The sequence below is a fragment of the Harpia harpyja genome, chromosome 7 (assembly GCF_026419915.1).
Source record: "Harpia harpyja isolate bHarHar1 chromosome 7, bHarHar1 primary haplotype, whole genome shotgun sequence".
In the NCBI taxonomy this organism is placed as follows: Eukaryota; Metazoa; Chordata; class Aves; order Accipitriformes; family Accipitridae; genus Harpia; species Harpia harpyja.
In genome coordinates, this window is record NC_068946.1 from 21920846 (window position 1) to 21992934 (window position 72089).

The 72089-nt window shown below is 39.5% G+C and overlaps 2 protein-coding genes across 4 annotated transcripts in view; one reads left to right on the top strand and one right to left on the bottom strand.

Moving 5' to 3' along the window:
- Positions 1-14595: 14595 nt before the first annotated feature.
- Positions 14596-34056, top strand: WDR75 (WD repeat domain 75). Of its 2 annotated transcripts, none has more exons than XM_052792280.1 (21): positions 14596-14733; positions 14857-14986; positions 15869-15934; positions 16601-16694; positions 18595-18719; positions 19042-19112; positions 19644-19760; positions 20323-20411; positions 21821-21979; positions 22325-22384; positions 22474-22589; positions 22999-23171; positions 23954-24117; positions 26316-26499; positions 28341-28435; positions 28863-28958; positions 29545-29714; positions 30295-30354; positions 31470-31610; positions 31692-31783; positions 33782-34056. In XM_052792280.1, the coding sequence occupies exons 1-21, from the start codon at positions 14648-14650 to the stop codon at positions 33987-33989; spliced, it is 2496 nt and encodes an 831-aa protein (XP_052648240.1). In that variant the 5' UTR covers positions 14596-14647; the 3' UTR covers positions 33990-34056. The 2 variants fall into 2 exon arrangements, with proteins under 2 accessions (XP_052648240.1, XP_052648241.1); XM_052792281.1 differs by having other exon boundaries at positions 14626-14737.
- Positions 34057-68614: 34558 nt separating this feature from the next.
- The window catches only part of SLC40A1 (solute carrier family 40 member 1), a 17160-nt gene continuing 13685 nt past the window's right edge, over positions 68615-72089 (bottom strand). For both annotated transcript variants that reach the window (XM_052792102.1, XM_052792103.1), the window contains exon 8: positions 68615-71903. In XM_052792102.1, coding sequence (XP_052648062.1) covers positions 71584-71903 — 320 coding nt within the window. In that variant the 3' untranslated portion in view covers positions 68615-71583. The remainder of the gene's footprint in view (positions 71904-72089) is intronic.

Here is a 72089-nt window from a genome sequence, read left to right on the forward strand (position 1 = left end):
TGGAAAAAGGTGAAGCTCCAGAGCACCTGCAGTACATTGATGACATCATCGTATGGGGCAACACTGCAGAAGAAGTTTTTGAGAAAGGGAAGAAAATAATCCAAATCCTTTTGAAGGCTGGTTTTGCCATAAAAGAAAGTAAGGTCAAGGGACCTGCACAGGAGATCCAGTTCTTAGGAGTAAAATGGCAAGATGGGCGTCGTCAGATCCCTATAGATGTGATCAACAAAATAGCAGCTATGTCCCCACCGACTAATAAAAAGGAAACACAGGCTTTCTTAGGTGTTGTGGGCTTTTGGAGAATGCATATTCCAAATTACAGTCAAATTGTAAGTCCTCTCTACCAAGTTACCCAGAAGAAGAACGATTTTAAATGGGGGCCTGAGCAACAACAAGCCTTTGAACAAATTAAGCGGGAGATTGTTCATGCAGTAGCTCTTGGGCCAGTCCGGGCAGGACAAGATGTTAAAAATGTGCTCTACACTGCAGCTGGGGAGAATGGCCCTACCTGGAGCCTCTGGCAGAAAGCACCTGGGGAGACCCGAGGCCGACCCCTGGGGTTTTGGAGTCGGGGATACAGAGGATCCGAGGCTCGCTATACTCCAACTGAAAAAGAGATATTGGCAGCATATGAAAGAGTTCGAGCCGCCTCAGAAGTGGTTGGTACTGAAACACAGCTCCTCTTAGCACCCCGACTGCCAGCGCTGGGCTGGATGTTCAAAGGGAAAGTCTCCTCTACACATCACGCAACTGATGCCACGTGGAGTAAGTGGATTGCACTGATCACACAACGGGCTCGCATAGGAAACCCCAGTCGCCCAGGAATTGTGGAAGTGATCACGGACTGGCCAGAAGGCAAAGATTTTAGAATGTCGCCAGAGGAGGAGGTGACACGAGCTGAAGAGGTCCCGCTGTATAATAAACTGCCAGAAAATGAGAGGCAATATGCCCTGTTCACTGATGGGTCCTGCCGCATTGTGGGAAAGCATCGGAGGTGGAAAGCTGCTGTATGGAGTCCTACACGACAAGTCGCAGAAACTGCTGAAGGAGAAGGTGAATCGAGTCAGTTTGCAGAGATGAAAGCCATCCAGCTAGCGTTAGGCATTGCTGAAAGAGAGAAGTGGCCAGTGCTCTATCTCTATACTGACTCATGGATGGTGGCAAATGCCCTATGGGGGTGGCTACAGCAATGGAAGAAGAGCAACTGGCAGCGCAGAGGTAAACCCATCTGGGCGGCCGCACTGTGGCAAGATATTGCTGTTCGGATAGAGAAGCTAGTGGTAAAAGTACATCACGTAGATGCTCATGTACTCAAGAGTTGGGCCACTGAAGAACATCAAAACAACCAGCAGGCAGATCAGGCTGCCAAGATTAAATTGTCTCAGGTGGACCTAGACTGGCAACGTAGGGGTGAGCTATTTATGGCTCAGTGGGCCCATGATACCTCAGGCCATCAGGGAAGAGATGCAACATATAGATGGGCTCGTGATCGAGGGGTGGACTTGACCATGGACACTATCGCACAGGTTATCCATGAATGTGAAACATGTGCTGCAATTAAGCAAGCCAAGCAGCTAAAACCCCTGTTGTATGGAGGGCGATGGCTGAAATATAAACAGTGGGAGGCCTGGCGGATTGACTATATCACACTCCCACAAACCTGCCAAGGCAAGTGCCATGTGCTTACAATGGTGGAAGCAACCACTGGATGGCTGGAAACATATCCTGTGTCCCACGCCACTGCCCAGAACACTATCCTGGGCCTTGAAGAGAAAGTTTTATGGCGACATGGCACCCCAGAAAGAATCGAGTCGGACAACGGGACTCACTTCCGAAACAACCTCATAGACACCTGGGCCAAAGAACATGGCATTGAGTGGGTATATCACATCCCTTATCACGCACCGGCCTCCGGAAAAATCGAACGATACAATGGACTGCTGAAAACTACATTGAGAGCAATGGGGGGTGGAACTTTCAAACATTGGGATACACATTTGACAAAAGCCACCTGGTTAGTTAATACTAGAGGATCTGCCAATTGGGCTGGCCCCGCCCAACCAAGACTTCCACATACTGTAGAAGGGGATAAAGTCTCTGTAGTGCACATGAGGAGTATGTTAGGAAAGACAGTCTGGGTTAGTCCCCCCTCAAGCAGAGACAAACCCATCCAAGGGGTTGTTTTTGCTCAGGGACCTGGGTACACCTGGTGGGTGATGCAGAAGGATGGGGAAGTTCGATGTGTACCTCAGGGAGATTTGATTTTGGGAGAGAATAGCCAGTGAATTAGGCTGTATGATATTTAACTGCTAAATAACCTGCCAATGTATGTCATTGTATCTATAGTGTCTATATGCCATATCAAGGGTATTACTGTAAGAATTACCCAAATGACTGAAGGATGGACTTTGAAACTAAGCCAAGTACAACAGTGATAGAACTTGAACTGGCGCCCAGCAATTTCCTCAAGATCAGCCTCTTCGACCTGCAGGCCAAGGGCGTGGGTTGCACCAAATGTACCAGCCACAAGTTCCAGAGGCAGCATACAACAACCTAACACCTCACACCATCTCTCTTATCCTGAAGAACTGTTACAACAGATGGAGCCCCAAAGTCATGGACTAAATAAAATTGATGGACACATTAGAGGGATAGCCCATCGACCAAGGGAATACTATTTGTATGTGTGTGTGTGTGGGGAGGTGTCCATATACACACATATATATATATATATAAAACAAGGAAAGTGGTAGTGGTTGATTGGAAAATGTAAGATCTGGGCATGATGTAGATGGTATAGAATAAGGGGTGGTAATGTCCTGGGTTCAGCTGGGATAGAGTTAATTTTTACAGGAACCTGGGAGGTGGGGGGGCATAGCCGGGGCAGCTGACCTGAACTAGCCAAGGAGCTATTCCATACCATGTGACATCATGCTCAGTATATAAATGGGGAGCAGGCCGGGGGGAGCTCTCTCGACTTTCGGTGGGGGAAGTGGCGGAGCATCGGGTTCCGGTGGTGAGCAGTTGCACTGCGCATCACTTTTTTTTTTGGTATATTCTTTCATTAGTACCGTTGTTGTTGTTGTAACTTCTCTTTTTTTTGTGTTGTCCCAGTAAACTGCCCTTATCTCAACCCTTGAGGTTCCAGGGTTTTTTTTCTCTTCTCTCCTCCATCTCCTCCCTATCCCACCGGAAGGGGTCGGGAGGAGTGAGCGAGCAGCTGCGTGGTCCTTTGTTACCGGCTGGGCTGAAACCACGACAAGACAACCCAAAGAAGAGAACAAGAAGGAAAATGGTATCCGACTAACCAGTTTGTGCCAGATACCTGCCTACCAGACGCAACTAGCAAGGTCTGCTAGTGTGATGGAAACAAAAATGCTTCTTGTTACAACATTATAAGAGTACCACTCAGAAATTACCTTTCATCAGTTAACATTCAATCAGCTTCAAGGAACAGAAAATAGGAAGGACCAGCAGCACTGCCCATGGAAATCGTTTAGAAATACAGTAGTACCACAGCTCTTTCGTTTGTGGGCTCTTAGTAATAAATAGCAGCATCCAAGTAAAAGTAAACTATATGAAGTTTCACTCAAACCATTTAGTATGGTATTCTCTTACACCATTTGCCTTTTTTTTAAATTTAAATTGAAAGCTCGTAATCCACAAAGTTTAACAGTTCATTACTTCTGTGGGCCTGAAGCACACCCATTCAAACAAAATGCAGATGTAAGCAAATTTCAGCATTTGCCATAAGGCTGACTGAATCCTGGCTTTCTAGATTTGTACAGGAAACCTTTGTTGTATCTGGCAGCCGCTCTCCTGTGTAGCTCTCAGGGGTTTTTTTGTCTACAGACATAATTGCTCAATAGAGGAAGAAAATTCAGGCAAAAAAAGTCAGTTGCCAATACCTTCGCTATTTTACTTTGACAACCTAGATTATTTTGGATATTTCAAAAGCTACACGTCCACTAGGACAAGATTATTTAACACTGCAAACCAACCTTCGGTCCTGCTCCTCAGACCTGATAGTTAACCTAAGAGCACAGATTCCACAGAAGCCATTGTGTGGCTAACAAACAATACATTTTGTACAGAAAGTGAGTACTTATCAAACTCTCTGCCTTGCCAGCCCAGTACTGCGGTTCCTCCTATACCATCATGCAAGAGACTAAACACTTCCGATTCCTTTTTCTCCTCCACGCAGAAGTGACTAGAAGCACTGCAGTAACAATATACCTAGTCTCTGGGGGAAGGGAGGGCCTCAAATTGCTCAACTGCTAGTCTGCTGGCTGACCAAAGAGAAGATTTTTATGGCTCTGGCAGGAGCTGTCTCTGGCCTTTCACAGCCAGTAACCATGAGTTCTCCTAAACGATGACAGCTGCAAGTCTTAGGAAAGAGTGGAAGCAAAATATTTATCCACAAATGTCAAATATAATCTTATTTAATCATCTTTGAAATAGGAAATACCTGCATGATATGTCAATATAACTGATAAAAGTAGGCACATGGCAGAATCTTACTGTAATTAAAGGACATTAGCTACCTAGACACCTATTAAGGCAGCAAAACAGCAGGACACACCATCCACTAGTTTGTGGAATGTGTTGGTGACATTTTTCTTCAGAGACAGAGGAAATTGCTAGGGAGTGTCAGTTTCTTGACCTCTGATATTGATCAAGAAACTATTAAAAATTTTGAAATTTGGAAGACAATAATTCGGAAATGAAAAAGTTTAGTATTCTAAGCAGGAAAGGTGTCGCAGTAGCACAATAAAGACAATAGGCTTCAGGAAAAAAACCAACAAAACACATTTAACACAGTTTTACTGCAGTTTACAACCAGAATATCACTGAAGACAATGCAAAGCCTATTATGGATCTTGAAGTGAAACTACACAGAACGTATCACAAGAATTTATATTAATTACCTTCAAAGAGGGTGGAATAAAAGTTGAAGTAGTAAGGATAAACTGAAGTCTGCCATGGAAACCATAATAACTTGGGGATGTATTAATTTACCCAGAGCAAACCATGAATTAAATACATAGTCAAGATAAGAGAATGCATTGAAACAAAAAAAGAAATGGAACCAGCACAAATAAGCAAATAATTCCAATTAAAAATTTTGGAGGGAAAGGATTTAGAGGAACAGGTGTCTCAGGAAGATTCTCTCTCACGGGAATAACAAGCATGCAAAAATGAGGTAAATCAGATTAACATTAACTTTACCACAATGTCCAAAGAATTTTAATTGGCATAAACTGACCCAGATGTCCTAAAACAGTACAACCTGAGGTGTTTATTCACAAAACCAGGACATTTTAGCCCAAAGAAAGAGAGCAAAACTAGATTAAGTATAATTTGGAACAGGAGGCTGACAGTGTTCATGAACACCAAGGTACCCCAAATGAATGCTTTCATTCCACAGTGTGTTTTCTCTCACCTCCATTTAACTAATTATAAATTGTATCAAATACCTGGTAAACTGCACCAGTTCTGTAACTCCTAAAAGTATGTTTCTTTTACAGTCTTCTGATCCAGATGGACCAGAAGCACAGTTTGTAGCAACCTCAGGTTCTTTCCGCAGGAATACATTTCAAGGCTGTCATGAAATAAATCCAGAAGTTCATGCAAGTACTAGCGCTGGGATCCTTCCATAAAACCTGCCATCATTTGAAGGCAACAAAGATGTTGCTACTTCTGCCTGCAAAAATATGGCGCTATCCTTATTAGTTCACTGGAACAATACCTTCTTTCTAAGTCATGAAATCAGCTGGAGTTCATTACTATGAACTTTTTACTCTGTCAGTGCCCTGCAAGTACACTGTGCGGGTCAGGAGCACACAGTGCCAATAGAACACGCAGCCTGCAGAAAAAATGTGCCAATAAAAGCTACAAAACAATAGCAACACGAATGATAGCAACAATTGCTAAAGGCAACATGAACCTAAACCCAAAGACCACCTTTCCTCTACCAGCTACCATGTTCTAGTAAACTTTGGGAAAAGGTATGTAAAGTATGTAATGGATTAAGATGTGCGTACCATTTTACAAGACCCTTTAGTTAGAATTAGTGCCTATGAATTAAGATTGTGAAAAGAGCAGGCATGCAGCAGTACAACAGAGCAACTGTGTTTGGGTTAGGCAGGAGAGAATTTGGAGGGTGTCATGCCTAAACCACACTTCACACATTCACGTAATCTGTTACTTGCATGTAAGCTAGGAGATACTCTCCTATTAACTTATGCTTGTCAGTCCAATAGACTTTAAAATACAAAGCTCTTCCATGAGGACAGACTGTTGTTTCTAATAGCTAAAAAGCCCCAGTTCAGAATACCTCATGGTTTGAGGTGTTTATGTTGTTTTTCTCCTGCTACTTAAAGCAGCAGCATTTACTTAGAATAATAAAAACGCTGTGCATTAAAAGATACCACACCACTCTGAAATAAACAGTAAATTCGGACTCACTCTCCCCTCCAAGATCCTTCTCTCAGTAGAGATCATGGTAACAACCATTTGGCAGCAAAAGAGTTTTCCCTGCTATGAAACTCAATACAACTGTTCAAAAAACCACTCCGCAGCTGCTGCAAGAGAAAAACCCAGACCTTACCAACAGGCATCTGGACTTGGCCCTTGGAAATAATTTGAGAAATGAGTTTTACCTCAACTCGAATATACTTATAAACTAGAGTTCTGTTGGCATTGTTTATCTCAGAGGAGACCTGTAAATAGAAAAGGATCCTTCAGCAACGATCAGCCCACGTGTGTCAGACAAATGCCAAGGCATGAACGAAACATCAGTGCAAAATGCAGGACGAAAGCAGAGGATACATTTCTCATGAGAAATAGGTGTGTGAGAGGAAAAAAACAGGTAAACCCACTAGTTGCAATATCAGAAGAGGGGAAGTGGGTCATGAACTGACCCGACCCATTATATTATGTTACTTGGGACAGGACACCTACCAGTTCTGAACCATCACTCCCACTGATCTTATCTATGAACTTTTGAGGCACCTCTCAGAGTTCTCTCCCATTAAAGATAACCACCTCTCTTTAGAAATATTTTTTAAAGTAATTAATGAAAATACTGAAAAAATAGGAATCTATGCTAGCTTTCTGAATTGCATCTGGAAAAGTAGTGCAGACAGTTAATCCTAATGAACTAATGCAAAAAAAGTACTATTTTTCTCCATGAGTTCCAAGTTTTTACAATGAGACTTTTCCCAAAGGCACTAAAAGCTGCACCAAGACCCCAGTCTCTTTGGCCTGCTTTCTTCCAGTCACCAGGCATGTAATTCACTGCTGGGCCCTGTTCTTGCTGGTTTCAACAGGAATGGGATGGGATTTAAAAAAGAGTGATTATCAGTAGTAGGGAAGTAACACAAGTCAGATGAAAACTGAACAGTAAAGCTTACAATCTGTTGCTTTGTGGTTGGAAATGCTAAAAGCAGAACACTGTTTACACACAGTAATGCATAGTTACAGCTGGTTTGTATCAGAGAAAAGGTGGTGAACATTTGTTAGACTACAAGCACAGTTTCTAAAAGACTGAGAGTCACTCCTTTCAATCCAGAATCTTTTTGTAAATATTGCAGTACTCACCTTCCCTAGCTGGACAAAGCTTGGCCTCCTTTGCTAGTGGTAAGGGGGAAAAAAAAGAAAAAAAAAAAAAATCTTCAAAGACATTATAGAACAGGAAACACTAGAGATTCAGCCGCTGCTTGAGGTAAACAAGCTCACCAGGCTCATTTGACCCTCACTCCCCTCAAACTGTATCCTTCCTTCCCAACAGCCACTATTTAAAGAGAACAAAACCTTGAAGCAAGATCTTCACACAAAATAATATATTCTTAAAGTATGCCTATCTTTTTACAGCAGATTCTCTGCACAGAACAGTTTCAGTTTAGAAAAAAGTTAAAGACGCAGGCTCAGTTTTGCTTACCAGGGTATCTTTGGAACAGTCAACATCTGTTTAGGAAGTTATGAGTTGCTCTGTTTTCATTTTTGTGGAAAGAAAAAAATGTCCAGCAGTAGCCAATGCCTTATCAATAAAGTAACTTGAAGTCATTTAGTGTCACAGCTGATTATGAAGGGCTTACTCTCATTTATTTCAGAGCTTCCTTTTGTTACCACAATAGTAGAGAGATACCAGAACATAAAACCAGCGTTGCACCTCTACATCTGGCTGGCAGTAATAAATAAATGGAATATTTATAATGGAATCCAATAAAAAACGGAATTTGACTGGCAATGCCATTGCCATCACAGAAGTGTACAATACATAGTATCTATTTGTCACTGAGCAAAAACAAGCTGTAAAATCCACGTGGATTAACACTCTCTCTATTGGGTCAATCTAGAAGATACTCCCAGCACTTTATCTACCAGGTACTTGCTTGCCCACTTGAAGCCCTGACTCTTCTATGATTGTATTGGTGTAAGGCACATACAGATGCATAAAATGCAGATGACGCACAGCTTTTAAAAACTGCCATATGGGACAACACATACATAGGACCATATCCAGGTCCCATGCAGAGGCTAAGAAAACTATTCGCAACCTGCATGCAAAAGCACAGCTGTACTTGTATGGAGTTCAGTTGGTACCACATCTCCAGAGAACGTCCCTTCCAAAGGGAAAGGCACAATCCAGTGAATGAAGAAAAGGTCAAGCACATCCACACCACCATAAGGTGATCTTCTGCTGGCCTTCGATGTTACAGTTTTTCCTATTTCCATAAAAGGAAGATATTATTAACCACTAGAAATGGCCAGAAAACAAAGCCTATTCCCCTTTTTTTGCCCTTAAAAAAATAATCCAGAAATTCATAAAACAGGAATAAATTTCAGTGAAATCCATGTTGGCAAATTCTAACGTGAATTCTCCACTTTGTTTACTTGCAAGGCTTTTCACCATGTCATTAATTCCCTACTAGGTAACTGATATCTCCTTATAACAAAATGTTGCTAACAAAAATTCCAACCAGCTCTATTGACAAACTAAATATACTACAAAGATCTGAGTACTTACTTGCCAATATTTCCACGACACTTAAAGAACTTATAAAATCAAACTATTATGGGATGACATTACAATCAAGAACTCTGTAGTATTAAATATTCTTATAACCCCCAAAAGAGAACAGTACATTCAAAATTAACTATTTAAAATTAAACTGAAAGTATACTAATTACTCTGTTTCACAATTTACCAGAGACCAAAGCATACAAAGAGATGAAATTATTTAAAAGGCTAACTTCGGAATTGCTATCAAAATTCAAATTTCCATTTACAAAACTGGCCTCTACTCATTCCTGCCATATGCTACTTAGTCCTTCAATTTAGAGATGTCTCAAAAGAAAACTTCTTTGAAAAAATGATTAAATGATTTACATATGTTTTAAATAAAAAATACTAGCTGAAATACTTTTGTTATGATGTTTTGCACCACAAGCTGCTGGTCCATTATGATCTCAGTAAGAAAGGTTCTCACAAAATTAACGTTATTCCAGCCAAAACCAGGACAGTAAATTATCATTTAAAATGCTATTTTTAAGGGCTAACACTGTAAGGAGAGAGTAGTACAGATAATCTTGAATCCCTTTAGATGGTGGGAACCGCTGGTGGTGTAACATCAAACAGGCCTACGGTCCATGTGGAGCATGCTGGGCAAACCCCCTCCATAGAAGAGATTCTCCCCTTCCAGTGATGAAGATCCTACCATAGGATATTCTTACAAGAAAACCACTCTGTTGGTTATTTCCACTGTCAAACAGAGGGGATATTCTCACAAGAACTTCTTGCTGCATTCTTAAAGGCAAGGCCACACAGGTAGCATAGCCACTGGCACCGACTGGGAGCTGCCTGCAGGCTCCTCTGTCACGGTGAGCTGGCTGTGTTCATCCTGTGGCCGATCTGTGAGACACCAGACAGGCCCGAAGGCCAAGCCGTACACGCAGCACAGCACTGCACAGCACGGGCCTGGGCATACTCAAGATAATTGTACCGTGGATCTCCAACTCCTTGGTGTACAACAGTCTTCCGGTCAGGATCACTACTAGATTTGGTAACAGGTATTAAGATGAGCAATTGCCATTTAATTCTTTCTATGCTTTTTCCTTTTGATGACATGTTGAAGTTCTCACGGTCTCATACAAGATGCCATCATCTGTTGACCACTGCTAAGGAAACAGAGTATGCTACACAACGGAGTCACTGTAGGTCACCACCTTCCCTTTGACTGTAGCAGATGCAGAAGCAGAACACAGGCGTGCCGTTTATGGTAAGACTGGGTTGGAACAGAGATCTCTAAGGGACACCACAGCTCAAGCAAGTTCCACTTTCCTAGTAGACTGGGCTTTAAATACGGAGTTCTTAATGTTGCAGTCATGCTTCTAGCACCCTCTAGTGTTCACGGCAGCTATGAATCGTTATTATAGCGGGGACATGATCTCATCACAAACCAATCCTCCTCTCTAGGAATAGCTGCTTTCCCAACCTGAAAAAGAAAACTACTGATGTTCTCCACTGTAGGAGCTTCCCACAACAGCATGTGTCCCTGTCACATACCGGGTTGTAATCTCTGTCGTGTTACATTTCCTTTCAGTAAATAAATGAGATGCTAGTTTTCATGTACCACAGAATGGAAAACGATGTAATTTCCCCTCAAATAAATGTATTCCCCAAACTGGAAATTAACATATGAATTCACCGCCTTTGCTTTAAGCAAGTTTACACAGGCAAATAGTAATCAATTATTTGAGTCAGTCACATCACCTCCTAAATGATGTGGTTATAGAAACGAGCAGCCTTTCTTGTCTCTTATTTCATTACAGAAGACTGCAAGGCATAAATTTCAGAACCCTCTTGTACTCTTTGTAATCCCCAAGATAGTCGAGAAAAACAACCACAAAATGGAAGACCTGTCACTATCAGTGATTTTTTTCTATTATTTTGATTTACGATGACAGAAAGACATTCAAGACCAACACTGGAGTTTACAAACAGATGAAATTTTGAAATGTACCAGATACATTGCCCTCATGCTGAAATTTCAGCCAACAGGGATCTCAATGTTAAAGCAGCATGCAGGGGACAGAAGGGAGCTGATCACAGCTCTCTTTGAGCAGCCTTCAGAACAGACAATGATACGTAGCTATATATTCTATTAAGCTGCAAGGTTGAGATGAAAGGAGGTCCAAGAAAGTAAGAGATCTGCTGAAAAGAAAAAGTCGAATGTAAAATATAATTAACATTTCAAAACAGATTTTGTCCTAAATTGTATTACTGACTTCATGAATTACAATGGTACAGTAGTGTATCACACCCTGCCTTAAGGAGCTGTCATTCTGCTCCCTTGAAGTCAGAGCTGTGGCTTTTTCCTGATCACTCTTATACTGCATTATTTATATGGGCTTTCACAAATGTTTGAACAGTTAAGAAATTTACAATCTAGACACAGTACATAAACCTAACTAGTAACATTTGTGTAGAAATAACTTGCCTCTTTGCCTGGAAGGATTTCCTTCTAAGTTTATAACATATTCAAAAGTAATTCTATTTTAATCTGTGACATTAAAAATAAATGTTTCAGAACTACAAATGCATTCTCTCCAATTAGTTTACCTAGAACTACTTACACAGTCACACAGTGAATTCTAAATGCAAACAAATCTTTGGCCCATACATAGACTATTTGCTCGATTCATTGCAATACATAAAAAAAAAAAAAAGTTGTAAAAATTACACCTTGTACTACTTACAATCACTTCTGAAAGAGTCACAAATTAATTCCTCCTAAATAACCATCAGGCTGAACACACTAGAATTCTTACTGAATCAAAACATTACAAAACATTACTTTGGGAAAGACAAAGGCAAATTTCTTCAGACTTACACAAACATATTAATTTTATATACTGAAAATGTAAATTTAAACAAATAAATCAGAAAACCATACAAAGCCCCCACTTCAACCAAACTAAAACAAACAACAGGTTAGATTAGTTTTGTTCCTTACTCACTTGAATACCACAAACCAGATACTTTCAGTATCTCCTACTAACCCAGCCCCCCAAAACTGCTACAGGTAAGTAAGTTTTGGTTCTTTATACACCTGTGCACCAAGCCACATTTTCCCCACTTAACAATACAGGTTATGACACTGAACTAAAAGGCTAAGTGCATTTAAAAAAACAATTAAGAAAAAAAAAAAAGTTTTGTTTAACACACACAGGACTGCTAGTAAATTTATGGCAACCATTTTAACTTTGAATCCAAAAATCTTTTAGACTTCTTTTAAAAAGAAACTCTGGGAAAATACTATCAGTTGTTTCATGAAGTGAGACCTGACCATAAGCTGTATACATAACCTTACATTCATAAATATGAGACAAGGTTTTCAGGATCAAATTTCTTTATTCATAACATCATAGTAGAAAGACACTCAAATGGATGAAAAATATAGCAATACAAAGTTTAAATTAAAAAAAGAGAGAAAGGAGTAGACAAGAAACATATAGCATAGGGTCAGAGCAAAGATAGATAAAACAAACCATATGCTGCCAGTACCAGTGCAGAACAGTTCCCCCACAGCACAGTAACCACTTTCAGCACTTGGTTTCTCTGCTTCCAGCAGCACAAGTAAATTCGTATTTTCCTCCCCATGCTTAAGCATTAGAACCCCGTAATGCAGCTACAATTGATGTGATTTCAGTAGTAAAAGACCATTTGCTAGTTATGATATACAGGTTTTTTTCCATCTATAGATGCACTGTCTAATTGTTCTAAGTAATGCTGTCCAAAGATACTAGTAGCACTATTCTAAATATGGAACCTTACAGTGAATTGGATTGTGTCACTACAGTAAACCTGGTATTTACCCTCCTAGTTTGGGGGCAGTCTTCAGTTCTACATGGTTTATTATCTTCAAAGCTCAGGACCGACTTCTTAAAATGATAAAATGAAATGTGCATTACAACAGTATAATAAAAGCATATGCATTAAGATGCACAAGATATTTGCCTTTCCTCTTCTTCAAGAGGAAAGCTAAACAGGCCAAGTTTCTGGGTTTTAACTACACTTGACTAGATTCAATGTAGACTCAGACTAAAGAGATAAGAAGACTTTTTCCATTTACATAATTAATGTGGATTAAATTTAAGGGGCTATCTTCTCCTAGAGACCTTGCTTCCCCCCACCCCTCCCGGGCTAGAACTCTGGCTTTACTCAGTATCTGTGGCTCAGAACTCGGTCATGTCATACTGTCCCACACAGGAAGAACATTAGAGTGCATCTGCCTTCACTTTCTAAAATACTCACCAGAATGAGAGAATGACACAGCTGCTAAGCCCAACAGCTGTAATTAGGCAGAACTTGTAAATTCTGCTCTCAGCTCCAGAAAGTGCATACTGTTTAACTGTTAAAGCATTTGAGATTAGGAGCCAAGTTTCCAGATGCATTATGCTCTCTCACACCCATACCCAGTTCCCTACAACCACAATACTCCAATGCGTACGCTAATCTGCCCATGTGATCCTCACTTAACCTCCAAACTAGAACTAAATCAGCAATTATGAAAAGCACATAACTTGGCCTACAGCAGGGTAATCACATCTAGCCCTCCGGAATACACCTGTTACTCTTGTGGTTGTTTTAAGTGGGACTGTTTAGAAATCAATTACAAGCATACCAGAGATTGTTTCAATAGTGTAAACAGCAGCCAAAAATACACAGCTGTGCAAGAACTGTAACTACTATTCTAAAGCAGAAGTGAAGGGCCCAGACAGCATAAATCATGCCTTATTCCAGATGTTCAAATCGCTTCTGACCGTTTTCCTACAGACGTGAGAACATCATGTCCTCCACCACTCAGCAAACTCACGAGTCGTCCAAGTCAGTGAATAGCTGAGGTTTTCACAAAGCATACCTATCCATTTCTTCTGCTCAGCCTTTTCTGCCCACTTCGGCAAGGGAGGTATGCGGTTTTCCCCTCAGACTGTCACACCCGCGCAATTCCAGGCCCCGCCAGAGGGCTCTCCCTTGCAGCCACCCGGCAGCCTGCGCAACCCTCGGTAGCTTCGGTTCAGCAGCCACCCCCTGGGGACCAGAAGAGACCCGTGTGCTCGGGTGACTTCGAGCGGACGAGGGGTGCCGCGCACCTGCAGGCGCCCGCCGGCCGATACCAGCGGAGCCGAGCGCATTCCTGCTCCAGTGCTCCCTCCGTCCCTCCAACGTGGGAAGGGAGGAGGACGACTGAGGCCAGGGGAGGGCGAAGGGAAGTTTCTGCGGGAGGGCGAAGGGAAGTTTCTGCGGGAGGGCTGGACTCGGCGGACGGCCGGGCTCTCCCCCGCGGGCGGCGGTAGCACCGTCCCGGACCGCCTCCGAGCGGAACGCCCGGCCCGGCCGTTAACGGGCGGCGGAGCGCCCTCAAGCGCCGCGAGGGCGCATGCGCAGCCCGCCCTCCGCGCGCGCCGCGGCCCGAGCAGCCAACCAGCGCCGGCGCGAGGCCGCCCCAGCCGCCATGCCGGCGGCGGGCGGAACCGAGCGAGGCGCCCGGGCACCATAGAGTCGCGGCGGAGGGTGGGGCGAGAGCGGCCGCGCTCGCCGGGGGCGGGGGTGAAAGGTCGGGGGTTCCGCTGAGGGAAGATGGTGGCGCCGGCCACGCTCCGCGTGGTGCGGTGCGGCGGCAGCACTCTCCACGGTGCCAGGGCCGTCTTCTCCGCCGACTCCAAGCAAGTGGGGGCCGGGGCCTTCCAGCCTTGAGGGGGGCTCCTGAGCTGGCGTCGCCGCGGCCTGCCGCTCGCCCCCCCCCCCCTCCCGCGGGCGGCGGGGTGACGGCTTTCCTCCCCCTCCAGGTACCTGCTATGCGCCGCCGGCGACTTCGTGAAGATGTACAGCGTGGCCACCGAGGAGACGCTGCGGGTGATGGGGGGCCACGCCGACCTGGTGACGGGCGTCCAGCTGAACCCCCACAACCACATGCAGGTTTGGGGGGGGAGGGGAGGTCTGGCTGTGGGGGGTGCGGGGGGTGCTCCTGCCCCCCTCGGCCGGGTTTACGTGCCTCTGCGGAGGCTGTCTCGGGTGTTGGGGGAGTTGGCTGGAAATTGAGAACGAGCTGGAAGCGAATATAGCACGGTTGAGCTCACGTTTTTCCAAAATCTGCCTGGGAAGGTAAACGTTATGTCCGTTTTCCACAAATAAAAACGTGAAGCGCCGTGTGGATTACACTCGTTGAATGGAACGACAGCAAAATGGAAATAGCAGCAAAAATTCCATTTTTTGGATGATTCCAGGGGGAAGAGGAGCACGTGGGAAAATCGACAACAGTCGCTGTGATTGCTTTTTCCCCCTCTCTAGCTGCTGATACAGACGTAGATTTGACTAAACCCCTTTAATTTGCCCGGTGGCTCTCTGCCTACCAGCAGCCTGCCTTCCCTGTTTGCTGCTGCTCGTGCTCTGGCTCTCAGTTTGCTTGGGTTTTTTTGGTGTCCGTATATAAACAAGAATTATTTGCCCAGATGGACTGCATCTGCATATTATCTGTGCAAAATCTGATGCAAATGTTAATAGGTGTTCACATAATGGGTATCTGTGCATACTCAGTTAGTCTCAAGCGATTAAAAACAAATACCTGTTGTTTCTTTCACACTTCATGAAAATGTATATTGCAAACTAGAATAGTAGTGTTCTGTTTGCATTGCACTTTATTTGAAGGCCGCAGAAAGCTAGTCTGTGTCCTGTATTTTTGATGATTCAGCCACTCGGAATTGCAGTTCTATTCATCAGTCCTTCAACTTTTAAGCTGTGATTTTATGTAAAAGCTGGCTTTGATATATTACATTAACTTTTTTCTATTTTTTTCTTCAGCTCTATTCTTCTTCTCTTGATGGCAGCATTAAGCTGTGGGACTTCATGGATGGCATTCCCATTAAAGTATGTTGAGTTATTCCTGTTGAGCACATGTCAAAATTATTCTTGACCCATTGGTAGTAGAATAAGGATTTCTGCAGCTGTTACTACAAATGGGCACAAATCAGTCTTGAGATGTGTTGGTCTGCCATTAACACAGCCTGAAAACCATCTATTTTTGGCAGTAATAGAATGTGGCAATTGATGTGTGTGTCGCTGCAGAAATTCATGATGATGCAGAATCTTTTGGGGAAAAAGATGGGATATGAACTGACATACTAACTTTGCTACTTGCTGCAGTTCAGAGTCCAGTGTAGCTCTTAGGCAGTGCGCTGCAGTTTGTGATACGCCAATAGGAATTGATATGACGGCTTGAAAACGTGGGCTGCTAACTGTCCTGTTGCTCCCATTTTCTGCTAAATAGAGGCAGAGGGGTAAGATACTTCCAGGTTTTTCAGTAAATCTGATCTCTTACACTTTATTAGTACTGTTTTAACATTTGTATTAGTCCTTAATAGAATAAAGGTCTTTTTTTATTTGTGTTAGAATGGAGAATTTTAATTAATACACCAAGGTTTCTTTAAAGCAGGTGTGTTTTCTTTATTGTAAAAACTTAGCATTATTCACTGTTGAAAACCATACGCACTAGTGTAGTAGTTTTTGACCTCCTTCCCTTATTTTTTTCTTCAGACTTTCACTGTAGGATCCAAACTTCTGGCACTGTACGCGCTTGCTAGTTCTGAGGACTCAGTGTTTGTTGTAATTCCAAAGAGTGGTGAAAGAGGTACGGTATGATTAGCATCATCCTTCTCATCTAAGTCATTCTATATTTAAGCTACTGTCATGTCAGTGAATGGTATACTGCAAGAACATGCTTTAATATATTACTTTTTAAAATATTTCTTAAATTCTGTGACAGATTGTGGTGGGTTGACCCTGGCTGGATGCCAGGTGCCCACCAAAGCCGTTCTATCCCTGCCCCTCCTCAGCTGGACAGGGGAGAGAAAATATAACAAAGGGCTTGTGGGTCGAGATAAGGACAGGAGAGATCAACTCACCAATTACCGTCATGGGCAAAACAGACTCAGCTTGCGGAAAATTAACTCAATTTATTACAAATCAACCAGAGTAGGGTAATGAGAAATAAAACCAAATCTCAGGACACCTTCCCTCCACCCCTCCCTTCTTCCCAGGCACAACTTCACTCCCGGATTCTCTACCAACCCCCCCCAGCGGCGCAGGGGGACGGGGAATGGGTTTTACAGTCAGTTCATCACACGTTATTTTCTGCCGCTTCATCATCCTCAGGGGCAGGACTCATCACACTCTTCCCCTGCTCCAGCATGGGGTCCCTCCCACAGGAGACAGTCCTCCACGAACTTCTCCAACGTGGGTCCTTCCCACGGGCTGCAGTTCTTCACCAACTGCTCCAGCATGGGTCCCTTCCACAGCGTGCAGTCCTTCAGGAGCACACTGCTCCAGCGCGGGCTTCCCACAGGGTCACAAGTCCTGCCAGAAAACCTGCTCCGTGGGCTCCTCTCTCCACAGATCCACAGGTCCTGGCAGGAGCCTGCTCCAGCGCAGGCTTCCCACGGGGTCACAGCCTCCTTCAGGCACCCACCTTCTCCGGCGTGGGGTCTTCCACGGGCTGCAGGTGGATATCTGCTCCACCATGGACCTCCATGGACTGCAGGGGGACAGCCTGCCTCACCATGGTCTTCACCACGGGCTGCAGGGGAATCTCTGCTCCGGCGCCTGGAGCATCTCCTCCCCCTCCTTCTTCACTGACCTGGGGGTCTGCAGGGTTGTTTCTCTTACATGTTCTCACTCTCTCTCTGGCTGCCGTTTTTGTCCATCCCAGCAACTGTTTTCCTTCTTAAATATGTTATCACAGAGGCACTACCACTATTGCCGATCGGCTCAGCCTTGGCCAGCAGCGGGTCCGTCTTAGAGCCGGCTGGTATTGGCTCTGTCGGACATAGGGGAAGCTTCCAGCAGCTTCTTACAGAAGCCACCCATGTAACCCCCCCCCCCCCACTACCAAAACCTTGCCACACAAACCCAATACACAGATGTCTGCAGTCCTGCATTTTGTACCTTTTTTCTGTTTTCATTCTATGACATCTATTTTTTTAATATTTGTGTAGAAGAGTGCCTGTCTTCGCTTTTGAAGCATATACTGCATGTATCTGATGCTGTAGATGCAGTAAATCTTTAAGCAGTGCTTACAGTGATACAGGGTATGCTACAGTACTTGACACTACTCTTCCACCGTAAGCAGTATTAACATGAGTAGACTTGTCCTATTTAACAGTATGCTTAGATATTTTTTCCCTAGAATTTTGTCTAAAATAAATACAAATACAGCTTGACCTTACTCTTAACTATATTGCTACGAATGTCACTTTGGAGCAAGAGCAAATGTTGTGCAGCTTTGCTTGGTTTCTGCTTACAGTTGCACTGGTATCCACTACCTAGTCCTCGATCTTCAATGCTATTGTTTGAATCAAAATATTTGAAACAATTATTTTTTGAAAGGTATTACAAACTTTTTCAAACTTATAAAAAATTTTGGAAGGTACTAACATGTTACTTTTAAGGTAGAAGGGGTGCAGATCCCCTTTGTAAGGGACGTACATAAACTTGTTCATAAAAGCCTTTTGAACAGATTTTTCTTTGGTCAGATACATTCCAGCTGGTCTCAGTTAAGCTGACAAAAGCAGCAGGCCAAGATTTGGAAGCCAAGGAACTGTCAGTGGTTTTGGATGGTGTGGATGCGTCACCGAAGCGTATTGCATTTGGAGGAGAAGTATATTCACTTTTGGGGTTTTTTATTTCTGTTGGGTGTTGGTTGGTTGGGTTTTTTTTTCCTCTCAAATGAACTATATGCTGTTTATGCTTTTATACAAGCACAGCAGCACTGAAACAAAACTGAAGTTAAATGAATCTGTGTAAGACCTATGCTTTCTTTTATTAAAAAAAAAAAAACAACACTTATAATAGGAAAATATTTACTTAACATCAGTTTATATGTTATTTCCAATTTTAAGTATTTTGTTGTGAAACTTTTTTTTACATTCATGTGTAAGAACATAATCTGTATCTCCTAAGTTGTTGTTTTACTATAACAGGGTGAATACGTGGCATCAGTGAAAGAGCTTAATCTCCAAGTTTTTTTTTTTAAACGGAAACAGTTGAACAGGTAAGAATGAAAATGTCAGGTATTGATTCAGTCCAATAAATCGTAAATGTTTGTTAACTGGTGATGTGTGCACGCGTTATTTTATATTTGTCAGCAACCATTTGGTATGTAGTCACTATATAAGAAGCTTCCGGTAGAGGCAGACAGTGAGGTGCTGCACCGGCATTAGTAGCTTATCTTTTCAGCTCAGGCATGTATTTTTTTCAGGTAAATGCTTAGTCTGATGCTCGACTGAAACAAGTGACATAGTTTGGTCAGGGCCAAAACAGGGACAGGAGGGGAAGAAGAAAGAGAGAGAGAAAGAAGGAAAGATCTTTCAGCTTGATTGAAGGCAAAGAACTAATGAAATAAAGAGAAATAAGTCCATCACTACTCTTTGGAGAGTGCATGTAATTTTGACAACTTGGAAATGTTTAACTTTACTAGTCAGAATTGTTTTTATATGCATTAGCTGATCTTTTTGAAGCTTTGTTTAAAAAAAAAAATAAATAACCCCTGATCTAATTAAAGTTACTTTCTTAACTCTTGAAGGTTTTCTGTAAGTGCAATAAAGACAAAAAGTGGAAACAATCACTTCACTTGCATAGCATGCCATCCTACAGAGGATTGTATTGCAACTGGCCATGCTGATGGAAAGATTCGCCTCTGGTATGCACATTTTGATTCAACTGTGTACCCTATAAACTGATGTGACTATAGGAATTAAGTGAAAGCTGAGCAAAGCAGTCTAATTTGTCCTTAGTGTTGCCATTTTCAGAAGTCATAATGAGGAAGGCCCTGTGAAGCTGCAATACTGACATTGACTTCAGGGTACAGCTTCAGTTTAATGTCAAATAGGAAAATATTCCTGTTAAACTATGCTCCACAATTCTAAACTGTATTTGAAAAAGGTAGTGCAGGAGCAGCTGCAGTAACTCTTTATGGGCAAGTAGAGTCCTAGAGAGAGAGCACACTAGTGGAACTGTGTCGTTAAGAACAATATGCTTGCCAAGTTGCTCAGTATGTCTAAGATGCACGGTGTGTACCAGGAAGGTGCCGAAAACCTGCTAGCATGGTTCTTTCCCTCCCTTTGTATCACTTGAGCATACCAGGAACTCTAGTCTGGACGTTAGAGGAGAGGATGGTATACTTGATTCAATTCAATATTTCCTTTCATTTGCTCTGTTGTTGATGTTGTGCTTAAAGAACTATTCTGTTCCTCCCCATGTAGGAGGAATTTCTACCACAAGAAAGACTACACATTTTCGACACTGCACTGGCATCATGATACTGTCATGGATCTAGCTTTTTCTATGGAGGGTGAGTAAAAAACAGAAAAAACAGGAAAAAAAACCCCAACAAACAAATAAACCTCTCAAAGTCGAAGAGCTGCAGCAGGGAGGGAAAAATCAATAGAAGTTTGAGTTTGTCCACTTACTAACAAATTAATTTCTAGAATTTTAAGTATTTCCAGGAAGGATCTAAAATAAAAATGGAAGCAGTTGTTATTTTTTTATATATATTCTGATTGGCATTCATGATGTCAAATATCTACCTTCTGTGGTAGAATGTTGTATTGGGTGTGGCTGAGATGGAGTTAATTCTCCCCATAGCAGCCCTCAGTGCTGTGCTCTGCATCAGTAGCTAGAAAGGTGTTGATAACACACCAGTGTTTTGGCTACTGCTGAGCAGTGCTGGCACAGCATCAAGGCTGTCTCTCCAACATTTTTGCCCCCCCCTCAATGGCAGGCTGGGGCAGGGCAAGATCTCGGGAGGGGACATAACCAGGACAGCTGACCTAAACTAACCAAACAGATATTCCATACCATATGACATCAGCTCAGATATAAAAGCTAAGTAAAGGGAGACGGGGGGGGGGGGGGGGGGCATTTTTTTTGGTCTTCCGGAGCAACCACTACGCGTACTGAAGCCCAGCTTCCCAGGAAGTGGCTAGACATCGCCTGCTGATGGGAAGTAGAGAATAATATCATTTGTTTTTCTTTGCTTTCGCACGCGACCTTTGCTTTCAACTTTATTCAACTGTCCTTATCTTGACCCACGAGCCTTTTGTTATATTTTCTCCCCCCTGTCCAGCTGAGAAGGGGGAGTGATAGAGCGGCTTTGGTGGGCACCTGGCATCCAGCCAGGGTCAACCCACTACAAATGTAAAATCTAACCCCTCCTCTTACCTCTTTTCCCCCACCTCCACTCTCCCTTCCCCTGCCCCTTTCATCAGTAATACTGATGAGTTCTTGCCAGAGTCTTACTTGCATCCAAATAAAACAAGCCAGTCTTGTCCGAGCTCAAACCTAGTGACAAAAATACAGTTAGCTTTTATCTGAATTGTGTGATCTGAACTATTCTCCTTAGGATATTTTTTTTACTGCAAAGTACTTCTGATGGAATACAGCTGAACTGTTCTACTTCTAACACAAATACTCAGCTGATTCAGAAAGTAATGGGATCTACTACTCCAAAGCATAGTTTAAATTTTACTATAGGCACAAATTCTTGTTACTTAATCCAAGTTTCTCTAGAAATTTTAACACGGGATAATGAGAAATGTATCTATTTGTGTTGCCCAGGCTAGATATGAGGAAAATTGCTTTGTATGTGGCAGTTTAAGAAAGGTTTTTGAGAAACCTATGTTTGTCTGTCATTGTAAACACCTATGCTGATGATATTTTTTTTAAGCAAAACCTATAACTGCATTTTTATTACCGGAAAAGGAACCAGCTTGCTGAGTGGCGGAGTTGAGTCTGTTCTAGTTCTGTGGCACAATGAATCAGACTGTCAGAAGGATTTCCTTCCTCGTTTGGGATCTGCTATTGAGTACATCTCCATGTCATCTGATGGCACACTCTGTTGCACCTTGCATACAGACAACAGTAAGCCAAAACATATTTTAAGTATCATTTAATGCAAAACGGAATGCAAATCTGTATGAGCTTTATTTTGTTAATCTCAGATGAATTAACTAGGTACTACATAAAAGTTCAATATTGATCTGAAAGAACAGGTGCTTGAAGTGATCTTTTGCTCTTTTATCAGTTCTGTGAATTTGCCTGGTGGCTGCTGTAACTTGGCTTTCCACCTTGATGTAGGGGTGTCATAAATTGAGAAAAGTATACATTTATAGGATTAAGTACAGTTGGTTATGGTCCCTTCCCCACCATGAGATGTGGTTACATTGCAGAATCCTTTTGCAAGACTTTATCTGCTTTTCCTTTCAGGAATTACAATAATCAACAGCAACTTAAGATTTTCCAAAAGTATTCAAGGGCTAATCAAAAGTAAGTGCAATAAAACTTATCTTCCACTTAGAGGACAGAATGTGTCACTTCCCATCTTAGGTCATTTGTCGTCTGATTTTTATTGCCAGGTACAGATGTCAAAACTGGTCTAGTGGTTGATCCTAGAACCAAAGCTTTGGTCCTGAATGGAGAGCCTGGCCATTTGCAGTTCTATTGTCTCCAAAGTGACCAACAGCTGTTCAGTGTAAGTTGGATGGGCTTGTACTAAAACTTTAACTTATTCAATCAAGTAAGTTATGGGTCAGAATTTATTTGAAGACTTAATATGGCAAACAGGAAAAAAAGCCAGCAGCTATACCATGGGACTGGATTCCAAGCTGAGATGTTTTCAGCTTTATGGCAAACTTCCTTTACTTGTTAAGCATAGCTGAATGTTAATGGTTGAATAAATATAAAAACAGTGTGCTGCTCCTGTTAACATTATTGTGGAATGTACATATCCTAGTTATGCTTTCCCTGCTTTTTTTTTTATGCCACAGCCCAGTCAGTTCTAATCTGTCCTTTCAGAACATTTTTCTCCATGGTTTTATGAGTGATATCTCCAAGTCTACACTTGAATTTTGAAATTTAATTTTGGCCTTGTTGTTTTGCAGTTGGATATTGTGCAACGACAATACATTCATCAGGCAGGTTTAAACCAAGCTGACTTGGTAAAAGTTGCGTTTAGTGCACAAGGAAAGTGGTTAGCAACAGTAGAAGAGAGAGAAGAAGTAACTGACCCTGAGTTACAATTGAAGCTGTGGTTCTATGATGAAGAAACACAAAGGTAACAATAATAGAGCTGGCCTTCTAGGTGTCAAAATCAAAAGTATCACACAGTTATTTACACAGGCTTTGTTTTGCGAAGGCAGAGTTTTTCCAGACCAACTAATAAAATTCTAGGGAAGACCCTAGGGAGAGTTTACCATGCATGCTACACACATCTGAAACAATGCACAGAGCTGACACAAATACAGATTGGAAATAATTGCTCTGAATCTAATTTACTTATATTGATCAGACAGGCAATTTTAACCATAGGACTTAAATTCACATATTTACTTGGTATTAAAAATCATGGACTTGACAGAATGGTTCTATAGCTTGTTCAGTTTTCCCACCTTTGTCTAATCCATCATTAATTGATTAGTTCTTCTAGGGTACAGAAGATTATGACTTTATTGTTGATTTTTTTTTCTTTAGTCTTTTTCTTTATATACTTCCCTGATTTTTTTATTTACAAAAAAAAAATTATATTTTTTACTATATAGTAGCTATGTGACGGATTTTCTAAGTACTGGAAAGACTGCCCAGAGTTCAGGCTGAATATTTGAGAGTGATGCTTGCTTAGTGATAATCCTTTCTCGGTGCTGGGCTACAATCTCTCTTGCTGTATGGAAGTGATTAGGGAAATCTGATCTGTAAATGCAATACCATTTAGCTATCTAATTAGACAGAAGTTTCTTTGATTCTCCTTCTCCCTGCCCCTTCCAGAATCATCTTAAATGTAAACCTTCCCCGAGTTCCAAATGAAATAAAACAGCAAGCTTCTGTTTTCTTTTCCTATAGCTTTAAGCTGAACACTAGAATAAATATGCCCCATGAGGACCACATAACAGACATGTGCTTTCGTGAGATGGATGAATTGGAAGATGACTCTCTGATACTGGTAACAGCTGGCAGAGACTGTGTGTTTAAAGTCTGGGTGATGGTAGAAGACACTGATCCAGAAGGTAGGTAGGGTCAAAAGGTAACTTACTCTTACTTGCCACTTTGTAAGATGCTATAGAAATTCTGACCCTAACTTCATTCTTTCAGAACTAGGCCCTCAAGGCCCATGCATTTCTCTATTTCTGTTGTTGCATGGAGTACTGTGTTCCCCTGAGCATCCTCTGTGATGGAGTTCTCTCATAGTTTTGCAGTATTATCGACTGATATGGAGGTTCCTGAAATAGCAAAGACCTTGCTGAGCCTGCTGCGGAAGGGAATGGCAGCTTGTGTTGATTGTTTAAAGGATTATTTCTGGTAATGATTTTTCCATGCTAGGAAAATGGATTTTTGTCATTCCTCTGGGCAGTCTTTTTATTTGAGACTTCTGGTCAAGGGAGCAGGATGCAGAAATGTGTCATTCTGTTTTAGTTGACTTAGTGTAAAATGATAGCATTTTGCCATTCTGCAGCTCCACCCCTTAAGAGTTCACTTTTTTTACATCCTTCCTTCCCATTAGATATTTGAACGTCCTAGAATGGATATTTAGGATCCACTTCCAAGATACTCAAGTAACCAAATTTCATCTCTCAGAATGCATGCTGATGTTCACTTGTTTGAAAAAGAACATCTGAGGGATGTGTATTACCCTGTATGCCTTTGGATGTGAAATACAAAAGGTTTCCTGCTTCTTAATTTCCTTTTACTTAAATGTTATTACAGTGCCAGGCACACTTAAGTGAGCTGGAACTTTCCTGCCACTTGGATGTCTTATCTTTTCGTGTTCCCAAATAGATGTGGTAGTGGTCTTGCTGAACTGCTTGCAGTTTGGTTTGTGTTTTTGTGGGCAGGTGAGAACATGTTCAAAAGTACTTTCGAACTACTAAGGTTTTCATTTGGCAAACTTACTTTGCCAAATTGACTTTCTCTTTCAAAGCTGTTTGCAACAGCGGCTGCTCATGAGAAGAAAAACAAAAGCTTGTATTCATTTACTAGGATTTATGCATATATTTACTTAATAGCAACTCCCTCAGTGGTATCTGAAAGAGTGGGGGTTTTTTCTTTTTTTTTTTTTTTTTTTTTGTAAGTGATTCTAAGCCTGGATTGTATCTTAACTTAATGAGCAGATACTTTGATCTTGAGTACAGTGTCGGCTGGGGATGAAACCTAATGGGGTCTGTTTCCTTCAACAAGATAGTTTTGTACCTGCTGACTGGCCTCTTGGTGGGGGGGTGGGTGTATTTTTTGTTCGTTTTTTAAGTGACTATACAGACTTCTGTTTCGTGGCATGTGTAAAAGTACAAATTAGTGCTGACTTCTGGGGTGTATTTGCCCAGTGGAGGCAGCGTAGGAATGCTCAGGTAGAAAGATTCAGCTTCTGTGCAGCAAGTATTAATAAACTAATTAGTTCTTAAGTAGAATACACACTGTCATGTGTTTATTTGCAGCAGATCTCTCACTGTGCCTCTAGATGGTGCCATGCAATTTAAAGTAGTGAATTGTTTCTGGCTTTTTTTACAGGCAGGTCTTTTAATCATCAACTTGTAGCCATTATATAAAGGATATCTTAGCATAGGGTGAACTTATTTTCCTTTCTTTCCTCATCCTATTCATATGTTTCAAAAGCATGCTGTATGAATTTATTTATACTGGGAAATGTATGTTATGTGGTAAGTACATTGCTTCTGTTTATTTCATGGTAATTACCAACAATGGGAAAGGTATCCCAACTGAATGCACTGGCAGGTTAAGCATGCTGATAGGTCACTTTGTGATCCTCAAGCTTTATGTAAATGAACCATGAGCTTTGTTGGACTCAAATGCAACCTGTGTTCAAATTTTAGTAATGCTCATGTTCTTGCTACATTTTTAAAAGAACAGTATGTGTCAGAACACTAAATGTTGAATCTACTTCAGTATCTTTTTTTCTTTTATCTAACATCTGCTTATTCGAGAGCACAGTTAATGTAGTTGGCAAAGTAAACATGAGTATTGTACCATGTCAATCTCAGGATTCACTGTTCAAATGCAAAACTGAGGACAAATGGAAAACCTACTAGATGTTTCTTGTACTAGAACAGGACAGAGTCTCTGTACTCTTAAAAAGTGTAAGCCTTCTGAAACAAAACTATCTTGCTCTTGAGCCTATTTTGCAGCCCTAATACTTGAATTCTTCTTTCTTCATGTATAGACTTCAATTAACTAGCTTGTTTATTCAATGCAGCACAGCAAAGTGTGAGCTGGAGCTGTGACTTTGTAGGCAGCTACCACAACTACCAAGCTACTAACTGCTGTTTCTCAGAAGATGGCTCTTTGCTTGCTGTTAGCTTTGAAGAAACTGTCACTGTATGGGATTCAGTTACTTGGGATCTTAAATGTACGTTTTGCCATCCACCTGGAAAAATAAGGTATGTTTTTCATCTGTTTTTTTTACGTCTTACTTGAACTCTCGAAACAGAAAGAATCAATTCATAGTAATCCAAGACCTTGTATATATTCACATTAACATTGAATTTAACAGTCTCGAGTTCATATATAGAAAAGACTCTAAAATGGCTTTTGGGTCGTTGGTAACTTACTGTTAAAAATAACAAGATCAGGCTTTGCAGTTTCATCTTCTTACCTGCTTATGACTCCTGTACCTCCCATACACAAACATGTATCATTGGGCACACAGTAGTGTGTTAATAGCCCTTCTCTTTTTCCCATTAATCTAGGAGTGAATCAAAGTACTGAAAAAGTATAAATATAGGAAGTTTGTTCTTTATTCATGTACACATGCGTACAAATAGAAATTATATCAATAAACCATAAAGGCATATTGACCTTATTAGCTGTATCATAAAATACATATCTTGATCCCTTGGCAGACTATCCCAGCATGCTCCATTGTGTGCTGTCACGATAAAAGACATCCTGAAGGTCTAGATACCATTCTGTTGTGTAAGGATAATGAGGAATGGCATAGGTCGATGGTAGAGGTAAAAGATACAGACTCAAAGAATAGGACAGCCTTAATAGTGAGTTTCTTGGACCATGCAAATATAGAGCAGTTTCTGATCCAGGTATCATTTTTCTTATGATAATCTTGAAAAAATAGGGCAATAGGTGACCTTACTGGTTCATCTACGTAATCTCTGTGCCAGATCTCTGTATCTAAACAATTGCTGAAACAGGAAGATGCTACAAACCTACCGCAGCATTCTCTTTCAGTGCTAAGGTTTTTCTAACTGCTTCTCAAAGTCATTACTGCAGTAATGTTAGAGGTATTTCATAAACCTGCTTCCAGGAAACACCTAAAATGGAAAGCAAAATATTGCATGGTCACAATGTTTTAAAGACTCTGATATAAAGAATCAGAAAGATACAGAGATTTCTCACTTCCATGTATTTGCGTGTATGTTTGCAAGCTTTTCTTTTGTGTGATCAAGCCTGTTTTGTTTATACCGCTCCTCTAAGATTAGAAATTGAGAAACATGATTCTAAAACTGGTGTGCGGGAAAATCATGGGAGGCATGTAAGGCACATCTTTACTGTATCTGTGGAGAAAACTTCTCTTGACAGCTTGGTACAGCAGCAAGCTTTTCCCAGGCCAGCTGCTCCTTTTGTAGCCTTTACTATATGCTATATTAAAAGGAAATAAATTACTCTAGGACTATATTAAATGACTGTATTAATTGCATAACTTCAAAAGGCTATGTTTATAGAAATTCCATCCCTTATTAGCTTTTTTGAAAACTTTCTATAGCATTAGCAATCAAAAGGCTGTTCTATTATTCTTAAACGAGAATGAGAAATTAAAATAAGTGAAAACAAATCACACGCTTTCTTCAATTGGAACAGCCTGTAAAAAGAATTGCTCTTTTTACTACTCTCTTTCTAGTGCTTAGAGCGATAGTAGGAATTCTTAAATATGGAATTTATTTTCCAGTCCCAATGTGAACACTTACTATTACTTATGGGTTTGTAACTTACTCGAGAGCATAAAATCACTCCTTGAAATCAGTATGTTGTAGGAACATATAATTCTTATAGATTTATGCATACTGTTAAATCTCCCGGACCTATCTGGTGGTTGCCTCCGAAGTTTCATACTACTAGAGGTGAAAGCAAAAAACAAACTTCTGATTTAAGTATCAGAACTAAATCTTAACTGAATGTTTTTTGTGACTTACAAATCATTGCTAAATAGAGAAACAAAGATGAAATCTGAAGGTCACTAACTTGTTTTGACTTTCTACTTCTGTAGGAACATCTGCTTTGGGAGACTGACATGTTCCAAGTACCTTATTGGTGCCACTGATTATGGCTTTCTGTGTTGCTGGAACCTGCTCAGTTGTGCATGTAAGATCAGCTTCAATATGTGCTAGAGTGGTAACATTTAACACTTGAATTTACTATGAAACCTTAAAATAATTCTAGTTTGATTCCAGATTGACCCACTACAAAATGTCCTGTGGAAATGTAATGATTTCGATACTTCAGTCAAGATGGTATCCTGTCCAGCGTGGATGTGCTTTGTGTGCATGTGCATAGTAAATTCTAAGTTAGACGATTGATAACACAATAATAGCTAGTATTTCCTACATTTGTGTAGAAGTTGATAGTATTTGTGTATTTTTATTCATCTGGGAATAAATGAAATTGCATGCCTCTTCCAGAGGTTAAGGCCCTGTGTGTCATTCCCATTTGACCTTTTGTTTGGCAAAGTAGTTGGATAGAACTGAATGCCTTCTTTTTATGTCTCGCTGTTGCTGTGTTTGCTTTTCAGTGGAATGGAGTGCCCACCTCAACGTCTTAATTCTGCAACCTGATCCCCTTTCAGAACATATTGCTGCTGTCTCATGGCTCTCAAAAGAGTCCAGCTGTAAGTACAAAGGCTTCTTTGACAAGTAATAGTCAGTAGAATTTAAAACTGTGAAAGCATAATTTAGAAAAAGTTTTCTTAGAATTCAGCCCCATGAAAGCCGTAAGACAGATTTGAGTCTGTGTTTGCACCTGTGGAAAACTGAGGCATGTCTGACAGCAACAGCCAAGTAAAGCATGTTGGTTCCCATCTTTTCTTCCAACAGTTAGTTTCTGGTACAGGAATTAGCACAGGATTAACCGTGCTGCCTGGGTGAGGGCTTTGAATGTTCTTGACCCTCTCCTGTAAATGCAAAACTGGTTGAACTGTACAGCTATGTTTTACAGCTTTGACTATAAATTCTAATTACTCTTCCTAGAGCTACTGTTCTACAGAAACATTAATTTCCAAGTATGTGCTCTGGATTGGAGTACTGTGAAAGGTACCTTCTATTATGCAGTAAGGTTATCCAATTATAATTCCTGCAGACTAGTCCTTAAAGGCAATCCTGTCCAGCCCTTACTGGCTGTTATACATAGGGCTTTGACAGCTGTGCAGGAAGGTAAGAATTTCATGATTTAAAGAGAAGACATTCTTGGTTTTGCAGTGTTTGTGTTTAAACCAAACGAGCCACGGCCAATCTATATCCAGAGAAACCTTTGTAAAGAAAAGATCCAGCTTGCTGCCTTCGTTCCAAGAGACGAACCTGAAACAATTGGCTCAGAAAAATACCATTGGCTAAGAAGATCCCAACTGTTTTTTCTTACGGATACACAAGTAAGAAATAGTGATTGGCAGGTGGTTCCTGGGGGGAAAGTGGTTTCCTGAGAGTGGATTGATACAAATTCAGAGTTCTGCTGTTGAGTGTAGGGGTTTTGTTTTGTGATTTCAAGGCGGTCTAAGCCATGCTTTGTTCTTTATTAAGAGTTTTTAACTGCCGAAACAACTTAAGTACAAAATTGATTATTTACTGGTTTTCTACTGCTAATAGTTTCTGCTGCCTCATTCATACAAGAAACTAGGTAATTTGGGAAAACTGCCTATGCTGTTTAACTTAAACAACCACCTAGCAGCTGTATTATTGCTGATTATCCAAATGTTTCATATGATACTCAATTTTCCCTGTAATTTGTGGGTGGGTGGGGTTTTTGTTTGTTTTCCCAAAATGTCTATATAGAACCTCTAGGTCCATTCCTGCTTCCTTTCAGTTTCTTTATAAAATAAAGAGATGTGTTTGCCTCTTCCATTTGACTGACAAAAGCTTTTGGGCCATTCGAAAGCTTCTGTAGGCAAGGTATGGAAAATAGGGAAAGCAGTTTCACATACTATAACTCTGCTACATTATTCTGTATTTTAGGAACTAATGACGCTTAGCACAAAGTCTCTAGAAGAAAGGCTTACACCGTCAAGCAAACAGGTACCTCTTATAGAAGTTTTGACAGAGATGTACAGAGCAGTTAAATTCTGTTGGTGTTCAGTTCATCAGACTCAAATTCCCTTCTGTCATGAAAATGCACACCAGATCCTTAGATGGAGTCATAGGACCTTAGCTGAAGGGGCAGTAATCTGTATTTGCTTATTTATTGACAGAATTGCTGTTTGTAAAAAGCTTTAAAAAAAAAAAAGAAGTATTAGAAGCTACTCCCTCCTTTTCTTGTTTCCCCTGAACAAAAAACTGATACTTTTCTAAAAGGAGTCAGGTTACACAGATGAAGCAAAACTGCTGATATTTGAGTAAGCTCTTTCCTTATCTTGATTTCTTTTAACACTTGGAACCTTGAGTGTGGCCTGAACTGCACTTTGATGAGAACAAACAATTGTCAGTCAATTATGACTTATCAGTGAGAAGGAATTTCAAAATTACATTCCAGTATATACTTCTGTGGAGGAGTAGTCTGGGAAATTTGATTTTTTTAAATTCATGTTGAAGAATTGTTTCATACCCACTGAACAGAATAAAATAGTAGCACTTGATTGATTTGGTTAGATAAAATAGATCAAAGTAGAAGTTAGTATATTTCTAATACAAAATCCAGTGGGAATGTGGTTATAAGCAATCAGTTTCTTTGGAGGGTGGGGGAATAATTTGGTACTCAGATTAAGGTATATTGATCTAGGAAAATGCCAGAAGGGAATTTGACATGTTTTGCTTCCAGTTACATAATTAATTAACTCGGCAGATGATGCTGGGGTATAAATGATCTTTTAGTCATAAGTGGAATGTGAAAGCCATACTTAGTTTTTCTGGCACACACCGCAACTTCCATATTTGGAAGTTAATTGGTACATCAACCAACTAAAATCTGGTGTTCTTGAATCCAGATCCAGATTCTGGAGAGTTTTACTATCTCTGTGTAGGACTCTCAGGATGCCTGACAGAGAATGAGTACAAAGAGCCATATGGTTCAGTTGAGTTAAATTTGAGTGTAGAGTTTTGTCAGCTAGGTTGATTCTGAATTTTGGTAACTCAAAATGAGATAGAACTTAGATTTGTGACACTAAAATTCTACTTAAACTTCCACCTTTTTAAAGCTGGCAGTAGAAGAAAGTCTTCCTGTGACACCATTTAGCTTGCTATTGGGAAAGCACAGACGTCAGCAATCACAAGAGGATATAGACCTTGGAAAACTAGTTCATAATAAGCACAAGCAAGATTCACCTGCTGTCAAAGAGGTAGGACTAACTACAGTAAAGTGTACAAACAAAACCATGACAAACAAAAGCTTTCGTAAAGCTTCTGTTTTATCTTTTCAGCTTTTGCACACTCCAGCACATGTGTTGCCATCTGCTTCTTTCCTCTGTCCTATATTTATTAATTCACTGCTCATCTCCAAAGAGAACAAAAGGTAAGAAAAATTGAAGAACTCTCCTTAGTTTTTATTTTCAATTATGTACATCTTTGTTTGAAATGTAAAAGCAGTTTTCCAACACTCTTTATTCTTCTATTGACATAAGTTAGTAGAACACTTTATTGTGGCAAGTGGGTGGTTTGGGTTTTTTTTTTTTTTGAACAACTCAGTTTTGGGGAGATATGCAGACTGGCTGTTTAGTCTATTGGCTCTTTTTACTGCCGTTTGGCATAATGTGCTCGTACACAAAATGTTGCCTTTGGTACTCAGTGTTCTTTATGAATTTAGCTTTATTTCAGGGATTTAATGTTTTTAGTGGTATGTTGGGATAAATGTCAGATTCTCAACTTTATTTGATATTATGATGACTTCCTGCACAATTCTTGGTTTCAGTTTCTAGATACACCAAGAAGTTAGTCCTTAGGTTTAATCTTAACAGTTTTTTTAGAACTCAAATTTCATTCCTAAATAAGCTACGAAATACGAGTGTATACTGTGAACACAATTAGTTAGCTGAGCTTGTCTTACAATGCATTGATCCGAATTTAATGGAGTAGTTTGATAGGTACTTAAAATGTATTGTAGCTTGCTCCTCTGAGATTGATGTATGCTGCTAGAAAATGAATGCAGGCACAGGGGTTATGACTGTAGTCTTGTATTAAGATTAATATCTTGTCCCTTACACTGAAGCCAATTAAATGCTTGCATTTTTTGTGCAATCTATTCTTTAAAGTGTTTAATGAAACTCTGCCAAGCCAGAGGTGAAAATGTGTCATTGGTATCGGCTGCCATTCTGAATTTGCAAGCCCAGTGAGAGGGTGGTTTACACTGCCAGTGTTTACCCAGAAAAAAACACCAGTTTGAATAGTTTTTGCATGTGCATTATATTCTGCCATAACAGCAGTATAATCAGTTCTGCTGCGTTGTGTTGGCCAGTATTGCTAGCTTTCTTACTGGATGACACAAGTAAAAATCTTTTTGCCACATCAACAAAACACCGGTAAAAATCTAATACAAGAAATATAGGGAAACTTGCATGTCATTTCAGTACTGAAGAATTTGGGAGTTCAGTGGCCTGTGTAAATATTGGCACATGTAGAGCTTGTACTTTGACACTGGTAATTAGTATGACTGCACATTTAAAGTTAAATATAAGGGCTGTAGGATTGGGCTCTTGAAGAATGGCAAGAATATATCACTGTATAGATTAATTTTCTATTAATGCTAAATAATTTTATTTTCCTTGGTAGTATAATATTAATGTATTATACATGTTTTACCATTTACATTTTGTGAGTGATAGTTTGTATTAGAACAGATGATTTTTAGGAGATCAGTACCGTTCTGCCATGCAGGTCATTCCTAATGAGATCCAAAATATCTATACAACAGACATTTAAATTAATACTATTAATTATGACATTGTAAATGGTAACTGTTCGATCTAATTCTTTGGAAGTGTGCTTTCTACTTCAGCACAAGTTTAACTCGAAGTCAGAAGGGAGTAGCCACTTTAAGCACCTCCCTATGTTTAAAAAAAACAACAACAAAACAAACTTTTCTTCTTTTCTAGTAACACTCTAGGTATTGTAGAAATTTTTAAGACCAAGTGACCTTTTTCAGATGTGAAAGAGAAGAATGGCCACCTTGAATATTGTCTCATCTACCACAGTATCCAGTGTTGCTAATTCTGTGGGAGAGATTATAGCTTCTTACATAATGCTGACCTGCCTGTTCTGACATTATATATTGTATTTGGAGAAAGAAAAATATTTTGTTTAAGTTTACTTAAAACATAGGACAGCTGTTTGAAAAATGGCTTGTAATTGAGATGGCAAGTGAAGTGTAGTAGTTTGTAAGTAGCCTGAAATTAAAAAAAGAAATAAAATATGTTTGTTTAGTTATTTGCATGATAACTTGTCTCTTTCCTATAGTATGTGAAAGTGCCCATTAATTTCATTAATTGGGTTGTTCCTAATCGTCTTCGTCTTACAGTACTGAAGAAGTTGCTGATGAAGTAGAAATGGAAAGTGAAAAAACAGAGGATGATTCAGATGAGGAAAGAGGTGTTACTGAAATGGAACAAGAAGATAGAAGTCCTATGGAATTATTAGGAGAGATGACATGTAAACTGTCTAAATCCCAGGAAAAAGAGTTACGAAAAATAAGAAAAATGGACTACAGTTGGATATCAGCTTTCTAAACAGACATCTTGTGGTTTTTATACTGTAAGCTGAAGCTTTGTATATTAAATATTCTTCAAAAAAGTCCTTAGAGTCCTTTGGCCATAACTTTTAGCAGCCTTTTATTTCCCTAAGAAAAGAGAACTGGGGCAAGGGATTAAAGTTTTGAAAAGCTGGTTCTGCTCCTAGTTTATTACTGATTCTCTGTGACCTTAGAAAACGTTTAACCTGTGGGATTTATTTTCCCCTTGCAAGTGTATTTAAAAGGATAATAGCAAACCTGAGTTCATTATCTGACTTGTGATCAGTTAGAAAAGTGACAGCTAAGCTGCTGAAAATCTCCCCCATGGAGGCTGGTCTGCTGCTGCCAAAGCAACAGCAGCAAACAGCTTGTTAATAAGACTACTTAATTCAAGATCTGGTAGGGGAAATCAGGGTGGTTAGTGGTAGTGCTGTATACAGGTAAATAACAAGTGTCTCCGTCAGAAGTTCCTCTCTAGCTGTTGAGACAGTTGACAAATGGCTTAGTATGCCTGATTCTAGAATATAGATACCTACATGTTTGCTGGTGTTCATAGAGATTCCTAGGCATACTTACATGTATCAGAGCATAATGAAACCTTCCCAAATATCATGAAAACTGCACTATGTAGAAGGAGATGTGTCTGTTTTCCTGACAGTCAGCTTCGTAGGCCTCTCATGCATCAGCTAGAGTTTCTATATATTACTTAACTGTACACTCTGATATGTATAGTTAGTTTGGAGTAGTAAATTTGAAGGCCTAAAAGTGAATACAGTCTCCTGTGGTGTTGCAGTATGAAGGCAAGCTGATGGAAATTGCACAGGTCACTAAAAGCTGTGAGGAAACAATATTTTGCTAAAAATGCTCAGATTTAAAAAGTTGGAAGCAGAACTGATACATCAACTCTTGTCAGTGAAAACCATGCTCTCTCTACTTTGGTCCTGCCTTGAAAACAAAGTAGAGGACCTTTTCCTCCCTCTCCTTTTCTAACACCATATATTGGAAGGCAACTACTGGCAACAATTTTGGCTTTTTTAGGGGGGTGTATCCTTTAACAGGCAAAATTTATCACTTCCATTATTGAAATTCATCCTTAGGAATTGAGGAAAGCACCTCAGAATGATCTTGCTGGAAGGTTTACTTCTCACATTTTAATACAAATGCAAATGTTTGTAGTAAGCACTGCTGACCCTTGACAGACGGGCAAGTCAACCATTGCTCACCTCTGTAATAAGCAGTTCACAGACTGAAAGCTGGAGATGAATGTTGTAGCATTACCTAGAATGTGACACAGCAGTGACTTCACCTGTATATTTAGCAATGAGGTACTTTGTGGGTTGGGGCTGCCATGGTGAGGGGGTGGCCTGAGTACTCTGCTCTGAACTCAGTTTTATTAAGAGGACAAAAAAAACTTTAAAAGCCACTTTTTAACATGCTAGTAACCAAGTATTGCTGTAAGGCATCTCTGACCTGTGCAGCCCCTCACAGAGGATGGGAGGGTAGAGCTACACCTGCAGCCACCCGTCCTGCTCCCAGGCCGACTGACCCCAGGGGAAGTCAGTCAGACACCCCTTCTCACCACCACCACCACTACCCTCCACCCTGAGGTCTTAATCCCTGAGAAATGGAAAAGCTGCCTTTTAGCCAGGCAGGCTCCTTCCCCTGAAAGGACATAGGTTCTGTAAGGGTCAAAAGCAAGTTGGTGCCTCACAGTCCAGCCAGCTCCTGCACTGCCAGGTCAGGAGCAATGACGTAACCCCTTGCTGTCGACTGGTATATAGATACGGCTGTTCCCTGAACCTTGGCAAGCCTTGCTTGCTGATTTTGATCTACCGAGCTTGTCCTTGTGACAGCTGAGGACAGTGCTATTAGCAAGACCATGTGATCTTTGCGTATAATTGTCACAGGCAAGAAGCTTCCAGAAATAAAAAGCCTTATATGCATATCTACATGCAGTAAATGAAGTAACACCTACCAAACAAAAATACACACTTGAATAGGGACAGGGCGCTCATTTCAAAGCAGACGGAGACAAAGACCACATACGCAAGAACACAGCAATCGTTTGTAAACAGCCACTGCACTGAAAAGAACTATTAAAAATAAGTCTACCAATAGGTCTGAGTGCTGGCTGAATCAAAGCCAAAAATCATTTTAAAACTCATTATTATAGAAAAGTAGAAAAACCAGTGCACCTTTTTTGTTCTGACATCCCTATGTCTATGATCTGTGATTGTAGAATTCACAAAACATGAACGTGGGGAATATAAACACACTTCAGTAGACATTGCTTTGCATAAAGAGCCTTACTTAGAATTTGTTTCATGCAACTTAGAGTGAACTGTCCAACCATAGCGCTCTTTATATTTCCTCCTAATCAGACATTAATGTGAAAAATATATAATTTATTGTTACAGTTTCAGACTAAACTGGCTAGGGTTAACTTTGTTACTTGGCAGCAAAGGGCTTCTGCAGCTTCTCATATAATAAAGTTACCTACTGTAGTTCTACAGACTTTATTACTTATGGCTGTGAGGGACAACATTTTCTTCTATCACAGATTACTTACATAGGACTAATAATATTACTATGAATTTTAAGGAAAGGTTTTCATATTTTAGGCATTTTGGTTTGTTGTTTATAGGCCTTGGTATGACAGAAAAATAATGTAATTTAGAACCTGTAAAGGTATTTCAAAATTTCTTTGCTTGAAAGTTCATCTATTTTTTTATTTCTCTCTCTCAAATTTACAGGGAGAGGAAGAGCAAAAAACAGTAACATTGTCATAACTATAGCCTGTCTTCTGTTTTTGTATTTTTCTCCCTTTTTGTAACAGCTGTTTAAATAACCTTCTGGTATACATAGCTGAAAAGAAAAATCACAGCTCCCCAAATATTATGCAATTTTTATTTCCATCCCTCTTATCTACAGATCTAGAACTGATACAGCCTTTTCAGAACCTTGGACCCGATGGATTTTTCCCTAAATGAAAAGTTTCAACAGAACAAATAGGGAAAATGTGTTAAGACTGTAACTGACAAATGACGGGTTTTGAAAACTCAGAGGTTTTAAAAAATAGAAAGTATGGGAGGGGGGGATTAGTAAATAGGTTCCCCGCCCTCAAAACATGCACTGTACTAGGAAAGCCACATTGAAAGGTTTTTGTCTTTTTTCTTAAATAACATCAGACTTTAGCTCTGCAGAAAAACAAGTGCAAGTTGAGTAGAGAGATCCATATGCATGTTGTTTCATAAACCCTGGCTGCATCAAAGCCTGGTATTGTGTTCTTGTGTCAGCAACACTTAAGTGCAGCTTTAAAGGTAAGGAGGAAATCTCAATATTTATTAGTGTGGGGTTTTTTTAAACTTCACATGTTCTTGTGAAAGTGCTTTACTGGAAAATAATAAGGTATGAACAAGAGACAATTTAGATGCAATTCAGCATCTAAAGATGCTATTTAGTTTTGTTTTCGGGCAGTAAAGCAGTGTGTTAGGAATCTTCATCAAGAAAAGATATAGTTGGAGTTATGTTTTCTAACCTTTGTCTTCATTAAATTTGTTTTGCTTTGCACACTAGGTTGAATGTACTGGGATAACAAAGAGAGTCTTCACTTTGTAGTTCTGTGTGTATGTTTTTTCTACACAGGCAGGAAATACATTTCTGGTTAGAGCTTTACTACATTTAGTAGACACATTCTGACCAATCTTTTTGAAAATGTCTCCTGAAAGATACTACAATTGCAACAATGAAGAATTTAGAGGGAGGGCTGTGACTCATCTGTCTGTGCCTGCTTTGGAATGCTTTATTTTTAAAACAGTTGTCTTCTGCTGTTCCTCGATATTTTTTTTTTTTTTTAAACCTCATGTATCTCAGTGGCCGTGAAAGTTCTCCATATTTACTGAAATGCCCTAAGTCAAATCTTAATTTGATTTTTTGGCTTCTGCTTCTTCCTTCTAAAGGTTACTTTATAAGGATTTTACTAATCTTTATCAGAAAGATTTGACAAAAAAGACCATCGAGAAAGATATTTAACTTAATCTCATGATTCCAGTTACATGATAATTACAAGTAACAAAATACCTCTGCAACACGTAGAGGTCAGTGACTATGGGTGTGTTGTGCATCACCACAGGACAGTGATTTTCACAGAAGCAGTCACAGCTTTATTTAGGCTGAGGGACAGACCACGCAAGGGGAGCAGGAGCCTAGGAGGCGAATTGCTTACTTCCCAGATTTTCCACTCAGACAAGTGGTCAGATAAACACTAGGACCTGAAACTTCAGCAGCTATGGAAAGCGTTATAAACAATAGATAGGCAAAGCCTTATGACGTATATCATGGCAATGGGATTTGACTGAGATGCTGCTTCCCTGTGATGCTGCTCAGGTGCTGCTCTAAATGCAGAGGAGAGGTGACCAGTAATTTTAACCCATTGGTTCCAGTCAAGCTTAGTTCCACAGAGACTGAAAATCACTGCTGTGCACCAGTATTTCGTAGCCCCAGACTGGTTACTAGTAAACAGCAGCTCCAAAACATGCCCTGGTCCTCAGTGGGGAGGTTTGGCAGGAAAGCTATGTTAAAGGCTGGTATTACTAAACAGTGGTGGCTATATTTTTTCAGTTGTTCAAGAATAGGGAAAAAACAAGAACTGCAAATCATGCAGCATGTGTTAGGATCACCTGGATCTTTGTATTTCACATGTACTTCTGCTTAACAATGATTTGGCTGCCTAACCTTGGGGGATCCTCTTTCAGATATCTCAATCTGCCAAATCCCAGTCTGCAATGAGCCTTTTAAAGCATGCAGTAACAGTCAGAATTACAATCAGCAGGACAGAAGATGACAACGACTTGAAATACAACTCAGGGCAACTTCAGCAGACCTTCTAGTCCACCCTCCTGCCCTCAAGCAGAGTAACTGAGGTATACTTAACTCCTCCTGACAGATATTTGTCTAATTTTGCAAACCTCTGCTAAAAGTCATGCTATGATCTATGTAATCCGTTAAATGCTTACGTATTCTGACAGTCACAGTTCTTCCTAATAAAAGTAATCTTTCTTTCCTGTAAAATTTCTATTCTTCCATGTTTGTTGTAAATTGATAATAATCTTTAGAAAAAAAATGAAAGCATGCTACTGTTTCCTTTAAACAAAAAATCGTCTCCTTTAACCTTTCATTTTTGCTTTTCTCTGGGCCCTTAGAAGTGTCAGAATTATCCTCCAGACCTTCTTTGGGCTAATTGCTTACAGGTCAAATATTGTTCTGACTAATTTATTGTATTTTCAAAGGCAAATTTTGTCAGGGTCATTTAATACTGATAAGTGTTTCCAGGTAGTCCTAAAGCCTATTGTTTCTCTGTCCTGGTTTGTATTCTGCGTTGATTACCTTTAGGATCTGCCACAGTCTTTTTTGGTGATGGCAGAAGCAAAGGCAGCAATTTATACCTCAGTTAACACTGTGGCATTGCACAGCAAACACCACTTCAGACGCAGAATCTCTGCAGGGCACCATTCTCTGCGGATACCCCAGTTCAGATCGAACGGTGTGGGCATTAGTTTTGGCCTCTGCACAGCATTTCTTTGGGGAGTTAAGTAGTAGAATATAATTATGTAAACTGGAATTTAGCCAGGGCAGCAGGGTCACTCACCTCTAAGGTTGCAAAAGGCATTTAAATAATACTCTGAACAGCTCAGGATTTTAAGTACTTTACTAACTTAACACGTAAAGGGGATACACAACAGAGTATCTTCACATGAAGAAATCATTATTGGATAGCAGAAATGAATGAAATTTGTTACTGTAAAGCAACTCGGCATGAAATCCTGACTCTTCAGAAATCATTGACAAAGCACCCTTTGGCTTTATAGTCCAGGGTCACAAAGACATGTAACCAACAACAAGATAAAGTACTAAATCTTAAAATACGGGGCTATAAACAGTGTTCTGAGTGGTATGTTTGGTTTGAAAGTGAATGTAGTCCAAGCTACTTATAAAGAACTTCTTAATATTGTTCATAATACACCAAATGAAGCCTCTTAAGCAAATAACATAATGTGGCTGTAAGAGGGAGTTACCACACAGCTCTGGGAATGTGCGTATCAGCAATTTCTGAGGTTGCAGGTTTCTCAGATGCTTTGAACGCATAAGCGGCCAGCATGGAAAGAAGCATTCCCACCTTCCCGCTAACATCCGCCCCTCGCTTCTGCATCACAAGATTCTGCCAACACAAGATGTCATTGCCTTTGTGGGGAACTAGCCTGGGGGGGGGGGGGAATCTGGCATACAACGAAACCAGATAATATGCAAATCAATAGTTTAAGATGTTCACAGAACTACAGCCAAGTTCCACCGAGAACAGGGAAGGTTTTTGTATGCTCAGGAGATGAGGTTTTAATGTAATACACCCAAAATCCCACTCTTTTCTCACAGAGCCTGTCCCTTGTGCTGGCAGAGCCGCAACCACACCTAGAGCATTCCTGAGAGGTGTTTGTTTGATGTGATACAGGAGACACCTCAGCTCTGGTGCAGCAATTCCTGGTTTCCCCTTACGCCCACTTCCTCCTCTCCCAAACTAATGGGCTAAATAAACAAACTTCGAATAAAGCAGTGGCCTGCAGTTCACAGAAAATACTTTTAGATTGATACTAGCATGGCATTAAACTGTTCAGGGAGAATCTTTTCTTAGCTTCTAAAATGAAATCAGTTAAAGAATTACAAGTTTTTTAACATGTAATGAAGAATCATTGGAGCCATGACCTTCGTCCTCTGTTGACCTTCACAGATACAGCTGTGTTGCTAAGAATTAGGCTAATCTTTCAAGAACAGACACTGCAGCCATAAACTTGTCTAACATCTTCATGAGAGCAGGAACAAAAGAATAGGTTTTGAGATATAAGGTACTACCCAGAAAAGCAAGATTTTTTCTGCCCATTTTTCAAAAAGGCTTTCTTATACTGCTAATGCCTTTATTTTAAAATAGCACAGAATTTAAACTTTCTCACCCTTAAAGCTGGTTATCAGTTTCTGTTATTGATGCCTCAACTTATGTTTGTTTGCAGTGCTACTTAGTTTATTATATTTTTAGATTTGAGACTCTGATCAAAGCTTCAGATATCTTGGCTATTTTATTTCCTTTAGTGACCAAAGGACTTTTCATTTCTTCCTCAAACCGGTAAAACAAGCCAACAAACAAACTCTCCAACATTATCTGAGAAGTCATCTCTTTCATTTTTAGCCACCTACTTTACAAATAATAAAGAAAAAGTAACTTGGCACTCTTGTAAAGTTTGTTTTACTCAAAGGCAATATGCAATTCTCACCAACAAAGTTGGACACTTCTGCAAGGAAAGGTTTTGTTCAGGTTAAGTTTCCTCTGTGCTTTGAGCTTCCCTGGGCCCTGCTCCTCTCTCGCTTTCAGTCCTAGCTCTTCTAGGGCATAAATACAGGGGAAAGCAGAGAGATCTTTCACAGTCCTCTTACTTTTCCACTTCAAACGTTAAGCTTAATTAAGCAAGAAGTTCGGGGGAATTCATTAAAATGATGATAAAGATGACTTTTCAGTATGAAAGCCAACTAAAAAAAATCAAAGATCTGACTTGGCAGAAGAACTGGAGTGGGTTTGTCACCTTCAGTTGTACGCACTGCGACTGCTCAGGAGCACACACTCTATTGAGATCACGACTGCAAAGACAACGAAGTGCAAGTCCCAGAGCGGGTCGCTTTAGTCTCCTTATTTTTGACGTGAACCAACAGAGGCTGCAGATTGTTCTATTTCCTATGTCACTTCAAAATCATAGAAGGAAAAGTACTAAAAATATAAATAAAAGTAAAAAGCAGTGCATATACTCTTAGCACAAAGAAACTAAACCCTGAAATATCCTGTACTGAAAAGAGCCCTTTTCAGCTTGGCATAGTGCAAACGAAAGCTGGATTTCTGAAAACTATGACATCTGCTAGGAAAGGAAAATTTTCATAGTGCTTGCTCCATCAGTCAGTACAGTATGTTATTTCTGGACTGCATATTCTGTGAGTAGACTCGCAATACAGTGACAGTTTATCTTTCCTTTTCTATGTGAAATCCACTAGCTGATCTCAAGGATTAAATGGAAAGAAAAACTCGCATCACTTGCAAAATAAAAAACCACTTCTAAATCAACTGCTTTAGTTGAAGCCAGAAAACCACCCTGAATGCACATCAGTGCAAATCACCTGGAAGCAATAAAAAATAGCTTTCCAGTTAATCAGCAAAGAATGTTCCAAAAACATTTCATCTTTGAATAATGCACTGTAAGTAGAACTACTTACAAAACAATTAAAGATGGGCTGGGATATACAAATAGTGGAGGTTTCCTGCTGCCATTCTCAGCTCAGTAATAAATCAAGCCACTTACATAGTTGAGGCAAAATAATCCCGTAGACCCTGCAGCAATGCTGCAAAGATATATACTATATGTATCTATGTAACACAACCATGCTTGAGACCTCAACTTAAAGATGGGTACCAGTTCAAATTCCGACATTTCAAAAAAACAGAGCTGCCTATTTACAATTTAAAAATATTCAGAAGTTCTCAAGCAGTTTTTCAGACTAAATACAACTGTGTAATGTATAATATGGAAATCCTACATCCAGAGAAATAGATTTTAAGCATGCTTAGCTCTTTGTTACTCAAGAATGAATCCGCAGAGACTCACAGGTACCAGCTCAGATTGCAAGAGTGGTGTCAGCAAGAGAAGGAACAGCAAAGGGGAACTGACAAAAAAAAAAAAGAAACATGCCTTAAAGCTTTAGGAAAAAGAAAAACAAAAAGGATCTATGCACAGCACAGTGTTTTCCCATAATTTTGTGGTTTTGGGTTTCGCTTGATGTCCATGGCTACCTTTCATCTACCTGGAGCATTCACGTCTTTTTTCCATATGAATTCTCTGGTGCCGAGCCACAGACTCCTCTTCAGTGGGACACTTATGGTGACTCCCTCCTCTTACCAACCACTCATCTCAATTAACTTTCTGTAGTGTAACCTCTTGATCTAACAGGGTTAAAACTGATCACAGGGTTCAAAAGTTATTTGGAAGGGGTGGGGAGGGAGGGGAGACGCACACAGAGAAATTGCAGGAAGGTTCTTTTTTTCTAATGGAACCAACCGAGAAATCAATTCTCTCCTTTTGTGTAACTCTCTACTAGTCAATCATGCCAAGTCAGAGAGGCGGCTGCTGTGCCTTTCCCCTGTACTCACGCACTTGGCCCCCTGCGGTATTGGGCGATGGAGAGTGATCCAGATGATCATGCCCTAATGCACAGGGACCAGAATCCCACATCAAGACCCCGCTGACCTATGGACTTTAAAATATATTCAACAAAAAGAAACCTAACAAATTCAGTCTAGATCTCAGTTTCTAAGTAAGAGTAATTAGGAAAAGCAGAAAGGAGGCTCCCTGCAGCTGTGTCAAATGGACTTGAAAAGTTACTAAAATTTTGTAATCATTTTATTACAGTAATTGAGATTTGTATAAACATGTTCAACCAGAGACAACGCAAAAAACTTTCCAAGTGCAATGCAGCAGATCACAAAATATAAGACATTACTGTATAACAGATTAGGTTTGATTGTGGGCAACAATTACTCTTTTTTTTTTTTAAAGGAAAATTTCTATTGGTGCAAGGCTCTAGGTTCTGTGAATTTGGAGCAAGGTATTAAGAAGATAATTAAAACAAGAACAGCAGAGATCAAAACAGATGAAAGTAACCTGACAGCAGATGTTAAAGAGCACTCTTACAGAAGAAATTTATGAGACTTTAGTAAATCTGCAGGAAATAGAACTATCAGGTCTATAATCCTCCAATTGATAACCACAGAAATAAAAATTAAAACAAACAAGGATCTTCAAAAAAAAGGAAGAGCTTTACAGAGAAGTAAAGGGTCTCCAAAGGAAGATATAAATAGCATCTGGGAACTGCTGTTTTTTTTGTTTCTGTTTTAATTTCCACATATAATCAAGCTCTGGCCATCATATCTGTGGTACTTGTAATTGAAGTGCAGTTTGCTTTTGCACAAGCAAAGCCCTGGCAGCAATAGTGAACTTCTGTTGTTTTCAAAGCACACGCACTTTTCCCATTCACAAATACTTGCTGATCAAACAAAATGCTATAGACATGAAGCAATCACAGCTACTTGGTACTGGATATCCATCATGAAATGTGGAACAAGCCATTGTGCTCAGTTTAATGGGCTAAATATTCATTACCAAGAAAACAGAATTGATCCATAGAAGTAGGCTGCTTTCATTAGGGAATCTAAATCACACGGTTGTTTTTAGATATCTTTTTTAAAAAGATTCAAGAGTTACTAAGAAACCACATCTAGACTAGTGCAAACATGGCTCTGATCTAAATAAAGTTTAAAATATGAACAGCTTGACAGACCTCAGAAAACTAAATCTTTTTATGAGTCATTTGTTATAATTTTTTTGTCCATAGGAAAAAAAAATCTGTCCACTTAACAATAGGGATTAGGTTAATTTTCTTAACATTTTACTGAAATAATCACTTTAATTGTTATTTTCTTTTAAGTTGCATAACAGATGTAGGCTCAGATCTATAGAATTTAGTAAGAATGAAATCAGCAGGGCTCCCCATAAATGATCTCAGAATCTTTAGGTGTTGTTATTTCTCAAGAAATCAGAAGAATAAGGAATTTCATAGTAAACATTCAATTTAAAATGATAAATTGAAATGTCTACCTTTTTATTAGATCCAGTCAACATTGATTATTTCTGAAGTAGAATCTGAGAGGTACAGAACAGCATTTTTTTATCCTGCGTTCATTTTCCAAATTCAATTTGACTATTCATTAATGAGATCACAATGCAAAGAAAGAAATGTGAACCAACCCACTGTGCAAGTTTGCTAATCCTGTATTTACTACATGCTCAAACTATCAAAAAGGTTAGGTGTTTCATGTTGCTAAAGAAAAATTAGCATAAAATGAAGGAAATATATATTTAAAGAAAGAAAAACTAGAATATTAGAAATCTTTGGAAAAACTTGAACAATTGGGAAATGCTGAAGTGCCCTGCAGGAAGGTGTTATTGAGAGAGGTTCGAAAGTAAGTATTTCTGGTGCTATTTTCTGTAAAGCAATAATGAAATAGGGCTACATTGTGCATATTTCAGATCAGAGGGGTGGAAAGGCACAGGCAAATATTATGTTGGTCCAAGTTTTTTTGAGGGAAAAAGGTTACCATTGCTTCTTTGGACTAGCTGAAGCCTGCTTCGTGCTACGGGGGGTGGCTGCTGCTTAAATACAGCCCAAACGTTGCCCAGGGCAAAGAGGGGGTTGTGCACGTTCGCTGACACAAGCAGAGATGAGAGTCAAAAGCAAATTTGTTGGGTTTTTATATTCAGGGCCTGTAAGGCCAAATACATATTCCAGATACAGCACAGAAGGGACCCTGTGAACACATTTGTCTGTGCATTTGGCTGTCACACTGACGGAGACAAGATCCATCTTGAAAGCAATTATTGGAAGCTCAGTTTTATTCATTTTATGGCTTCGAGTGTAAGTTATGAACCGGAAGGCAACAACATCAGAAAAAACCCAACCAAAATCCAAGCCAATTTCCCATCCACCGCCTCCCCACCCCAATTTGGAGAGCAAGAATATTTGTCATTTGAGATTATGGGCTTTGAAGAAATAAGGTTTGTCAACCCAATGTGTTTCGTTTGCTTACTTCGTGAGTCCCTCATGGGAGCAGTAAAAACCAAACAAACATATGAAACAGCTGTGTTTGCATTTAAACAAACATTAATTGATCGAAGTAATGAGTAACCTCAAAAATAGTTTAGAAAGTTCATAGCATCCTTCAAATATTTGTATACTATTAGAATTTAACTAATTTAATTATGTATGTACTCTTTTATTACAACAGTATCTGGAAACAAGGAGGGGAAACCACACCACATTTGTACATCTAAGTATAATGGGCAGAAATAAAAGATTAAATGAGAGTTAAATATTTTGAAAAGTTTTCTTGACAGTAAATCTACCTTAAGCCTCAAGTTTCCAGAGGACACAGTTCAGCTACACTTCTGCTCTTTCAAGACAAAAGAGAGGAAAAATATTGTAGAAGTAACCTGACAGCTGTGTCTCTGGGTTACTCCATTACTCCACCTCCTGCAAATCTACCGATACATCCAATAGATATATGAGCAGATGTTTGTTAGTATTTACAGCATATTCTCTTTAGAGAAACATGACAAGTCCTAACCGATAGCTTAGAGAAGGTATGCAGCCACTGTCTGGAGCCCCAAGAATGGTTGGGAAGGAAACACAGCACCCATTACTAATATAATACTATCCCATGGCTGTGATCAACTGGAGAAAATGAAAAGATTAAAAGAAAGGAAGAACACATTTTAGACATGCATAGTACATCTTTAAAGGAATTTGACATATCCATGGTATTTTCCATAGAACAAGACAAGAATTTCTTACCAGTCCTTTATCAAGTGTCATTCCTGGGATGTCAGATATCACTGCTTAGACAGATTTTACTAACCCTTGTTCCATTAAACTCTTTCAGTAACATGCATTGTTGCACTCTGAAAACAATTGGTAATTTTGAAAGAGGAAATGCAACTTTTAGGACTATTTTTTTGTAATTCATCTACTTTTCTGAACAACTTAGCCAAAAGAAGTTACTAGGAAACTGTATTCTATTGACCTTAAATTTCATGCCTATAATTAATATATATTTCTATAATACTTGAGCCACTTATTTCTAACTTTCTTCTCTGGAAATCATAATCAATGTAAAAGGATCCTTTAAGCAATCCATAAATACAATACAGGGAACTGTTTCATAGCAAAGAATCTATTTCCTTTCAGTGTTTTGCTTTGTCTGTAGTTTAAGCAATATCAACTCCCAGCTGTGTGCTAACAAGAGAAATCAGGGAACATTCTGCAATACACCAATATGCCCAGAAACCACTGAGCTACATGGCAGGCAAGTCCAAAACATGTATCTCATTAATCAACACCATGTTTCTGGACTCTACACTTATTTGCTGAATAAGTTCCAGTGCTATTTAGAAAATAAAATAAAGTAGGTAATCAGAACCAGATGATATACACAGAACATTTATGATTTCTTTGGTTTAATTTTTCTAAAACTCTGGAGCAGATAGTATTATTTAAAAGGATAAAAAGAAAGCAATTCTAATCAAATTTAGCTTGCAATGATGGTAGTTTAGTGCAGTAAATAAGTAATTCCCCCCAAATCAAGCCTTGACTGTAGACACATAAAGCTGTACGTGCAGGGAACGCACAGCAGTAGACCAAGGGACACTGCTAATTAACTAAATCTAGTCAGAGAAACTATTCACTTTGCCAGACATTGAAAGTTGTTCCTACAACACTAGATGCAGTTCTAGTATGTTGGTTTTTACCAATCCAAATAAGATCTAAATCTTTCTCAGTCTTTCTCTGTTCAGAACTTTAATTCAATCATTCAAGTTACAAACTAAAAGACACAGTCTTTCCACATGAGTTAGAGCACATAAAGTTAGACTAATTTAATTTATTGGGACAATTCAGATGTATTAGACATGACTGACTGACTTACATGTTCACAAAAATCAAAGACTTCTGGAGCCCTTCAGAAAGTGGGAAATGGAGGTAGGAGAGGAGACAGAAATTTCAAGTCAAGGTGGTAGGCACCACATGTTCTTAATGAGCTTCTGGTTTTCCAACACCACACAAGTTGAAAAGGTTCCAAAAGATTAAGCATGTGCTACTGGTCTATTAAGTTTAATGACATTCTTTATCTCCCCAAAGACCCAAGTTCCTAGGTCTACCAAAAAAAAAAAAAAAAGCTTACTTGGACAGCAATTCAGCTACTTGTGCATACATCCATGTTTAAGACTACAAGCAAATGCCATTGAAGCCCGTGAGGTCAATCAGATTGAGAACTTGGGCAGATAGTACCCTTTTGCTAAGGAAAACTCTCAACTAAAACATATACATGATCATTCTCAGTTCGTGGTTGTAGTGTATAATTACAATTCAAGGTAATCAGGCATATAATTATATTTGTATTTTGTGTCTTTTATTTCCTAAGGTTGTGTGGCTTAAAAGAATTTACAGCTTTGAAATAACATCATGTAACTATAGATGCTTTTTCACATTTTCCATTACAAATATACCTCTCTGTCTCTCTGCCTATGGAATGAATCCTGGTATGGTAACATCTAGAGCCAGTTCTCAGAGTCACGAAAGACGTAATTACCTCACGTCCCTGGGCTGCACTGTCTCCAAATAACATGCATATTATCTAACACGCTCACACAGCACAATTGGTTATCTACTGCAGTAGCTCCTAAACAAGGAGCTAAGACCTGTAAATGCAGTGGGAAACCCAAACCATTTAATTCTAAGAGAGGGCTTATACCCAGAAATGATACCATGCATCCACAAACCCAAAAGTGAGGTTGCCACCAAAAGGATGAGGACCTTTGCTCCATGGCACTGAAATTATGTGTAATTTGTTATTAACTTTCTGCACCTTTAGGGAAGATGGTGCAAGATGTCACTAGACAATATTTCAGCAGTGAAGGAATTTATGAAATGCGTAGTTGTGAATGATTAAAAAAAAATCCAACCTCTCCGAAAAGCCTCAATTTGTGTCAGGGACTTACTAAAGGCTCATTTCTTGGGATCACTTGGGAAACCATCAGCATTACTGCACAATCTGGGGCTTCTCTGCTAGAAAAGTTGAGGATCCCGCTGAGAAATTTGTTTCATGTATCATACTGTTGAAAAGCTTTTAAACCTACAGCTTTTTAAGAAAGATGGGGAAAAAAAATTATTCCATATAGATGTAAAGGATTAGGGATATGTGTAGTGGAAGATCCATCTTGTACTTGGTGATAAAGGCTTCTTACTGCATATCCAGTTGGAGGTACCTATATTCAAAAAACCAGTAATGCCTCCAAGTACACTGGTGATGTTTCAATATATGCATTTTTCACTTTCACTTCTGGAGAAACTAAAGCAATCCCAGTTTATGATCACAGACTCAGAAAATAGAAAAATAGTGCCAGAATCAAATCATCATGTGAAATTAGACCGTTTTGAGGCCTGATAGATCCCACGGATTAAAGCTAAAAGCATGATCCACAACTATTTACGCTACCGAGAATGCTGATCTCACATGGGAACAATAATATTACTGTGAACAGTACATCAAAGCAGTTTAGACTCTACCTCAATATTTTGTAGTTTTTAATTTCTCACACATGGTTTTAAAATTTATATTTTTCCATGCGAAATAATTTTTCTTTTAGTAAATCAAAGCTGAAAACTATGCCAAACTTTGCCTTAATGCCCAGAATATATTCTCCAGATCAAAATCATATGATTTGAGGGTCATTTTTATTCCTTAACTGTTACTTCAGAAACATCTGGTCATTGAACCAGTCACAAGTCATGGCACTTCTCTCCTGCTACCAGTACCTAAACCGATGAGAAAGCTGACACAGCAAATATGCTGTGGCTTGGATCGTTTACAAAAGGGGATATTTCATGCTTAGCAATCTTCACAGTTGTGCAGAGAAAGGACAGTCTGACTAACCACAAAAAACAAAACAACTATTGAGTAATGCACTGTCTTCATTTTAGCACTCTCACTGTGTACAGTTTTTAAAGGAAAAGCTGAAAAACATGTTAAGTTTTCATACACCGTTTATTTATCTTAAGTATTCTGCCAAAGAATGAACCACCCAGTAGATAAAGGGAACTGGGTTTGTAGTTTCACTGTAATATATTCCCACAAAAGACCTCCAGGGCCACGGAAATGACCAAAACAAGGAACAAAACCAATCCTTAATCATTTACTTCCCACAAAGCATACCTTGTGCTGTGTGGCCTCATTTCGCTGAAGCATCTTTTAGACTGTCTCAAAGTGAACTTCTATTCTAGATAAAATCTATTTTTAGAAAAGAACTATAAAATATTTGAGATGGGGAAAGCATGAAGTATGCCTCTCACTGACTGCTTTTATTTTCCATTTGCGATCTATGGCCAACTATATGACTGAAGGAAAAATATACCATTTTTCCTATTAGAAATTATGCCTATACCAAGGATGTTATACCATGTTTGAGTTCCAAAGAGGAAAGACATTCAGAGATTAGCAACAGACACATCTCTTTTCATACTGACAAACTGCAATTCAGTTAGATTAATCTCAAAAGCAGCTTTAGAGTCTTTGGGGCTAATATGAAACAGGAAAAGCATTTCCTTCCTCTAGTTTCTGAGAGCTGACTTCCTTCATGAGACGAAATATATTTCATACAGCTGGACATGGAAGCAGCTCTCCTGCCCTTGACAATACCACATAGCCATTCTGACAGAAAATACATTGTGGAGGAGAAAGGAAAAAAAAAAAAAGAACATGCAAATTCACCCTGTCCACTGCTGAAGGAGAACAAAGGAATGATGATTTCCATTAGGCTCTGGTTGCCAGAAACAATTTTAATTTTCAAGTTTTTCTGACCCTTACTATGCAAATTAGCCCTCAGACAGACAGAGCCACTAAGGAGAATGGGGCTATGCATCAGGGTTAGTGGAGCTCATGTTATTCCCCTTGGATTTGACTCCAGCAAGTCTGGCAGTCTGAACAAGTCAGTCAGTCTGAAGGCAGGCAGAGATGTCTAAGGGCAACTGGAGAGATAAGAAGAAAGCACAATGTCTAAATTGGACTCCTTAGACATGTCATTTTTATTTCTCTTTCCGAGACTCCTCTGTCGGGCTGGCCTGGAAAGAAATGCATCTTGCTGAAGAATTGAGGGTCTGTAAGTAGAAAAAGAAAACATGGAGGCTTAAAGTAAAAATATAAAATAGAAATGTTAACAGCACAACAGAAGAGATATTTAGTTGTTACTCCTGACTGGGATTCTGCCTGAGATGGAGGTTTGGGGCTGAGGAGGTTTCCCTGTCCTGAGAGGAGCCTCTGCCCATCTAAGTCACACAGTCAGGAAGACAAAGTTATTTATCTGCAATAGCGTACACCTCTGCTGTTGCTGTTATCAGTGTAACAGCAGCCCAGAAAGCAAAATACTTTTGCTACCTCAGGTCCTGACCACAAGGAACCTGGGTATGAAAGAAAACAATTTTCGTCTTAGTTTTGTTCTTGAACCTAACCAGGTTGAAAAACAACTACACTCACCTCTTTCCCCATGGAGGCATATAGCTTCTTGAGAGAACTACAAACATAATGGCTCAAATGGATAGTTTAGTGTGAATGCATTACAAAATTGAAGCCATTTTAACCCTTTCAGGAAACAGAAACAGCATTCAGTTCACACAAGTTTTGGACTGAGTGTGAATTTCAACAGCAAAACGTTCACAAGTGGCTTTCTGCAAATAATCTGCAGAACTGGCAATCTTCACTGACAGTATTAAGGGTCCCCCAGTACAGGCTGGTCACATCACCACAGTGGGAAACGCTGTACGCAGTCACACCAAGTGATCACAGACAAGAAGGCTTTGACCTATTCTATGATTCAATCAGCATGAAGGTAGTAATATTACTGTCCACAAGTTTTACTAGTTAACGCTGAACTCTTATTTTGAGGATGAAATAAATTGTCTAATACTTGGATCAAACAATTGGGTTATTGTGGAAGGTTGTCTATGTTCAGTGGTTGTCTATATTGATAGACTCTTACAGTACAATGTGCAGAACACACAGACTTTTATAGTATGAGTAATCTGATTTCTGTTTTTTTCAAGTATTTTAGTTGCATCATAAGCATGATGTTAAACAACCTGTTCAGACAGCAGTTTAATCCACTAAGAGTAAGACAACAGGCCTGGTTTTTTTAAACTCTTACCCATAGGAACAATGCAAGCAGCAACAAGGGTATGATCCTGAGAGGCAAAATTATACTATATAGGACTAGACCACCCAGATACTTAAAACTGAAATACTTGGAGATCTATCAGACTATAATCACCCTGCATTCACACAGCAGGTACAGTGTGGAGATGACTGCTTTTATAATTCTTTGCAAAAGTAGAAGAAAATTAGAAGGAATTAGCAATAATTAGCAGTGGTCCTTATCCTGAAACAGCAAACCATATTTTCTTTCTGGCAAGCAGCTGAATTATTAATGTTTGTAAAGTATACCAAGACCTATCAATAGAAAGCGTACTAGGAGCGGAAACCACATCACCACCCATGTGTTATACAGACCTGTATTAATTTTACTCCTTTGAAACCTTGAATTAAGAACTACATAAAACTTTGATGTAGAGCAAATAATTGTTCTGCTCAAAACACAAGCTGTTTTTGTGCTTTGAAGATGTGTGGCAATAAAGAGCGGGAAGTCACAAATTATTTCCATGGGAAACGTATGACTCCACAGTACTCCTATCATTGCTCAGACATCTACTCTTGGGTCTTCCGATTACATTGTGAAAGGATGTGAAACCTCAGAAGTATTATTTCTTGTATATTTTTACATGTCATGAACACAATGAATGTGATTGCTCCCAGGGGCAAATCACAGAGCATGCTTATTGCTAGACTCAGAATGCACTAAACTCAGGGTTTGATCTATTAAGATAAGACTATTTACAGCTAAGGCTTCCTTTTTGAAGAAACTTCCCCTTCTGAAATCTCAATATTTTTTTTGCACATTTAGAGTTTGATAGTACATGTATGCTTACATGAGGATGCACCATTATGCATGGTGCACATATTATGGTTTTGGTACTAAATAGCAAAAGCTGATGTAGCATAACCTGTTTTCCCTTGAACATGTACTTCTCCCCAGAGAGAACCACCAAAACTTAGCCAAGAAACCCACCTTCCCTGTTTGTAGAGGCCCAAGTGTTTTCAGGCCTTATAAAAAAATTGCATTTCCGATGCTGTAGTAAATAAATTGAATGAAAAATAACTTTCATTCACCAAAAGGCAGAAACAGCACCTGACTGACTAACTTTAGCAGATGACACGTAAGAAAATGTATTCTTACAGATTTATAGGCAGACTATACACTTTTACATACCTTACTGGATTTTATCGTGTTCTAGTTAAGTTTTCATCATGCTCCTCTCAAAGCATCTGAATATCTTTGCAACGTCTTCCTGCTCAGTGCCTCTTAGCAATATGCAGCCATTTTGCAGTTGCTGTCCATTATCCCTGTGTTTCTGGTAAGTGTCTCTGTGATGTGACAAATAACTTTTGGCCCATAATACCAATTCTACAAAAACACTTTTTAATTAAAATGTCATTTGAGAATCCCTTCCTATAGTAGCATCTGAAATTACTTGAAACCAATATTATACATATATTTATAACTCATAAAATATTTACCTTCAGTTTGAAGCTTGTCTCCCCCCCCCAATATATTTCTAGCCTGCGTTAGGGAAAAAAAGAAGTAACTTCTCTGAAAGAGTGTAAACAGGAGCAAGAGGTTCATTCCAGACCATATGCAATGTGAAAGAGCATATTAGCTCTTTTCAAGGCAAAAATAAAGATCATGTGAGAAATGTGCCAACTTTCCATAGATAACCAATAAACAGCGATTTGACTTCCTAATTGCATTTCTGTTTTTCCAAGGGCAGAAGAAAGAGAAGAGCTTCAAGGAAATGAAACTCCCCAATTACAAGTATCAGCATGAATACATTTGCTATATCTGTGCTGAGAAACGTGATTTTTTCCAAGTACAGAAACAACAGCAAATATTATAACAAGTGATCCTGAGGTAAGGGGAATTTTCTGGTTCACACAGATGTAATGTTTTGGAGTTGACAGATCCTTGTATTAAAAGTCATAGTAAGCCCTCCTGACGGTGAATAGGCACTGGAGCAGGCTCTTCAATGGCTAATGCATCCTTGCTATTCACAGCCTCTGAGAAAGCAGATGAATCTGCTCTCCAGCACAACATTCTTTCTGTATCAGTGGCTGTGTGGAAGACATATATTTCATGGCTGAGTTGAAGTTCATTGTATTAAGTTAAGCATAGACATGGTATACTGTAGATGGTGTTTTATACATCGCTGACCTCACATCCACATCTTTTTAATGTGCATAGAAATGTTTTACTGTACCCTGCATCTGTTTTTAAGGAAGTACTTCCACTATTTTGTCAATAAATTAGTACTTGAAGCCTAACAAAATGTAATGAAGACTACTGATTTTCCATCAAAAGTAGCTTAAAAATTTTCCAGTAATAGATACGCTATGACAGGACTGTGGCATAAGAACTGAACCCTGTGTCACACTGTGTTTAGAGACGCAGTGCTCCAGGGAGGATGGAGGGGAAAATGGTGAAGGTGTGGACAGGAGCTCTGAGCCATTTCTTAATGAATCCTTTTCAAGTGCTACCACTTAGGTGGAAACAAGCTCAAGCTAGGATATCAAGCTAAAGATGATCAGCAGGTCTGAATGTTAGAGTAACCTTTAAAGTTAGTTGACTGCTAGTTGATAGAGAACATTTGTAACCACTCTGTCAGAGAGCAGGACAGCTGAAATTTCCATCTCATTGGTAGTTTTTAAGCAGAAGTTTTCCAGAATCTGACAATTTTTTGTTGCTTTTCTGCAATGGGTGATGAACAACAATCTGTTCTCAAAACATGTGAGCTTCTTTTAGAGTGTTGGTTATTGCAGATGATTTTTTTTCCTTGTGACCACTCCTACATCTCAACCAGTCAACAGAACCTAGGCTGTTTTGAAAAACTACTTCTGTGCATATTTTTCACTTGTAGTCTCTCAACTTAAACGGCATAGTTAAACAACCTGAATATTACTATTTTATCTCAAAGCAACAAACTGTTTCCTACTTAAGGAGATACGTTACAGTGTTCTGCAACAGCTGTTCTGTGACTTGATAATCAGAATTCAGGTTTGTGATTTAATGCAATTCAAAACATATATTAGTAGTAATAAACAGGTCTTATAGTAGACAACACGTATTTCCTGACCCTGTGAGTAGAACTTCTACTCATGTCAGTAAAGAATCAAAGTCTGCAGTCAGAGAAGTGGACTGTTATTCTGTGATCAGCTGTAATTGTCATTCTGATAATACTTTACTAGTAAGACTAGCAATGCTTTTAGTTCCTTCTCATTCCTAAAGGCAATACTCCATGCAGGGAATCTATTTGTGTGAAGTGCTTGCTGCAATAGTTTAAGATGAAAGTTTACTCGAAAAATAAAGGTTTAGGCCTTGAATCAATAGCTTTATCAGATTTGTGGCATCCAACCTTTATGTTTATATCCTTCTCATTCTAATAATAAACATTTTCAGAATCTGAAATGAAAGATGAGTAGTAAAGGCCATATTGTTTTATCTTTTAAATGATGGAAGGTCCTCTACAGATTTCTCTGTTTTCATTAAACAGTGTTATCCAGGTAAAGTGGTTTCAGAGCCTACTTTGAAAGGGTGTTTAGTTTTCCAGGCATACAGAACCACTGGCACGTACAGTTTGAGCAGCATAATGTTTTACATAGAAGAAAAAAGCTAAAGCAGGTAAAAGTAAGTCATATCTCCATCCAGAAGCACAATGTGTGTGGGTAAGGGACTTTCTTACATGGAGGAAAAAAAAACCAAAAAAACACACCACAGAAAGAAAAGGCTGACACCACCTAGGAATTTCATGAGCACCTTTGCTAAAAGAATCTAAAATAAGTGCAAGATATTGTAATATCATTACTTTTACCAATGCTCTGGATTACCACAGATTTCTGTTTAACAGAAGCATATGTTTGAAGTATTTGGAACTTCCAATCAAGTTTCAATACTTTAAGAATTTCTCAAGGAACAAACACAGCAGTTTCAAGAGTCAATTTTAGTTTTTTCCCCACAGAAAGATACAGGTATAATGACAAATGTCCTCTGTCAGCTTCTCAGAGACTAAAATAGGGAGGCATTCAAAACAGCCATGGCAAGGCTCCAACAGTGGTAGGAAGAAAGCTTTGTCGTGCTTGCCAAGAATCTCAGTGATGGCGAGCAGAGAGCTGAACTTTGCCTTACATAGTGGCTGACAAGCCCAGAGGTCTGTAAGGCTTTCATATTCCCATTTGGCTTTACTAGCTTACAAAAAATGTAAACCCTGTGGGAATCCAGGGAAAAAAAAGCTTTTGTTTTAAGTTCTTAATTCATACTGTGTTAAACCAGTAGTTACAGGTCAGTTTTCACTACAGTATCCAGCTCCTACAGATTTCTTTTAACGGACCTTCTCATAAATGCTTTTCTCCCCGCTATATTGACTGATAGGGTGGCTTTATTCATCTCTTGACCTAAAGGGCCCTGCTTTGCCAGAAATAGCCAAGAGAAAACCTCACGTGACATGCCTCACATTTGCATTTCACTGCCAAAGTGTTTAATCTTGCCTGTGAACAGCTGAGTGAACGCAGGAGCCCCAAAAACTTCAACAGCCATTTTCTTAAGTTACCTTTGCCAAAGGACAACTGATTTATTCTTAGAGGGGTTTTATTTTCTTAATTCTTTGGTTTGTTGCTATTCTGGTGCCTCGATGTGACATAACATTCATTCTTACCATTTCATTTTCATACATATTGTGCACCCCAAAATACAAATCAGCAGACTGGGACTATTAACATTAAGGAAGTTTTGTTGTGAATTTCGTTTAACATACAGAACAGCTTCAACCAAAATAAATAGATTTTCCTCTTCACTTGAGTAAAAAAACAAGTAACTTGTTTGGGGTTTGACATTTAAAAAATATTTTAATGCTCTACTTTGCAGAGTTACTTTTGTTTAGAGAATGTTGCTTTTTAAGTCATGGTTTGGATAAGGCTCAGTGTTTTGGCCTTCCCAAAATATACTTTGGAGTATGTGTTATTGTGGTGTTAATTTTTTTGTTGTTTTTGCCAAGAACATTCAAGTGTTTGAGGCTGAGCGAGATCCATGGGTTGTGGTTTTTTTCCTTCTCAAGAAATCTTTTTCCCTAGTTCAGTCACTGAATCAATATCTAGTTTTATTGCCTAGATGGAAACTTCAGTTCTAGATCATGGACTGGATCTGCAAAGGCATTTAGGTGCCTAACTCCCATATGCACAACAGGAATCAGTGAGAACTGTGCTGATTATTCTTCACTTTCTCAGTGAGCACTGTGCTATCAAGCCAGATTCTTTCCACCTCTCATTCCCTGCCCCTCCCTGCAAAGGAAATACCATGAAATTTTTCTCTGGAGGAACATGTCTGATTTCATGAATACTGGAAGTTGCCCTTTACAGTCCCACTAATCTTCATGCCCCACAGAAGACACATGGGCTGGGCAGTCCCTGGCAGCATCGCTTCTGCGGGGAGCTGGAAGGCCACTTGTTGCGCCTAGGCCACCTCGTAACTCCGTAGATTGCAGCGGCTCCCAGGGGCAGCATCTTACACACAGGCTTTTCCTCTCCATGCAAGGAATGGGGTGGACATGTCAAGGGGCATCAGATGAGCTGCATCTGCCTGAAGATTGAGGGGGAGCCAGGAAACCTGAGTTTATGGGACAAATGGGCTACTGTAGCAAGGAGGCCAAAGTGCTTTCCCACAGTACAGCACCGTATGGGGATTCTTCCCGGGGAAGCTGAAGGAGGAGGTGCTCCTGCACATGCTATTAGCCGGCTACCCAGCGAGATGGCAGGGCAGTGGGGAGAGGACCTCTGTGCGAAGCGTTCCTGTGTGAATAAAGAAAGGGGATTTATAAACTGCTGAAGTGTCCGTCATATGAGTTTTGTTTCCTTTTTAGTTGTTATCAAGATTCTTATGGCAAAGGCACAAGAGCATTGCTTGCTGATCATGTTGCTGTGTTTCTGCTATACAGAAGGAATCCTCAACACATGACAGTTACAGTAACGCACACCTGACTGCAGATTAAACAAGAGCATCTCACACACACATCCCCTATTTTAAGATAGTTGTATCCTACCTTTTTCATTATGCTTATGTTCACACTTACATTGTCAGTTCAAATTTCCAGCCTTACAGCTGACCTCTGATCATTGTATTTTTTTTCTTGTCCATGTCAGATGAGTAACTGCAACCAGAACCCCAATCCAGGAAATACATACAAGTTACTTCCTCTGTATTAGTAGCCTCGAGAAGATGACTCATCCTCCTACCTGTGTGCAAAGTGACATAAAAGTAGTATGGTACAATACAAATGAGTTGACCCAGCCATGGTTATATTTTATGGATTTCAGGTCTCTTTAGTTCAAACTTAATTTTCTCACAAGAATTGAAGTATCTTAGAGTGCCACAGATAATTATATTCAATAGGAATACCTTTAGTGATCATAGTATCCATTTGACTGAGTCCTCTCACTATATTGTATAACCCAACGTGCTCCCATACTTATTAATGAGTGATACATTAATAGATCTACCATATAATCACAGATAAAGGAAGAGAGGAAAACTTACTAAGAAACACGTGATAGCAAGTCTTAAAATACTCTGGGATAGGTTTGAACTACTTGCTGGCTAGGAAACTGCTGAATCATGCCCTTAGGCTCATACTGAAAATAGTGTCTCATTTGGCAAAGCACATACAAGCTATTAATGTTCCCTATTGTTGAAAGCCTGCGGAATAGCTGCTCATCACAAAGGATGAAGGACCATTCTCCTAACTTTTCTGCCTCCTTGAGAAAAAGAGAATAGCAAGTATGTTTTCTTCTACAGTAGTTCTCCCTTTCACATCATTAGCTTTTAACAGAACAAGAAAGTCCCTGAAACATTTTCAAAGCACTCTGTGAGCTTTCTGAGTTTGAGACACCTTAGAAGAAACTTTACTTGCCTTTTTACACACATAGCATTGATGGCTAGCAGATATTACTCATCTCAGTTGTAGTCCTCTCTGGTGAGACTGTGCTGTTCTCAGCTCATGGTCTGTAAGTTTTAGGCCTAAGGGGAGAATAGAACCTTTCTTGATCATTTAAAGAAAACTGATTTAATATGAGGAAAGTAGTTCTCTCTAAGGTCTTAGAAAAGGTGACTGCTTAATGCCTTTAACAAGGAGGGAGAGGTTTTAAAAAGTTGAGTTCAAAAGCTCCAGCTGGAGTTAATTATGTTCTCTAATAGGCTTTGTAATGACTGTGTTTCCCAGCCTCCAGCATCCCACAGGCGGAAGGAGAGACAAGAGCTGCCCTCTGAGTTTCTCTGGGTGCCTCGTTACCCCTTCCCTTATTCCTTCTGCCCTGGTGTGATAGAGCCCTAGACTGAAGTCCTGGGTTTATCAGCTGAAAGGGTGCAGTGCAGGCTGCTGGTATGAACTTGGCAAAGTCCGTCCAAGGTGGCTGGGCACCCCTCTTCCAGCAGCACGGATGTCATCCTCTTTCCAGCCCCTGTGCCGGTGTGCTTTGGCCCTGATGCACCAGGGCTGCTGCTGGCCTCACCCTGGGAGCGTTAGCTCTGCTGGAGGGGTAGGTCATGCAGAGCAGCCCCTTCATCAGAGCTGCCGGGGGACAGGCACTGAGAAATTGTAGAGAGAAGCCTAAGAAGGGAAGAAGCAGTTTTCTCTGCTCAGTCTGGGAGTGTTACTTCCCACCCCTCTGGTTGACTTGACTTCTCCACAGTGGCTGACTGCCATCCACGTAATATCTGACCGTTTAAAACACGCTGGTGGTTTTTAAAAGAACAGAAAGTATATTACCCTTTAACCGTCTGCCCTGTAACCTTTATACAAGAGTTTGGGTATCACGTAATGAAACATTCTCATGCACTTTTTATTACAGGAGGGGTAAGAAAAATGTCTGCGGTGAAACAGTCACTTGAAGTTGCAGCTCTTGCATTTTGTCTGTAACTTCCATATAATCATGTAATTTTTCTTGCAAATAAAATCCATCTTTGAAAAGCAAACTAATCTCTAGGCAGGAAGTGTGGGCAGCCCAGCTCTCCAGTCTCTGTGAAGGGCAGTTTACTCAGAAAGCAGAGGATGGTATTTCCAGAGTTTCCTTTACGGAACTTTAAATTGTGGTAGGTTGGACACATGAGGTCTGTTGAAGAGACATGATTATTTAATCTGCTGCTTTAGCAAAGCTGCCTGGCACAGGCCATCTGCCGTATCCACACTGCACAGGGGTTTATAGGTACTTTGTGCTATAGAGTTCTGCTATACAGAATGAACCCTCAATGCATGATAATTACAGTTACCGTTGTGCTATGCATTTCTCACAAGTTCATGAGTAATTCACTGAACTCTTCAGCACAGCTGTAATTAGGTAATTCCTCTTGGTCTCTGCCCAATAGGTTACTCTTTTTCCTGAAATCCACAAACACGTTTTGCTTCTTGGTCCTACTTTTTTAGATTTCAATAGCAAATGACTGAGACTGTCAGAGTCCAGAAGTGGCGGTTCCCTGCATTCATCAAGTCCAAGACACAAATGATCTGTATTAATTAACCTTCAGCCAGTATCATTTGGATGGCACAGAACCGTCTCACTCCAGATGACTTCAGAGGCAGGAGTAAGGTCTAGAGGCAGTTTACTGTAGTGTGACAAGCGATGCTTCAGGGTAAGGGAGCAGGGAAAGATGGGAACATCCACTGAATAAATTAAAGGTCTGAAGGGTGCAGGGATTTAAATAATGACTAGAAGAGAGGTAATCATGTGAAACCAATGAATCTCATTCTGCAGTATCTGTGGGTCCTCTGTCACATGCTCCTGGTGGGCTGCCATACCTCCCACTTCCTTAGCGTTCTATACACTTTTATCATCCCAGTCTGAGCTCTCCAATATGCTCTTCTACAGGTGCTGGACCAATATTCCTTTACAGAAACTGCTTTCTCCCATTCCTCTCTTGCTATCAGCCATACTTTGCTGCTCTGTGAAACGCAGTCAGAACTGTCTTTTCCATTTCTAAGCAATGTTTGTACTTAAGGCTTCCAGAATTGGTTTACTTTCCCCATGCTATTGTTTTGTGATCATAGCCAAACGTCTGGTATAATTATTTAGCACGATGTAAGATAAGAATTGCTGACTCATCCTCAAGCACATCTAATAATGCCTTGTATCACTTCCTCAGGATGGTCTTGCGAAACTGGTCTTTCCCTTTTTTTTGAACAGTGTTATTCATAGATGTAAGCAAAGTTTGCTGAATAAAAATGCATTGTAGGAACTGCAGTCAATCCTACTGAGGTGAGCTATTCCTACTTGTTTTACTGCTTAAACTTTTTCTCAGTAACAGTTTTCACAGGCAGCAATATGTAATGACTAAATTGTTTTTAATGCATCTAATAAGAAGCAGGAAAACATACTGATATCCTTCTGTTCTGAAGTGTTAACAAAGAGGATTAGAACTGTAACTTTTTGTCAATGATTCTGTCTTTTAATGAAGAGAATTAGAAGACCAAAATGGTCATAGAGAAATCATTCTCTGAATATGTATCTTTACTAGTTCGGTACAACATTTCCTTGTCCTTTCCAAAGATGAGGGTTCTTGGAATTTATAATAGCAGTGCATGGAGGTCTGCACAGAATGACCTCAAGTAATGCTGAAGTATGATCCCAAGTAATGCTGCACACATTCAGTAAACTACAAAAATGAAAGTTGCTGCTGCCTTGGTCATCTTGTTTAGCACTAGGCTACAAGTAAGGCCTGCACCCTGAAGCTTAGTCCATGAAAACCACTGATAACCCTGCCAAAGTGCCACTGATTGGGTAGTTCCTCTAGATCCCTCTTTTCTGGTGTCAAATTTGTCAATGAATACAAAATTATCTTCAGCAAAGAGGTGATGCATGGGAAATGTACAGACCCAGAAATCAGCACCTATCCTGAACCCACAGGTGCAACTCCCATGGTCTGGAGGTCTGTGAATGTGGAGGTACATGGCTAGGGTTGAGGAGAATGCTGATCTGTGCTTCAATTCCCGTATCACATTTAAGAGGACTTACAATTGCCAGAAAGCACTGAGGTTATTAATATGATCTTCTAGCACTTCTGTTCCCATGTTCTGATACTCATCTAACCTATGTTCTCTGTGGCCAAGTGGGGAATGCCAGCTAGACAGCAGATGCAACATGGGAAAGAAGTACAAAATCAGCCTGAAGTTTCAGCCTTCTGCTGAACATCCAGCTATCAGCCTTGGTCTCTTCTGTTTGCTCTGTTCCTTTTAGATAAGACAACATGTAGATTTTACCACAGCTGAGCAGATAAAAAGAAACCGTACGTTCCTCTATAGCCCTGAACTTGAACTGGTAACCTATGTTAATAACCCAAGTAAGTCAGTCACCATTTTGTTACTGGAAGTCTAGTCTCAGTTAGCAAAGCAGAACTGGGTAAAAATTCATTATTTGTGGAGGGAGGACATACCCAAGCATTCATCTTAAAAAAAAAAGAACCTCTGTTATTGTCTAATCAGGCTGCTTTTGCTGTGAATCCAAAGATACGACATCCTCAGGTCTGATTCCTTTATTCACGGAATTCCTCTATTCAGAAAATCTATTCCTCCTTGTGTCCACAGAGTCACACAAAATTAAAGAAACAGAGGAAATGAACAGTGGGAGAACAGTTTCTTTTCCCTCTTTCGGCTAAGTATGAGCCTAATGACACAGATTCAGGGGAAGGAATTAAAGGTGATGAGATGCATTTCATTCTTTTGTAGATATTGTGGATTTTGCACTGAGGCTAGTGTATCTGCCAGCTTCAGGCACTAATTAGAGCAAGCAAGATAGTAGAAAACAAAAGAGCCAAAGCATGACTACTTCTTTGACAACGGAAAATCCCTGGAGAGGGTAACCTGGGACACTAAAGGCAGTAAAAAGGCTGTGAAGTTAAAGGTCCTTGAAGTGTGCATGACAAAAATGGCTGTTGCTTTATAATAAGACATATAATAAGAGAAACATTCTGTCTTAAAAACAAGTAAATGAAGGCTTCCCAACAGATATAACGTTTCTCAGTATTTCAGATGGGGAAGAAACTTTTCAAAAGACATTCAGGGGACTTTCTTGTACAAAACTTCTCCTAGGAGAAACATTTAATTTTTTTTTTTTACATTCCTTGCATGGGCATATACTACTTCTAGTGCTATTTTGTGTGTTTCTCTCCAGGAGCTGATTGTATTCCAACTGCCCCACCATGTGCAGGGGTTGTGGGAGAGTTTGTTCCTGATGCCATCCACTCAGTCCACTGACACCTTGAGATTATGCTACTGAAATTTGCAGGGGTGTTCTGCAAAGCAGCTCTGTCTGTGCTCAAACATCCATCAAGGAAGCTCTGCAGCTCAGATGGGCTGTTTAGTGTTTCTTTGGTCACCGGCTGTGTCATAGTTTGCTCCTTTCAGCCGTGGCTGAACAATGCCAAGGTCAGTACAGGATGACAGGGAATAGTATATTGCAACCAAGCAAATAAAAAAAGCAGCTCCTGAAGTTTCACGTAAGTCATTTTTATTCCTCTGAAACTTTTGTCAAAATTGTCCCAAAGAATGGATTCCTTATCTTGTTTTGTTATCTTTAGAAGATAAATGGACTGCAGCACACTTCATACTGTAAACAGTAACTTTGACTGGCCTTACTCCAGCAGCAGCTGAACAAATATTTCTAACATGGACGACTCCTCCTCCCTCTTCCTCAGCTGGACAGACCACGTATTTTTATAAGTCCCTGTCAGTTCTTATGTCTAATGTGGTCAGCCAGGGGAAGGAAGCTCCCAGAAATAAAGGAATTCAAACATTGCATTTACCTTTTCAGCAGCCTTAGAACTAAAATGTGCCTTTCTAGGAGCAGCCCCAGAAAACACACTGTCCAAATTCTCCAAGTTGAGGTCTGTAGCTCTTACTTGAATCAGCAGGCTACAGACAGCTAAAAGAGCTCAAAGCAGCAGACTGTATAGGATATGTATACATACAATGCAGGCAGGCTCTGCACAGGAATATTACATGTGAGCATTTCGGAAAAGTTTTGGCAAGTCTGCATAATGAAAACACTAATATTTGTACTCTTGTACAAAAATAACTTGAGGGAAAATCTAATATTCCTCACTGTCATGCTAAATAATTCAGAAGACCTTGTTTAGTTAAAGAAGATTCTCCGCTGAAATTATATGAACATTAATCAAGAGGCATCCATTTGAGTCCTTTAGTTCAAGATCAAATATCTGAAATGGTTTGAACTGTATTGAAAATGTTAATGCAAGGAACGTGTGTTTTCTTCACTTTAGGTGTCCTACTTAAAAAGGAACCTTAGATGAAAAGGTGCTGAAGCTGCTTTACTTGTACTTTCTAAGCACAAAGAGGATTTTCACACTAACCATTTTGTTCTTTCAACCACGTTGAAAGATTTCAGCTGTCTTCAGCAGCGCCCCTTTGAAGATCTGCTGTATCATTGTTCTATGAAATCTGACTGTGGTAATTGTGGAGTTTTGACAGTACTCAGGAAAAAAGCTTTCATTCTTATAAAAGATGCCTGAACACTAATAATCCTGCAGAACAGCTTGTAATAGTGAACTCAGAGATTGCTTGTAAACTGAAAGCAAACATTAAGACATCAAATGAAAAGATATATTTACTGATGGACAAGTTATCCATTGGACAGATCTCTGGACGGCAATTAACTGGTGGTTGGCCGGCGTGAAAAGTCAGCGTGAACTAGTTTACTCTCTCAGCAGTGGTTCTAGAGGAAATAGAACTGGAAGAACTGCAGAAATACATTACATGTAATTGGAGAAAAACAGAACTGGAAAAATGGTACCTGCCCTTGAAGATACTCAGGATTAGAAACTCCACAACTTCCAGGGTTTTAAGCATGCTGTAATCTGACTTTGTTAATGCTTGTCTTCCGAAGCAAGATTACACATTATTCCCATCTTTTAGTCAGGTATTGTTAGCCCATCACCTCTCAGTCTCTAAATGACCTTAATTCTTTCACTCTTGTCTCATTTCCCAGAGCTCTGATAGCAACTGTTGCGCTCTTCTGGTTTCTCTCCAGTTAGCACTGCTGTTCAAGACAGACATGAAGGAAAAATGGGATGCAGTACTCCATTTTTCCTGATTCCAAAGAGAACAGCAGCCTGTACGATTCAATTAATGAATCAATCATACATGCTATAGACCTGTTTCCATTTATTTTTTTATGTTACTTATGTTTGGCCTTTGCTGTGCTATAACCTTCACAATTCTCTTCTACACAAACAGATAGGTGTTCCCTATCCAGTGTGTGAGCATTCAATTGGTCCTGCCTAAATGTAGTGCCTTGCACTTGTCTACATTGGATTTCATCTTATTTTTTTCTGGACCACTTTATCAGTTTGTCAAGATGTGCTGTTGGCAATAGACATACAGCTATATCACACATCACATTACAGGCGTAACAATTTATACCCATTTTTTCTAAGGACACAGGACCTATGCAATCACACTGTTCTCTGTCACCTCCATCACTTCCTGACAAACAGTTTTTGAACCACTTGGTTAATTCCATCGAAGTATGATGAAAGAGAAAGGTCTCAAAGATTGACTTTAACAGTTGCATGGCAATCAGCAGCTGGGTAGAGGAGAAGCCTGAAACTGTTTCCCTTCTCCGAGGGAAAAGCCTTTGGCCTGAGCACAAGATTCATGTGTGCTGTTCATCCTGTCAGCTGGCTAATGAGTCCCTGAGCACTTAGGGGCCCATTGCACACACATCGCTCCTGAGGATCAGGCAGAGCACATGCTCTACTTTGCTCTGCTGATAGAACAGGGAGAGGGGAGCACTGCGAGGAGACCTCATGGAAGAGCCAGGATTACACAAGATGGGTAGGAGCTACAGTTATTGCAGCTGTGGGTGTGTAGGGACCCAGGACACATAGACAGACAAAACCATGCTTCGTTAGTTCTGCCACTCGAGGAAGAACTTATTTTCAGACTCTGGTATGGTGTCATTGGGATGCGGATATCCTGTATACTGTCTTTCCCCTGACTGAAGTGGACAACGGCTTACCGTAAACAAAGCGGGTGTGTTTTCTAAGCCAATCTGTACAGCTTTAACAAGTGTTTTGCTGTTTGGGTGGTTTTTTTGGTCTTAGATACCTACTGAAGTTCTAACAGCAGCATCTACTGTATATTGTCTTTCCCTTATCTGCCAAAGGAGAAGAATCAGATTTTCTAAACATAAGTAACTTCCCATGCATTTACAAAGGATTAAGAACTCTCAGCTCTGCATGTTTGAAAACAGATTGCTCCATCACTCTATATCTAGAATAAGAGTGGAAAGCACATGCTTGCGTGCTTCTCTTGTGACCGAATGCAATAAAGTTTAACTAGAAAGAAATATTGACCCACACATGGATAAGCTGAAGTATTTGAAAAAGCATTATTGAACAGCATGCACTTTGTCCATGCACTTTGCAAGCCTTTAAGCAAACATCCTTGTTCAGTTTTTCCTGCCCTTCAGAGTTGCAAAATATAGTCTGTCTTATTTAAAGCAGAAGCTAGAGGCATAGTCTTACTCCAGGAATAAAATACTTCTAATCCTACAGTGATTATTACTCCATGCAGTTAACAGCACCCAGAAGCAGAAAAAAGAATGTGCAAGTACAGGGGGCAAGAAAATAAGAACTATTACTCTAATACCTACTGTTAGCTTCTCTAGTACTAAGTACTTGAGAAAGATATGAATGCAGAGTACAGCACAATATATTCCTGGAGGACCTGAAAATAGGCCCATCTTGAGGCAGATAAAAAAGCATTATCACCTCCACAGTGCTAGATATAGAAAAGCTAGATCTATTAGTTGCACTCTTCTCTAGCAGAAACAATCTTTACTCTTAATTAGTTCAGCTTTGCTTGTAATCATGTATTGTTTCAAAGGTACGAAAAGCCTATAACTTAGCACTGACTCAGTAATATCTGCTAGTTTTTAATACTAAAAAGCAGTAAAAATTATTTTAAATGAGTCTGGAATTGCTTGTTCATTTCTATTACAGAATGTTTGGTTTCTTTATGAAGCTTTACCTGCAATTGTGATCCTTTGTAAACTGAGAGTTTAAATATATGCTTTGCAAAAGTAGTTGTGTAGGAGGCTGTGAAAGAAGCCTCTGTCCAGCAGGAAAGTTGTTAACACTATGACATGAAAAGATGAGATCTTTGACAGTGATCACTGAGGGAACACTCTGCCAACTTATGAGGGAAATGAGCTAACTCTGCTAACCTGGGACATATACACCATATACATTGTAGAAGCAGAGACAGCAGTAACTGTAATATTTTAAAACTACTAGGTATGAACCTACTTACTCTTTTGGAATTTCTAAGAGAGTTTTCTCATTAAAGAAACAGAAAACAGTTTAAATTGAAGGGACTGAGTTCACTCTATCCTTTTCCTTTAACAAGATTCAATTTTCAATCCCTGTACCATCAGTGCTCAGTTTAAGAAAACCCTTTTGAAAATAAAAGCAATTAAATATTCCAGACCAAAATAATAAAATATGTAATACGCAATACACATTGCCTTCCACAGGCAGGGTTGATTTCTCAACTACCTAGTAAGCAAAGTAGTGCAACAAGCAAGTAAACAGAGTAGTAAGTATCTTCTATCATTCCACCTTTGGTTGCTGAGCACTGAATTTCACAGGGTCTTAGAAAACTCAGAACTTTCCAAAATGTGAACACCTAAGTAGAGGAAAACAGTGAAACCATCAAATGGTAAATTGTGAAGAGCCTTCTTCAGTAAAAAGTGTTCTTTATCCATTAAGTATACTACACAATGCCATTCATGATTCTTTTTCTTTGTATGTACATGGGTGGATCAGTTAACTACATTTTCAAGTCAGTATTCTAACACTTTTGTTTCTAAGTGACAGTGAAGGTGATAAACATTCCTAAAAATTAAAATTGGTAATCTGACTTTAACATTGACATTTTGGTAGCTTCTATTAAAGCGGCACATCACTTGCCCTAATGCTACCAAGCCTGATACATGCAATACAGCCTGTAGTTTTAACTCACTACATTCTAATTCCCATAAGGGAATAACATGGTAATAACATAACTGGGGACAACCCATGAAGGTATTTTTCTAGGAAAACCTCTAGTTCAAACAGGAATCAGTTCAGGGAAATCCTAGTGAATGAGCACAGCATCCTTCTACAATCAATTCATCACACAAGCATATCCTCAATACATGTAACAAGAAGCAGCCCTGTGTAAAATACTCAACTGAAGTACTTTTCAAGACTAAAACCAGAATATTAAAAGTATCACATTTATTTGTGACCACTCTTATGCCTAGTCTTCTCACCTATAGGTTGCTGCTACAGAAGGTCATAATCTCAGATTTGGTGTGGTAAAAAGATGACTGGGAAGGTAAAATCATTTGCTTTCTAATGCTCAGCAAGCAAATACACAAAACCACTATGTCACCAATGCTGGTCCTGGGCTGAGGTTGTAAGACCACAACTTCACCATCAGCTATTACGTCTTAAGTTACCACTGTGGATGGTAAATAAAAATCAGTTCACTAAAGATAGAGCTATAGGGTCACCGAAAGGCTTTTACTACACTCGTTTGCTTCTTCCTCAATGCTATTTGTTTGTGCTTCATGGCTGTTTACATCCCATTGCTACAGAAAACCTTCATCTACAGGGTCCATGCTAAATATAGCACACTGAGATGCCCACAAACTGAATAATACAGGACAAATAATTTTTTATGCAAATTTATTCATTAGCTTTAACAATAGTAATACATAAATCAATACTATGTCCAGCATAAGGTTGTGTAATAAAATAGGCTATTCAGGTAAGATTGATTTCTAGTGCGTACATTTTAAGGGCAGTTTTCATCCAAATTGGACACATTAAAAAAAATAAATAAATACAAGGCCAAAAATGCTTACTTAATGAAAGTCCTGCTAAGTAAGACTTCAGGTTCCACGTTGCTTCAAAGCACTAATCAGTACAGGTGTCTGCGTACATCTTAGACTTATACACAAATGGGTTGTGCTCAAGCAGCATACATTTTTTGATATCTCAGACCAATACATACAAGGTTTCCAATTTAGACCTCCTTATTCCTCTTAAAGCTAGCATCCACCTTTCTTCTTTCTCTTTTAGGATTGTCTTGCCTTCCAGCTGTGTATATGCACACATGAATCCTAGCAACATTATGCATACAAAATACAAAGGTTCAGTCCCCTCCCAATACTACTTTTTTGGCTTGAGGTCCAGACTGCACTATCTAGTGGAACTATTTATGAAACAAATTGCTACTCAAGTAAGACTACATAGCTTGGGACGGGGAGAAGGAAAAAAAAAAAAAAAAAAAAGACTCTGGGAACATGGTATGCTCCCAGCTCTTATTTGTTATGTTTTTGGAGCTCTCTAGATTTCAGGAGTACATCCTCTCTGGGATGTGTGGTGCTTAGTGCTACAACATTAAGCTTTAGGCACGCTGGGTTCTGTAGGCCATAGACAGCCCACAAGAAGCTGCATTTTCAGCTTTGTTTCCCTAATGGCCAGTGAGTCCAATATACACAGTGGCATTCAGATGTTCATCAAAGTGCATATGGAGGCATTCACTGACATTTGGGCTACCCTTTATTTATATTCAGCAATATTAAAATCTGGTCCCAATTTAGATTAGATACACATGAGAAAACATATTTGGCAAATCAGAGGTATTTTATTTTCTAGTATATGTATCACATGCTGTATAGGCTATCGTTTGGGCATATTTATTCTACAAATCTAGATAAGCTTGTTTTATTTGCCTTCTGACTTTTAAATTCTGCTGATGGAAAAATTCCCTTTTCCTTAAGAAGTTATACTCAGGATTGAGTCACAAATTTTAAAACTACTCTAATTTACATATTTCACTTCATTATATCAAAACAAAACCCAAAAGCTTGGTCAAAAGTATAAACACTTATAAACCTAGTGAAAACATCCCTGAGAAACTTTCAGTAACATAGCAGTAATGATTTGGTCCATTAGAGGAGAAAAATTGTTACATCCAGTTATTGAATACTGAGGGCTACAAGTACATTGGTTGTACACTAGATTCCCATTCATTCACTTTCACTCCTCTTACAAAATACTGTATCTGAGACAAAAGCCACTAGAGGTTTTTTACATTCTATTTAGTTTGATATATAACATCATCATTACAAATTTTAAGATGAATGGCCTAGATTCAGCCCTGATGTAACACCTTTAATGTCAATGGAGTTCACACACTTACATTGCAGGGCTGAAGTCTGGCAACACAGATGACTGTGTGAAGGACAGTACCTAAAATAACAAAACCTTAAAAGTTACAGAGGATACTTTTCACAAGTTGCTGACGTATGTTTTTGCATACTAATTTTGAAAGCAAAATATTTTACAAAGATTTAAGTTTAGAAGTCATACTGTCATGTCATAGGAAAACTGAGAACACTACCAGGTTCAACACTACTGAGAAAGCAAAGTACATAGAGTAGTTTCCACAAAAGTGCACATACGGTTAATGACTATGGAAGTACTGTGTTAGTACATGTGCAGGATTAAAAAAAAAGCAAGAAATTATTGAAAATCAGAGGGATATATCATTCTTCATTGCTCTCAAGTTGCTTTAGAGGGCCACACAGTCCAACATCTCCTTGTTTTAGTGGTATTTTAGAACAAACTAAGTCAAAATTCACCTACATGTAAATCAGATAAATGCGAGCATCCACTTTTCAACTTCTTTTGCGTGGCATACTAATAGTTTTCCAATACATCAGGCTTTAATAGGGTTTCTGAAAACAATAGCATTCAAAAATAAACTAAAGCTGCTTGTACTCTGAGGCAAAAACTAAGCCCTAGACTTTATCTTTCTGTACCAGTACTCCTGACCTTAGCACTTTCTGCTACATCAAACCTGAGCAGACCTGTCATTTGCAATTAAAAAAGCCATGCTTTATAATGTTACATCAATAGCTTCTGCTAAAATAAGGCTATGTTTTACTTTATGAAGTGCAACGAAAGTGTAATACTTATCTTGTACCTAGCACTTGTCTAATTTGTAAGGAAACATGCAAAAAAACTACAAAGGTGTTTCTGTAAAGTTAAACCAAAACAGACAGAATACTAAAAAGATATTTTGAGAAAACATTGGAACTTAAGAGTCCACTTGAAGAACCCAAGAAGGACATTTATACCAATTTGAGCAGACAGGGGAGCAGAACTCTTTATGGTAAGGGAAAAACAGAGAAAAACCCCACAAAACCAAACACTGTGTATCAAGTTATTTTGAAGCAACTAAAAAAACCCTTTCATTTTGCTCAACGAGCACAAGAATTGTTTAGAATTCATGAACAAATTGAGTATGTACAACCACTAAACAGTATCACTGTGGGGGTCAGCAACAGAAATTCAACATTATTTTTGTGATCAAATACTAGATGCATGACTTGTGGGGATCCTTTGAAACACCACCTGCCAAGATCCAACTATGTTGTTCTCTGCCAAACATGAAACATTTTTACAGGGTCACTGTAAGGTGAATTTTAGCTCTCTTGGGACAGCTTCCTCAAACAGCTAAGTTATGCATTCAACTCTAGAGAAACACCTTAGCCAGGGTCACAAAAGGCAGCATATGTGTTTAACTGTGACATTTGTGTAGCAAGTTAGTAAGAGAAATGGATCCTTTCAGACAGTAGATGTGCTACCAGGTGGTGAACTGTCAGAGACTGCTTTGGGATCAGGAGTGCAACAAACAAAAAGTTGTTTTCCCAAGCTTTTTTGGGCAAATCTGAAGTACATTATGTGGCCCATTGCAACAAAAGATACAGAAATAAGCACCAATAAGCCAAAAGCTTCAGGGTTCGGGGCCAAGATGACCATGATGAAGTGCAGCAAATCAAGAAGATAATTCATGGAGTTTTGGACACCGTTTATGATGCCTCTTTCAGATTCTACCACATTTTCTTGGAGCAACTGTGTGACAGTCAAATCAAAGGACCAAAGGCCTATGGAGAGACAAAAACAGTTATCCATACAACTGGGCTTCTCACGGTAAGCTTTCATTACTGGCACAATTCAATTCACGCTTCCAAACACTCACTTCTGCCAAAAATGCACAGGACAAGCTAGCCTCTTGTCAGACTAGAACGGATTTCACACTGACAGTCAAGAGCAATTTATTTTCCCTTTAC

Bases quoted from the DNA above. Each gene is read 5' to 3' on its own strand.
- WDR75 (XM_052792280.1), top strand. From the start codon at position 14,648: ATGGTGGCGCCGGCCACGCTCCGCGTGGTGCGGTGCGGCGGCAGCACT. The intron at 21,980-22,324 runs GTAAGCCAAAAC...TTTTCCTTTCAG, and splicing joins CACCTTGCATACAGACAACA to GAATTACAATAATCAACAGC. The intron at 28,436-28,862 runs GTAAGATCAGCT...TTTGCTTTTCAG, and splicing joins GAACCTGCTCAGTTGTGCAT to TGGAATGGAGTGCCCACCTC.